The sequence below is a fragment of the Nuphar pumila genome, chromosome 14 (genome assembly GCF_984573655.1).
Source record: "Nuphar pumila chromosome 14, dmNupPumi1.hap1.1, whole genome shotgun sequence".
Taxonomy (NCBI): domain Eukaryota; kingdom Viridiplantae; phylum Streptophyta; class Magnoliopsida; order Nymphaeales; family Nymphaeaceae; genus Nuphar; species Nuphar pumila.
In genome coordinates, this window is record NC_143262.1 from 28,349,087 (window position 1) to 28,421,175 (window position 72,089).

The window sequence follows — 72,089 nt, forward strand, 5'->3', positions numbered from 1 at the left end:
GTTATTTATCATGTTCATGGTTATTTTACTCATTCAAGCATCAAATCCAAATTTGTGATATTATTTGCATGCTTTTCTTATTATTTTTCGTGTTTTGATTAAGGTTTTTCATGTTTTATCGATAATATGCGATTCTCGATCTCGGGCATGCAGGAACAACGTTATTTTATGTGTGTTTTTCCAAAAAAAAAATATTTTTTGAGGGTTAAATCGTGAATATTTCAGCGTCCTTCCATAAAAATTTTGAGATATTTTGTAGCTCTGCTAAAAAAATCAAAAACTGAACCATGATTCTTGAATCGTGAAAATGCTACGTGGAATCGAGATCAACTTATGTTGATCATATCTCTCATCTGAGTTTCGATCGACGATCCGTAAGTTGCAATATATTTTGAAAATAAGTTATGATGTAATTTAAATATATTCATATTTGTGTGTCTATTTATTTATTTTCTATAAAAAGATTAATATAAAAATGATTTATCCAAGCCCATCCATATGGATGGGCCATTAAATATCTAGTGACATTTTAAAATAAACATTACTACTATGATATCACAACTTTTAAAACATGGGAGAGGCTAGGGCTGTAACACTCCAAAATTTCAAACTTGTAAACCTTTGTAAATACTTAGAAAAACCTTTCATTTTTTAGAGTTTTTATTTTAAAGAATCAGCGGAAACGATTTTGAAAAGTAAGACAAACAAGTTGACAACTTTGGGCATGCTAGCGTAAAAATCCATCATCGTAAACCATTATTATCAAAACATTTTTGGCAAGACAATTAGTGAGCTAAATATTCATTAAAAACTCTCAATTGTACAAAAGTTAGGGTTTCCCTTTATACCAAATTCAAATTCGAACATGTATCTCGAAGACAAGACAACGAAAAGAGGAGTGAAGTCTCAGGCCATCTTGCACCCTGCCATCGGCTGTCTGAAAAGACTACTCATTACCTGCACCTATAAAATGGGCCCGTTTCATAAAAAACGGGTTGGTACACAAGTGAGACAATATGAAACAAAAATAGAAAGAGGCAGGGGCGAGAGGGGGCGACAAGGGCGTCAACTCTACCTGCCAACCGGAAAGAAGACGATGGCAGGGGCATTGCCCCTGTCGGCTGGTCTGAAAAGACAGAAGGGAAGGGAAGGGAAGGGGGTTGTGCCCCTTCCCGCACCCTGGTGGTTAACAAGGAAGGGGCGTAGCCCCATCCCTGACAACTGAGAGAAGAGGGAACAGGGAGGGCTTGACCCCTCCTCTGCAATAAGAGGAAACAAAGAGGCATAAGAAAAAGAAGACAACGAGGAGCGGGGTTACTTGAGAGGTGACTAACGAGGGGGAACCCAGGGACGCCGATGACAAAGGACTCAGGCGGGGTCGTGTTCCGGTGAGAAGGTCCGACGAAGGGGATAGTCGGGTGTCCGACGAGTTCGAGGAAGATGAGAGAGATGTCGGGGGGTTTGGTGTCACCGATGTACAGCTCCAACGAGCTGAGAGAGCGACGAACGCCAACCGGGGCTGCCTGCCGGCGTATGCAAGGGGAGCGAGGGTAAGAGAGAAGGGGAGAGGGGTGAGGTGGCCAGACGGAGTCAGTTGCTCGTCGAGGAGGCACCGACAAAGCAGGGGCGACAATGGTCAGACGGGAGGGTAGGGGGTTAGGTGGATAGGGAGGGGGGGGGGGGTAGGGTTTCTCGAATGAGAAACCCTACCCCTCTTCGTGTCTTAAATAGGCACGAGGGGCGGGGCGGTAACCTGGTGCAAATTCGGGTCGGGTCCGAATATGACCCGAGTCCAAACCAAAAGCTTTTTTTTCCTTGGGTTTTACAAAGGCCGTGTTTGGATATGTTTTTTTATTGTTTATAAAAATAAATTAAAACACATTTTATAAGGTAGATACTTGTCTTTATTTTTAACTAGATATTTAAGGACCCATCCATATGGTCAATCCTAGATAAATCATGTTTATATTAATCTTTTTATGACAAATAAATAAATGAAGACATACAAATATGTATATGTTTAAAACACACTATAACTTATTTTTAAAATATACTTTTAAATAACAAAAGGAAACAAATACCCTTTTAGATGCTTTGATATATATTTAAATTTAAGCATAATTTCTCATCAATATGGACGAGCCTAGATTATGTTATTTTTTTATGATAAATAAGATGAATAAATACATATATGAAAATGTATGCATTTCAAACACATTTTGTTAAAAACTTTATGCATGGGGCTGACCAACCCCATGCATGAGTTTTTTTCTTTGTTTCTTTTTTGTCATGTTTAACAAGAAAGGAGTGATTTAAGGAGATATTGTAGGAACCGAAGATTCTCATAAGTTTGCTAATATATATATATATATATATATATTAGAACATGATAATTGAAATATAAGAACTGGAATATGGGCATTTCCAACACTTTTTTTGCAAATCCAATTATGTGGATGTGCTTGGCATGATTAATTTGCTAGGAATCAACCATTGGATCTTGTGTTTTCAATGAAAAATATGATTTTTGAATGCTTGAATATTTATGAAGAATATGAGCCATTGATGTTAAAGCCTTAAAAAAATCTCATTTATGCATCAAAATATGATTATTCAAGAGCATGTTCTTATAAAACCAAGCATGTAGAGCACATCTCCATGGTTAGATTCAAGAGAAAAGAATAAAAAATTCATGAAAAATATGATTCATACATTAGTTCTCATATTTTCAGTTATCATATTCTTTCCTCTTAAATCTAACTGTGGGGATTTGCATGCTTTGTTTTATAAGAACACTCGCTTAATCATCCCATTTTGATGCATAAATGAGATTTTTTTAAAGCTTTAAAATCAATGGTGCATATTCTTCATAAATATTCAAGTATTCAAAAATCATATTTTTTTATCGAAACAATGGTTGATCCCTAGTAAATTCATCATGCCAAGAACATCTACATGGTTGGATTTGGATAAAAAGTGTTGGAAATGCCCATATTTTCAGTTCTCATATTCTAGTGATTCATATAGAGTCAGTATAATATGAGACCTGAAAATATAAGAACTAATGTGTGAACGTGATTTTCATATATTCTTTGTTCATTTTCTCTTGAATCTAACACACAAATGTCATCTACATGCTTAGTTTTATAAGAACCCGCTCTGCGGTTTTGATGCATATATGAGATTTTTGAAGGCTTTAAAATCAATGGCTCATAATCTTCATAAATATTAAAGCATTCAAAGTTCATATTTTCTCATTTAAAAGTGTTGGAAATGTTCATATTTCTAGTTCTCATATATATATATATAAAATGGACACATGGCTGAAATATACTGCCTGGTTTTGATCTTTATACTTTAGGAGTTACAATATCACAAAATCATTAGAGAAACTATAAATAAGAGAACTCTCCTTCCCCTGTTCCTCCGTATTGCATAACCATGGGTTCGATTGACGCCAATTCGGAAAGAGGCGGTGGCAGCGCCTCATGCAACGGGAAGCCGGCGAGGGAGGAGGCGGCGGGCACCGCCCCTGCCGGAGGAGGGGCGGTGGAGGCGGAGAATGGCGGGGCGCAGCATCGGAAGGCTGGTGCGGCGCCGCTTGAGGTCGGTACTCGGGTGATGTGCCGGTGGAGGGACAACAAGTTCCACCCCGTCAAGGTCATCGAGCGCCGGAAGTTGCAGGGGGGCGGCCCCAACGACTACGAATACTACGTCCACTACACCGAATGTCGGTACTCCCCTCGCTTCCTTCTTTTCCGTTTCTAGGGTTTCTGTGGCAGTAATTCTTACTCGGGTTTTGTTGGAGAATTCTTTTTCTCTGTCGTTTCTACGTCCCACTCCGCTTGGATTTTGTTCCCTTTTGTTTATAGGGTTTACATAGATGGTGCTCATCTTCTAGGGTTTATTTCGGTTTGGGAAATTGGAGAAACACAAAATCGGTTCCGTGGGTTTTGAATTGCCAGTACTTTGTTTGATACCAACAATGAATTTCGTCTTTCTATACACGTGTGTTATTGTTAGCATGTTCTTGTATCTTATCCTTTGCTTCTCTAGGGTTTCTGTCGACATTGATTTTGTTCATGGATTTCAATTAACTAACCGGTAGGAGGTTTCTTCTCCAGTTCTTCCATGCCTTTTTTTCTTTAGCATATTCATTTTTTTAAAACTTTTTTTAAGTCTCTGAGTTCGAGCAACTCTCATAACGGGATTTCTTCTTGAAACAATTGAATTTTTCATCCTTGTCATTGGAAGCGGCGAGGCTGCATTTATTTACTTAAGTTGTGAGTGCGGACATGTTTCAAAACACTGGAATGTGGACCAAATGCACAGTCCTTGTGGTAAGCACTAAACCGGGGTTGAACTTACTATTTCATCACATGTACGAGCATGTGAGGCTGTTATGCCTGCAACTAGGACGCCATCATTTGTCTCCCTCTCCATACTTGTACTCCTAGCTGTAGTTTTTGTTCTGGTTTGATGAATTTTACCTGTTGTCTGACTGGGTAAAGAGCAACTCAAGAAGAAAAAGATACATCCACAGGTGTATTTTTTTCATTGATATGAAAACACTTCCTTTTCATGGAGAGCAGTGAGAAGCCCTTATTCGTTATGTTGTCAGGTAGCCTTACTTTAGTTAGGCAAGTGAATGACCATGTGTGCAATCATCATACAGTGTTTTATATTTCACCTATTTAAGAATTACACATTGTGTTAGATGGCACATTTTTGGGCCTTTCATCCATTACTGGGAATACATTCTTGTGCATGTTAGAAAGAAATGAGATTGACCTAAATATATGGATCATTTTGGCCCCCACTTCTTTTGGCAGCCCATGATTGTAGTAGAATGTTTTTGTAGTTTTCCTGATACAAAAGATTGAACAACATTGTGGAATCATTGAAACACATATTTGATCATATCTTTTTGTGAATGTATACAAAATGTTTGAAGACAATGAATTGCCATTGACACGAGTTCATGGATTACATGAAAAGTCTGCCATATCAAATGTTGCTTCAAGAGATTGGCATTGTTGACCCCATTGGGTGATAGCTCGGATAACTGTCCCTTCTAGGGAGAATATGACCACAAAATATCTTGATGCATATGAACGAACTCAATGTAGACGACAACTGTATGCAGATCATATGAAAGTGGGCTACCTTGGTTATTAGACCAAATATGTCTCTTGCTTGTAATCTGACATCCATAGTTTCAAAAGTTTATAGGATTTCCTTGCCTTCCTCTCAATTGAGTCATGACCTATGTTACTTGGACACTAACACGGGTGTCGGACACAGGAAGAAGTGTCGGATACGGCTGGTCTAAAAAAACTAGATACTTGGACACGGATCTATCTATCTATCTATATATAAATAAATAAAGAAAAAAGAGAGATTTAAAGAATTATGCAATCAAAACCATAAAATATAAAATGCACATTCCTTTCACATTTGTGATCTGATTCTTGATACAAACAAAACTATCAAACATAAACTTTCATAAATTGTCGAGTATATGTTTTTGTTGCTCTATGTTTTTCCTTACAAGTGTGGGTGTTGATTAGCCTTGATGATTTGATTGTGTACTTACAATCTTACATGTTTTTGTACTTCTCAATCTTTTGTACTTACAATCTTATATCTTCAATTTTACTTTTGATGAAGTGTTGATTAATCTCTATATGCTTGGTTTTTCCATGATGCACAGGGTTCAATGAAATCCTTATGGCACTTTGATTGCCCCAAAATAAAACTGATCTAGGAAGTGTCTCATCCACTTTATGTAGCAAATTTTGTATCCATGTCAAATCTGAAGCAATCGTTGCCATGACTTGGTATTCAACTTTAATGGTGGATCAAGCTACAACTCTCTGTTTTCGGCTTGACCATTAAACTAAATTACCTTCAACAAATACATAATAACTAGGGATGACAGTGGACCGAGGCCGGGGCTGGGGACAAGATCTCCACCCTTGCCCGGTCTCAAAATTTTGCCCTTCATCCTCGCACGAGTTTTGATTTTAACCTCCATCTCGGTCCATTCTCCGTTTCATGTACTCCATCCCCAATCCAAACGGGACGAGGCGGGGCCCCTTTTCCTCGATCCTTCCGCTGTTGTTGCCTTCCGCCGTTAGAGGAAGGAGAGGAGAGAAATGGGAGCTCGTGTGACTCGTTAGAAGAAGGAGAGAGGAGAGATTCGAGAAAGAGTTTTACATTAAGGTTAGGAATATATATATATATATATATGATTTTATAATTTGTATAAGGGTATAATAGTAATTTCTTTAACAGGGATCGGGGACAGAGCGGGGCGAGGCGGGGCAAGGGCAAGGGCAAGGGCAAGGGAAAGGGAAAGGGCAAGGGCAAGGGCAAGGGCAAGGGCAAGGGCAAGAGTAAGTTCATCCCCGCACGAGTTTTGATTTTAACCTCCATCCCCGGTCCAAACAGGGCGAGGCAGGGCCCTGTTTCCCCCCGGTCCACTGTCATCCCTAACAATAACCTAAAATTGACCTTTTGTTTGGATCGCCTATCCAATGAACATCTGAAAAGGCTATAAATCTTTCCTTTTATTTCTTCTCTTATAAGACAACCTATCACCCAGGATACCCTTTAGATACCTTAAAATCTGCTTCACTGCTTCCATATGGGTAGTTCTTGGCTGATGCTTAAATTGAGACACTTAGTTTGCAATGTTGGTAAGGTATTATAACATTCTCACAATACTTCTATATTGAGTTGGATCACTATACAATTTCCCATCATTAACACTCAACTGTTGATGCATTAGAACATGAGTTAGTAAAGGTTTGCAATCACACATACCTGTCTTACGCAAGAGGTCTACAATATATTTATATTGGGTTAAGCTCAACCTATCTTTCTTTTCATCAACTTCAACTCCAAAGAAATATTTCAACTGATCAAGGTCCTTCATCTTAAAACATCTGCTCAACACTTCCTTTATTTCTTGAATATATTTATTTGAGTTCCCTGAATTAATTATGTCATCCACATATATAAGCAGAACACTCATGTATCCTTTACCTTTGTGAGTAAACAACGAATGTTCAAGAGAAGATCTATAGAAGCCATGTTTCTGTATCCCATATATTGTCCTCTTAAGTTTAGGCACATATTCAACTAGATCATTTTCACTGTATCCCTGTGGTTGTTCCATGTAAACTTCTTTTTTCAAGTTTCCGTGTAAGAATACATTCTTGACATCAAGTTGGTTCAGGATCCAACCATGATTCATTGCTAGAGATAAAATGATCCTTATTGTTCCCATTTTAATTACAAGGCTAAAAGTCTCCTTGTAATCCATACCATACTCTTGAGTAAACCTTTTTGCAATTAGATGAACTTTATACCTTTTAATATTACCATCTGGTTTATACTTAATCTTATAAACCCATTTTGATCCAGTCAGATTCTTATTTGGAGGCCTTTTAACTACTTCCCATGTATGACATTCATGCAATGCTTTTATTTCCTCATCTATGGCTTCAATCCATTTCTTATTTCTAATAGCTTGAAAATAAGAAATTGGTTCCTCTTGCTTTTCTATCTGTATGAGGAAAGCTTGATGGTTTGTGCTGAAATTTTCATAACTCACCCATTTGTCAATAGGGTGTTTAACCGTAGTTGACCTTCTGAATTCTCATTGTGTCACGATTTCATCAAATTGGCTGATTGCATTTTCATAATTATTCATGTTTTGGGATTGTCGTCTCATATCATTATCAGTTGTCTCTTTCCCTCTTTGAGTATCAACATGACCTTTATATCTCCCATTTGTAGTAGCATTGTCTTCAACATTAATAGAGGCTTCCCTTTGCTGTCCAAGACTGTCTGAGGCACTTTCTTGTGGTAGAATAACATCAATTGGTGTTGAAAATATCTCCTCACTTAACCATTGCTGGTAGTATTCCTGATTGCTCTCCTTTTCTTTTTGAACCTGTTTACAAGAAGATCATACTCAAAAGAACTGCCATCAAATACCACATTTCTGAAAATGCAAAGACATTTATTTTTTATATCATAGCACCTGAAACCTTTATAATTGTCAACATGATAAAAAAAATTTACAAACATGAGCTCTAGGTTCAAACTTGTTTTTTAGAAACTTATTGATGTGAACATAACAAATGCATCTATAGACCTATAAAGAATCATAGTCGGTGTGCTTTCTAAATAAAGCATAATACGGAGACTTGTAATTCAAAATCTTCATTGTCCACATCTTTATAGTGTGAATGGCCGAGTGAAAAGCCTCTGTCCAAAGATATAAAGGAGTTCTACTGGCATGTAACATTGTTGGGACACTTTCAACAATATGACAATGTTTCCTCTCAGCAAGTCCATTTTGTTGAGGAGTGTAAGGGCAAAATAATCTTCTCTTGATTCCATTATTTTCAAGATAAGTAATGACCTCCTTTGAAGAGTACTCACCTCCACCATCACACTGAAAATTCAGAATGGTCCTAGAAAACAAATTTTTGACCAATATATGGAACTTCGTGAATATATTAAAAACTTCACGCTTGTGCTTCATAAAATATATCTACGTCTAACGAGAGAAGTTATCAATGAAAGAAACATAATAATGACTACCAGAAGAAGCATTAAATGTTGGTTCACATCAAAATACACAATTTTAAAAGGTTTCAAAGCTCTTTCATTCAATGAATTAAAATGAAGTACATGACTCTTTGAAACTTGACAACTTAAACATATGGCATTTGCATACCCGCAATCTAAGCTAGAGTCGGGAATGAGATTACTAGAAACCAATCTTTCAATAAAACCTCAACTATAATGGGCAAGATGACCATGCCAAAGATTGAATTTATTTAAACTAGAAGTATTAAACAAAATAGATGGACTCAATGACTCTAAACTAGGTTTTGAAACAAAACCGATTGACTTGGACGCATGATCCTCTTTGAAGACGAACATGTTTATCAATATTTTGCCCTTAGTGAATGTCTTTTTCGTGCGAAGATCCTTGACACAAGCAGAAGATGGAGTAAATTCAACACATGAATTGGTATTATCAATACGCTTAGTGACAAAAATAAGATTTTTCTTGATGTTAGGAATAAGAAAGACATTAGAAAGATTCAAAGAACTAGATTTGGACAAGGGAATTGACATAACATATTTTTAGTGTGCTTGATAGGATGGCGAGTCTCATCTCCATCAACAATACTATCTTTGCCATGGTAAGGAATCAGAGTTAAGAACTTACCCTCATCACATGTGATGTGATTAACAACCCCAGAATCGAGATATCACACTCATTGCTCGTTATGCTTTAGATTAAGTCCTGCAAGGGTAGCAAGTAATAGCTGCTTATCTATAGGCAGTTGTCCTTCACCACTAATCTGACCATTTATCTAACCTCTAAATTGATTTTTGTCTTGGTTTTTATACTGCGTTGATCCTTGACTGTAACTAGGATCATCTTTGAACTAACAATTTGCTTTATCATGTCTCGATTTCTTGCATATGAAAATAAGTAGGGATAGGACGTTGTCCTTGTGCAGAAATACTAGGATGAATATTGAGTGTATGAAGTATGCCTTGGCCTCCCTGATTACCTCTACGTCCTCGTCCCCGACCTCCTTTAAAATATCCTCTTTCACGACCACATGACACATTACTAATAAGAACTTCTTGAGATTCATTGGATGTCTGAAACTTCATAAACAACCATGGCAAGTTGATTTCATCTTATTGAGATATTCCATAATGAACATGAACCCCTTCAAATTTTGAAATTCTTTCATCAAGAACATAACTATGTAATCTGATATCTGGGAATACGTCTTGACTAACCTACAATCATCTGGCACTCCAATGAAGACCTCTTGTGACAAAATAAAAATAATATATGCAACTAAAGCCTAGTCTCTTTTCACCAATAAAATAAATTTTGGATTCCTGACATTAACATATGAAAATAACAATCCCATTCTCATCCGTACCCTCCTTGATGACATATTTTGGTGGAGGGATGATGGACCCATCAAGGTGTCCAGAGAGATCTTGACTCCTAATAAAAAAAATTATTTGCCTCTTTCATGTTAGAAATTTGGAATTGTTCAATTTTTTAGAAACCAATTAAGGTAAGAAGGTAGAGGACAGGGATGGTTGAGGATTTGAATCCATAGGAAAGTAGACGAGAATAATAAAGATATAAAAATAATATTTAACCAATCACGTCAATATAAGACCAAAGCTGGACTGACTTTTTTTTGTCGGTAAATCTAGTAGACAGAAGAAATTACAATATGATCAGGAACCCACAGTTTCTGATACAAAGCCAAGAGATAACGTGATGGTCAAGAAGAAAGAATTAAGACAAATTTCCTGTAATCTGATTTAGAGCTGTAAATCTGATCAGATTTAGGATCTGTAACCTTTTTCCGTTTTTTTATTTTAAATCAGATTTCAGATCTATAACAGAAAAAAGATTTAAACATATAAAGAAAGTACCAGCTGTGTGACGTCAAAAGAAAAAAAGAACAAAATTGATGTCAATCAAGAAACATTAATATTAGATCTGAATCTAAAATCAGATTTTCAGATATGTAAAACTGAACTGGCAGGGCAAGATTCAAACAGAATAGAGAAATCATAAACAGTATGACGTCAAATCAGAAAAGAAAGAAAATATCAAAGAAAAAGAAAGAAAGCTTTTTGATTTGTTTAGTTCTCTGACAAGGGGTTGCTGCTGAACCGTGTGATGGGATCTTCTATTTATAAAACATGACATACAATCTATATACAATAAGGAAACTGATAAAAAGCGACATGCAGAAATAGGAAGGTTACATGTAATGTCAGACTCTCTATATGTTGGATCTGGATCCAATATCCAGATCCTACTGGCGTTATCTCTTAATATTAGATTGTAGACAGTTCAGGAGAACATGACAGTGTAGTGGAGGCACTTGCCTTTGGTAGAAGCTCCATTTTAGTCTGGGTATATAAGAAGGTTGAAGCAAGTGGTCCATTGGATTAGCCAGTTCAAAAGGGTTAGGCTGTTGGCCAGGACTCTAAAATGTTCCTAACAATAGTTGATGGGGGTAAGATTGGAATCTAAATGGATGAAGGGGTTTGGATGATGCTACGCTATATTAGTGTTTTGTTGGTAAGAAGTAAAATGACTTGTTGACCACATTAGGAATGAAAATGGGATTGATAAAAACTTGGATTTGCTAGGAAGAAAAGACCAAATCTGACGATACTTTCTGTATTACAAATGGAAATCTGCCAAGTCACACACACCAGAGGAGAAGATGGAGGGAAGACACATGTTCTTCTGGTTGCTGTTAAAACTTGTTGGAGGGATGTTAGCATTTTAAAGGACAACATCTGACAATAAAAACTGCCATTAATAGTGGCTTTTAGAGACCCCACGCATCACAAGTCCGGGAAACGAGTTCGTCAAATTTTTGAAAAGGATATGACACAAATTTTTTAATTTTGATATATATATATATAATGCACATTCAAAGTTTGTAAAGCAATAACACATGAATACCATCTTAAATGCAAATTTTTGAACAAACAGTTCTTGATAATAAACATTAATAGTAAATCCTAGTTGAAAATTTTGGCATCTAGTGTTATTGAATGATAAATTTTAAAAGAACAGTCATTCAAGTAAATCCATAATGAACGATCAAGATCATAAAAAGTAGATAGATGAAGCTAGAATGTGGTTCTGACTGTATTCGATATAGGTCTGACTGTTTAAGAAGTGTCACGGTGTTAAATGTTGTGTTGTTTAATTGTGGTATGTGGTAAAGCGTGTTTGTTGGGTTCTTGGTTTGTCAACTTTCATAGTGCCTCCCTCATTTTATCTGTGCAAGTTTATTGGTGATGATTCTCCTTTTCTTTTCTCTTTTTTGGAAGAATGAAGGCTTGGGGCCATGAACACCCCAAATTTTCTAAAAAAATCAAAAATTTCCTTTTTGCCCATGACCTCAATAATCGGGTCAACCTCTGATAAAAAAACCATTCATTTCTCGGATTCACTGGAATCCAAATTCAATTTTTATTTCCGACCCAATCTATAATCCAAATCGGATATCCGGACCCAATTCTGATCCTGGATCTCTTATTGTTCAAAAAATAAAAAAATCAATTCTTTGAATTTTCTCGGATGTTTTATCTGGATCCAATCGAAATAGAGGCTAAAAAGAAAAAGAGAAGGAAAATAGAGAACAAAGAGGAAAAATTTTGCAATGATCACAGGGGCCCATTTGGAATTAGGATTCTATGCACCACAAGTAGGACTAAGAGAAGCCCTTAGGCTAATCACAATCCTGTTCTCTGATAAACAAGTGATTTAAAAAATTATCAAGGTCGTCCTGGTAGATCTGCCATTCAGATAGTAACATAGTGTTTGCATTTTATTTCTCTTGTCATGGGTGATAGAACCTTAGGAATTATTAGAGCGCCATGTGGAAGTGGGTATCCCTACCCAAGGTTGTAAGTATCGTATCATTACCCGTATTGGTCAGGCCCAAAGTAATAATGTATCGTATCGTTTCATAAAATATCATAATTTTTTAATAAAAAATTTCTAAAAATCCAAAAAAATAAAAAAATCAGAAAAAATTAGCAAAAATTCTAAAAAAATCATGTCACATGAAACAATGATGAATTGCACAAAATACAACCATAAAATTACATATAAAGCATTTATGTCTCTATGAGCTGCTATGAATGACATGCATCTCATAACACAACAACAACAACTACGCCTTCATCCCAAAACAATTGGGGTCGGCGATATGAACCAACAAAGAAAATCATTCTGGGTCTTCCACATGAATCCTTCTCATCCAATCATTTCTATCCAATGCCATGTCCTCGGTGAGGTTCAAAGCATTCATATCCTTTCCTATCATCTCCATCCAAGTCTTCCTAGGCCTACCCCGACCTCTTTTAACTAATATATTTTCCCATTTCTCCATCCTTCTAACTGGAGCATCATTAGGCCTTCGCCGAATATGTCCAAACCACCGTAAATGATTCTCTCTCATCTTATTTTCAATGGGTGCAACGCCTACCTTCTTACGTATCTCCTCATTCTGAATCTTATCTTTTATTGTATTTCCACGCATCCATCTAAGCATACACATCTCAGCTACACTCATTTTTTGAATATGATGTCTCTTGACAGCCCAACATTCTGAACCATATAGTAAAGCGAGCCTAATAGTCGTCCTATAAAACTTTCCCTTCAACCGCAATGGCATTCTACGATCGCACAACATTCCAGTTGCACATTTCCATTTCATCCACCCAACCTTTATCCTATGATTTACATCTCCATCAATTTCTCCATACTTTGATAGATCCCAAATATTTGAAACAATCATCCACCGGTATTTCTTGCTCACCAAGCTTCACTACACTCCCATCACTATTTCGTTGCTTACTAAACCGACGTTCCATATATTCTGTCTTACTCTTACTCAACTTAAAACCTCTTGCTTCCAATGTCTGTCTCCATAATTCTAACTTAGCATTAACCCCAGCTCTAGACTCATCAATCAAAACAATATCATCACCAAACAACATACACCACGACACATTTTCTTGAATTGATCCCGTAAGCTCATCCATCACTATAGCAAATAGGAAAGGGCTTAAAGCAGATCCTTGATGTAACCCAACCGTTATAGGAAAATTGGTTGTCACCCCTCCACAAGTGCGGACATTGGTTACTACTCCTTCATACATATCCTTAATTATACTAATGTACTTGAGAGAAACACCTTTCTTCATCATTGTCCACCAGAGAACGTCCCTAGGTACTCTATCGTATGCCTTCTCCAAATCAATAAAAACCATATACAAATCTTTGTTCCTCTATCTATTTCTCTCAATAAGTTGTCTAAGAAGATGTATAACTTCCATAGTTGATCTTCCAGGCATAAAACCAAATTGATTCTCCGATATCATGACAACCTTCCTCAACCTAGACTCAATCACCCTCTCCCAAAGTTTCATAGTATGACTCATGAGTTTTATACCACGATAGTTTGTGCAATCTTGTATATCACCCTTATTCTTATATAGAGGCACCAAAGTACTCTTCCTCCACTCATTAGGCATCTTATTTGTCCGCCAAATCTTGTTAAAAAGATTTGTCAACCATTCTAAACCTTTCTCTCCCAAGCATTTCCAAGCCTCGATAGGTATACCATCTGGGCCAATTGCACTTCTTGATTTCATTTTCTTCAAAGCCTCTGCAATTTCTTTCTTTTGAATCTTGCGCATGAAGTCACGATTCATCTCATGAAAATGAATGAACAAGTCTCCAAGATCCTGAACATGACTTCCATTAAATAGCTTATTAAAATAATCTTTCCATCTCTCCTTAATCTCCCCATCTTTGATTAAAACCCTTTGTGTTTCATCTTTGATACATCTAATCATACCCAGATCCCTCGATTTCCTATCTCTCATCTTTGCAAGCCTATAAATATCCTTCTCGACCTCTTTGGTATCCAATTTGTCATAAACCTCCTTATATACCTTATCCCTTGTGTTTCGAATTACTTTTTTAGCTTCCTTTTTTGCTATCATATACTTCTCAAAATTCTCATTATCATGACTCATACTTAGATTTCTATAACACTCTCTTTTAACCTTAATAGCTAATTTGACATCCTCGTTCCACCATGATGTATCCTTACCTAGCGGTGCACCGCCTTTAGACTCACCCAATACCTCCTTAGCCACCTTTCTCATGCCACCCGCTATCTTATTCCACATTGAGTCTGAATCCTCCTCGAGACACCAATCAACTTCCTTAACTACCTGCTCTAAAAACATTCTTTGTTTAGCTCCTTTCAGTGCCCACCACTTAATTCTAGGATCTATCCTATGTCTATCCATTTTGCGGCATTGTCTAATTCTAAGATCTAAAATTAAGACTCTATGTTGTGTAGCTACACTTTCTCTCGGTATAACCTTATAATTGATGCAACAACCCCTATCTCTCTTTCTAAGTAGGAAAAAATCTATCTGACTCGTATTAACCCCACTTTTAAATGTTACTAGGTGAGACTCCCTCTTCCTAAACCAAGTGTTTGCTAAGATCATATCATAGGACAAACCAAAATCTAAAATCCTTTCTCCACTTTCGTTTCTTTCTCCTATACCATAGCCTCCATGGATACTCTCAAATCCATCCTTACTAATGCCTACATGTCCATTAAGGTCACCGCCGATGAAAAGCTTTTCACCATAAGATATCCCTTGTGCTACTCCATCTAAATCTTCCCAAAATTGATGCTTAATGGAATCATCTAAACCTACTTGAGGTGCATAAACACTAATAATATTAATAATATCCGTACCTAATACTAATTTAATAAGTAAAATCCTATCACCCTTCCTACGGACCTCAACTACATTATCTATAAACTCACGACTCATAACAATCCCTACTCCATTCCTATTTCTATTTATTCCTGCATACCAAATCTTATATCCCCGAGGTTCTATCACTTTTGCCTTCTCACCTACCCATTTGGTCTCGTGTAGATATAAAATATCAATCTTTCTCCTACACATAACATCTACTAACTCTACCAACTTACTAGTTAAAGATCCTATGTTCCAAGTGGCTAACCTAATTTTATGGTCTTGGACTAACTTCTTTACCCCCACCCGTCCAACAAAGTGAGGGAACCCTTGCCTATTTGACACCACACCCGGGCGCCGGTGTGACGCGTTGCTTCCGGGCGACGACCTAGCAACCCTTGCCCATTTATCACTGCCTCCGGGCCTATAGAGTACGCGTCGCTCAGTAGGGAACACCCCAACGAAATTCTCATATTGGTTCATATTCATAGGGTATGACTAAGTTTTTATGCTGGCTGTCACTGGCCTACCGCAACCCTCCTCCTTTATCCGGGCTTGGGACCGACAGTGTATAACTAAAGAGTTATACACAGGCGGAGTTGACATGCATCTCATAAGAAAAATGTAAATTGTAAAATAATAAACAACACTAAGCTAACAAGTCATAAGATCCATAACAATGCATGTTTACATAAACCAAAAACAAAATTCCCAAGTGTTTCTCAATACTTAAAAATTTTACAAAAATGAAGACTTCTTCTTGCAAGAAATCAAGCCCTAAATTACTCTCAAGTTCTTTAGGAGTGAACACAAACTCACCTTAATGAGTTTTTTTTATATATTTCATAAAAGAAAAAGATAAAAAATGAATTGAGTTTAACCTATGTCACATGGGTGCGGGGGTGCGGCACTTTCAAAAAACTTGGGTGTGGCAAAAATATAAAAAATTATATATATATAAAGTCCAAAAGTTGGACATAAATGACCCTGGGTGTGTTGACTGCACCCAGGGTCAGGTTGACCGCATCGGGTGCGATGCGGGTGCAGCACCTAGTTGAACAGAAAATGCACTAATTGTGTATTGTAAGATACACCCTGTATCTTACTATACAGGGGGTGTATCATATGATACACCCAATACAGGTATGATACACACCTGTATCTTGATATGGGTTTGTATCATATCGATTAGGCCCAAAGTAACAATACGTATGGTACAATACAGTACGATACTTACAACACTTTTCCTACCAATACTAGAGGATATATACCACAAAATAGAGCATTTCCGCATATTGTTCAATTGAGGTTAGGAGTGACTCCTATTGTATTTTCAGCTGGCATGTAAGGGAAATTGATGTTTGATCTTACCCATACTTAACTTTATATACAAAGCAGCAACCCACCTATGTTCCTCTTGCATCTTACTTGTTTTGTTATTGAATTAAGTTTATTATTATTCAACTTTTTAGGTTTAGTTCAACTTTGGGTGTGAACATTGATCTTTTTTAAGTTTTTAACTGACAACCAGATCTGGATGCATATTGGATATAATCTAGGCCATATCTAATCTATTTTGGCCTTTGTTGGAAAATCTTGAGATATGGTATTCAAAGATGGTAGGTTTTTGGGAATTCTGTGATTCTATGAATGCTGGGTTTTTCCAATCCTATTCTAAAAGTCTTGTTTCAGCCATTCTTTTTTTATGATTAGTTATTGGACTCAGTAATACACTGCCCCTCCTCTCTCTAGCCTTTTTCCTTTTAAATTCTACAGTAAGGTTTATCTAGAAAGAATAAGTGCCTTTAACTTACTATTATTCCATGGTCCTTGCTTCAGTCAACAGAAGACTCGATGAGTGGGCTAAGCTTGAACAACTTGATCTTGATTCAATGTGGACTGATGTGGATGAGAAAACAGAGGAGAAGGTATGTCTTGTGATTCATATTTGAAGTTCTTGATCTGCTATGCAGTTTGTTTCTTCCATCATGAAGATCCACCAGTATCATTGAAAATTGATAGGCACCAGATTCTCTTATGCATCTTTCAATTTGGTTATATTAATGATAATTGCTGAAATTCCACGAGAACTACTCTTGTAAAATTTTGATCATTTTGATATCTTATGATGTAGATGTTAAAATATATAGTTATATATAACTATATTTCTCGATATATCCTGATGTAATTTAGTCTGCCTACCAGGGGTATTTTGGTAATTTAGTCTGCCCACCAGGGGCATTTTGGTTATTTCATACATTGGTATGGCTGTCATTGCACCCATTATTGACGTTGGAGCATCTCCCAACGGTCATATTTATGACCGTTGGGAGCTCCCCAACGTCTATAATGGGAGCCCCATGGTCTCTCATTTGTATATAAATAAGGCTCAAAGGCCTTTGTATTCTCAAGCTTTTCTAAAAGCTATTCATCAGTAAACAATTTTTTGTATGTGTGTTCTTGTCTCTTTTGAGACTATTTAGCACTTTTGTGCTTGTGTTGGGCTATTGTGCATTATATTCTTTCTTTGTGATCGTGTGTTCGTGATTGAATCATTCTCATTGGAGGCTCCCACATACTTCATTACATGGTGTCAAAGCAAGGCATCTTGGTCTTGGTATCTTGTTCGTGTTTGTGCTTCGAAAGAAAGATTTGAATTGATGTACGGCTTGAACTCGAGACTCTTGTATTCCGGTATGTATTTTCTTTGGATTCTCTACTTTAAATATTTATGGTATATATTTAAAAATATGTTTAAAATATTGTGGCTATTTATTAAATGTGTTAAAAGTGAATATGTTTTCAAATTAATTAAAATTAGAATTTATAAAAATTATTGTCTTTTGATATATGTTTTGGCGTAAGCTTGTTTACTTGAAATATGTGTTTTGATTATAAATATGTATACTTTTTTGAAAAATATCATGGAAATTATATTTTGCAAGAGTATGTGGTTTCTTAAAAATCTTAAATACTGTGCTTATTCATGTTGTTTGCAAAATACTAATTTTTTTGTATTGTATTATCGTAATGATCATTGGTGACTTTAAGCATGTGTCAAAGCATGATTTTTAGGTATATTATGTGAATTTCATGTCAAAAATGTGTTCCTTAGGAACTTTAGATTCTTGTATGATGTATACCTTGAGTCATCATGATTTTAAATTCTTTGGTAATACCATGGATATTTTGTATGCTCTCATATTGACATGCTCATGTCCCATATTTTTATGATTATGTGGCTTCAATGGTTGACTTTAATTTTCATATCTTTTATATAGAATATGTGGCTATTAGTTATTAGATTATCTTATTGCTTTAAGTATTCATGATTGGTGGTAATTATGTATGTTTTTGGATTTATATATGGTTCTTTGAGAATCTCTATATGTGTTTTTTCCTTAACATTATATGTCCTTGTTGTCCAATATTAGACTTATGATCTAAATTGAGCTATCTTTTTATATAGACTTATATTGGTCATGATCATTCACCATTGTTATTGATATAATCTTAATTGCCTTTCCTTGTAGAAGATATTAATTGATATCTTGTTTTCCATATGATTTATCTATCTATATTGGGTTTGATTGAGAACTTTGTTTTTCAAATCGATTCTTATGTATGAACTCTCTTATTTGGAAATTGGTTTTCATGTGCTTGTATCGCCTTATTATAGCATTTGTTTTGTCCATCACATAATTTTATATGATGCATCATTTCTTTTTTACCCTTGTTGTTGTTGGGTCAGAGTTAGCCATTGATGTGAGTTATGTGTGCACCTCAAGTCATTTTATCAATATGAATTATCAAGTTTATGAGTGTCATGTTGACACGTGTCTTGAGTCTGATTGATAGTTGATTGGCCTCTAAATCCATGTTGCTTTTGTTGAACAAGAGATGTTTGTTGGGGTGAGTTTGTGGGCTTCAGTTTTCGTTAGTTTAGATTGTCAGCTTATAGTTTGGCTTTAATTGACGGTTGTTTGATCTCTAGTTCTGTGAGGATGTTGTATCACTCATTGTATATTTGGCCATTATTATAATAGATGCTTATAATTATGTTTATCTGTGATGGCTATTTATTTAGAAAATGTTTATTCATTGAAATATTTTCTTGCATGTGTTTTTGTTATGAAAAATTGTTATTCTTTGAAAACAATTTTCATACATTATGTACTTTAAATATGATTTAATTGCATGTTGGATATGTATGTGTCTCATATTAGTTATCTTGTACACATTGTTGTATGCATGGATTTAGTTAACTCTTCTTTTGTGAATGGACTCCATTGTGAGTTTTTTTATTGTCCACTTGTGTATCCATTTGGTGGTGATATTTGAATATCACCGTTTCATTACATGGTATTTGAATATTTTATTGTTGGGATTTTGAATTTTCTCATTGTAATTATGTTTATCTGTGATATTAAACCTTGTTGTATGTGGGATTCTGAATTTCCTCATTGTTTCCGGCTAGGCATTTGTATGAAAATGGCTACTTTTTAAAAAAACCCTTTTCATGAATATTTTATTTTCTCCTTGTGTGGATTTAACTCGGTGAGTTGTCTTGTTGTTTAATCGTTCTCTTTTGATCTTGTTTGTAATATTTAAGGGTTCATATTTATGTGACATGTTAAATATATATGTGTTGATTATCTTAAATGCATGAAGTTAACTCTCCTTTGTTGTTGGCTGTTTTTGAGTTTTCACATCTTATCCATGATTGCGGACTTTGCTTAGTATGCTTTACTTTGTCATTTTGAAGTATTGGGATATTATGCATGCGTGATTATTTAATAACATGTGCTTTTGTGCTCAAATTATCTGATCAATATCTATGAAATATGTGTTGATTTTGTGATTACATTCTTCTAAATTAGATTCCTTTGAAGTATGATCATCTTATATATGTTTTTGATTTTTTCAAAATTGTTTTTAAACCTTTTTATTATGTTTAAATTCCTGTGCTTAAAATTATTAAAAACATTTTGTCTTAACACATCTTTTTAGATATTTTCTCTCTCTATATATATTGTAGTTTTGGTGTGTTTGGACATCTTCTCTCCATAATATATAACTAATATAGTTAATTTTGAATTCTTCTTTTATGTTTTATGATATATATCCTTGTATATAGTTGGGATGTTTTGTTAGCTCTATTTACAGGTTCGATGATATTGAAGTTCCTAAAGACCCTTTGTATAATAGAGCATATGATTGAAGATCAAGAGCACCCTTTAAGAAAACAACGGATGGAAGAACTTGATGGAGTCAATGAAGACTTTTTATGTAGTGGGATCTTTCTTTTGTAATTGCAAACTTACGGTGAGTCACCATAAGTTTGAGAGAGTGTTGAAATATAGTTATATATAACTATATTTCTTGATATCTTGATGTAATTTAGCCTGCCCACCAGGGGCATTTTGGTCATTTCATACATGGGTATTACTGTCATTGCACCTATTATAGATGTTGGGGCATCTTGCGCATCTCACAACGGTCATTAATATGACCGTTGGGAGCTCCCCAACGTCTATAATGGGAGCCCCATGGTCTCTCATTTGTATATAAATAAGGCTCAAAGGCCTTTGTATTCTCAAGCTTTTCTAAAAGCTATTCATCAATAAACAGTTTTTTTTGTATGTGTGTTCCGTCTCTTTTGAGACCATTTAGCACTTTTGTGCTTGTGTTGGGCCATTGTGCATTATATTCTTTCTTGGTGATCAGGTGTTCGTGATTGAATCATTCTCATTGGAGGCTCCCACACACTTCATTACAGTAGAAGCAAGAATTGCTGAATTTCCATTATAAATTTTCCTCTCACTATCAGTCATCAGAATGATTCCCTTTTTAATATTTGTTTTCGAGAGCCCATCAAGATTCAAAACCACAATTTCTCCTGGAATTTTCTTGCTGGGGAACCTATTTGGCTTTTCCTGTAGATTGTTTCATTTTAAGCAAGATTTCTGTTTCCTTTATGAGTTTATAACTGTTATATTTTTTAGGCAACTGGTTTGAAGATGACACGTCATCAGAAAAGGAAAATTGATGAGACCCATGTTGAGGTATAATTTCTTTTTCTTTCCTTTTATGTTATACAAAGTTTTGATCAAGGTTGTGTTGATTTTGTTGATATGTTAAACCAATTGTTTATTTGTTATTACCCTAATTGGTGTACAAGGAATTGGGCCTTGGCATGACCCTACTTTGAACCTGTTACTTCGGTGGGATGACCCAGGTGACACAACAAAGGACATGTCTTTCATTTATGAAAAAACAGTCATAAAATATTTCAGTTTCTACCTACCTGAGTTTGTTAAACCAATATTCTTGCAAACTGGCATCCCTTTGATTAGGTTTTATGCCTTGCGGTGTGAGAAAGCAACAATAGACAATATTTTTATCTCGCCTTTGCTAACCTTTCCTTTGTTGCTCGTTTTTGGTTTTATTTTATGATTTCTTGCGGTAATTGTTTTAGTAAAAAATAGGAATTTGTTATGCAAGTATTTTTGGGATTATCATTTGACTGATATGTTTAATTTTTCAGTGCTCATCGATAATTACTCTCTTGTTCTTGGGATTGAGCTGGCATACTACTGGGACATTTAAGTTTGGATTTTGTTTGATTCTTTCTTTGTGTTTATCTACAACATTGATATCTAAACTGATTATAGATTTTACTGTGCAGTATCTATTTCATGTAAAATTAGATATAGTTTTGTGATCTTAGATCTATATTTGGTTATATTTATGTTTATGTTTAGATGCTTACAATGCTGTCTTCTCCATAAGTCTTTGATTTGCTAATGATTTCATGTATATTATTTTTGCAAAAGAAGCTTTTTTAGTTGACTTTTTGCTGATATGTGCTATTAACAGTTGTGCCATTTAAACTCTCAGCCAGTTAATCTAAGAGATGCTTATTATGACTTAGCTAGGGACATGAGGAGCTGGATGCTGCTAGCCTAAGGGAGCACGAGGAGTTCACCAAAGTGAAAAACATAGCAACTATAGAACTCGGGAGATATGAAATTGAAACATGGTACTTTTCACCTTTTCCTCCAGAATATAGTGACGTATCGAAACTGTATTTTTGTGAGTTCTGCCTCAATTTCATGAAGCGCAAAGAGCAGCTACAGAGGCATATGGTGAGCTACACATCATTTGATTATTGGGCCTCTTTTTTATTATTTTAAATTCCTTATATTATGCTCTTAACTAGTAGCGAATTTGAGTATTCTGGCTTTTTGAGTTAGTTCTAACCTTTTCTGTCAGTATATTTATATTATTCATGTTTTCTATGAATTTTAGTTGTATTTATCATTTGTATTGGGAATTCAGTGCAAGATGCATCTAGTTTTATATGTATTTGCTTGTGCATTGTGTCTAACATATGTCATATGAGATGACATGTTAAGTACCTGCACCTCGAGGGCATGAAGTGTATGCCTCAAGGCAAGGCATATGCCTCATGCTTTGAGGTGTAGGGCTGAAGTGTAATGCCCACTGAGGCATGCGCCTCAGCCTATGAGGTGCACACGTCAGTTATGTTGGTTCAATGGAGACCAATATACTGACATTATTACAAAAAAAGTAAATGCACAACAAAAAAGGAAAAGAGGGGAGGAGGCTGCTCTTCGCTGCTTCCCCTTCTCGTGTTTGCCGATATGCTCTAGCCTCCTTTTGCTAGCAAAATCACATGCAGCTGGCAAATGATGCTGCATATCCAGGTGAGATGTGCCTCTAATTAAGAGGATGATCTCTTAGGTGCTTGCCTTTTGGAATTAACCAAACTGGGTGATGCTTGATGTGTTGGCTAGAGCCAATCAGCCAATGCCGGGTTGGGACTGGGTCTCATCACCACCACACACTCACACTCTCTCCCTCCATGAACAGCTTAGATTAAAAAAATGGACTGGAGCAATGCCACTAGTCAACCATGTCTGGTTTACAACACCCACTGTTATAAGCATGCTGCTTCAGAAATCAGAATATCGATCCAGTAAAAAGTCAGAAACATTCATTCTGTTCTTTGGAAATATTGTTAAGATATGTGTTGTTGATATATATAGTCTCTCTCTCTCTCTCACACACACACACACACACACACATATATATATATATATGCATGTGAATACATATATTTAAATATTGTATATATAAATATATATTTATTTATTTCTGTTATATTTTAGAGTGTATTTAGGTTTTATATAATTTTTACTTTTCATAAAGGTATTATGGTTGTTTGACCAATATTGTCGTTGGGACCCCCCAACGGCTAGATTTCTAGCCGTTAGGAGCTCCCCGACAACTCTTTGTGACCTCCTTTGTATCTTGTATTGTGTATAAATAGGGAATTTCGTGTCCCCTATATGTTAATGCCTTTAGTGCATTTTATGATTAATAAAATTATTTTATTTTAAGTGTGTTGTGCTATCTTTCTTTGGCCCTTAGTGGCTCTTGTGTTTGCATCCATTGTGGGTTGTGCTTTTGCCTCTTGTGTGAGGTGTGACTCTCTCATTTTGTTACATGGTATCAAAGCTTTGGGCTCTTGACTCTTGTGGACAAAGTGTTTGTGTGGATGTGAGCTCGTGGATCATGGGGTCGTGGTGTTCAAAAGAGCCTTAATTGTTCATCTCTCTCTCTCTCTCTTTGATCTTGCTCACTTTCATGGAGGAGAACCGTAAGACCATCACCATTATTTTCGTGAGACTCAATAATACCAACTATGTGAAGTGGGTTTCGATTATGAAACATTATATTTGGAGCAAAGGGCTATAGGGATTGGTGGATGGCACCGAAAATGAGCCAAAACTCGTTCTCACCATGAATGACAATGAAAAAAGTTGCGCTTCAAGGAAATGATATGTCCAAAGCCGTTGCTGATGATGAGAAGAGATGAAAAGAGTGGAAGATGGGTCATTCTTAGATCATGGCAAGGGTTATCAATAGTGTGGACATCAAGAAATGTGCAAGCTTAGCAAAATTTGACTATGCTAGTGATGCATGAAAATATCTCTAAGATATGTACTCTTTAAAAGATATTGCTCATGTATGTAACCTTCAAAACAAAGTGAGGACTATGACCCAAGAAGACATGCACATACATGAATATTATAATGCTCTCTCTCTCCTTTGGGATGAGTTAGCTCTCCTTGAGCCTAAGTGGCCTTGTCCTATGGACATTGAGCTCCGTGAAAAACAAGTTAAAGAAGAACATTTTTTACCAATTTGTCAATGGCCTTAGGGCTGAATTTGAGGGAACTAAGTCCGCTCTCCTCCGTAGAGGTGGTGTTCCCTTTATTGTTGAGACTCTAGAAGAGTTAACTATGGAGGAAAATAGGATAAAGAAGCCTACCTCCTTCAAAGATGAAGATTCCGTGCTAGCTATGTCTAGGCCCGAAAACAATACAACGATCCAAAAATCTACGGCTGTTAAGGCATCGATTTTTCCTGAATCATAAACACATGTTTTTCGAAAAAACATGATCCAAGAGTCGATTATGACTAAATCAAGCATGTTGAACACATCTATGTGGCTAGGTTGTGTCAAAACAACTTGCATCGTGAGATTCAAACTAGATTATAGGTACAATCGATTATGCCAAATATAAACCCTATATATATTTTGCTGTAGTCATTTATACATACAAATTACAATCTAATAGAAAATGCCATTTTTTCAACTTTTTTGCAATTTTTTTGTGGATCTAAGTCATCTAACCTTACTGATGTGATCTATAGTTTGTTTAATACATACTAGGTTTTAGATCATGTACTTTCATCATGTAAGCAGGCTTTCCAAGTGCTTCAAAAATCAATGGCCCAGAACGTGCCAAATTATCAAGAATCAAAAGGTCATACTTTTACATCAAAAAATATGAATCCAAGGTGTGTTTCCTAGAAAATAAAACATGTTGAACACATATGTGAGATCAGATTGAATGGATGCAGCTTGCATCTATGATTTCCCAACTAGATTGTGTATTGTAGACAATAGCAAATATATATGAGAAGGGGGATGGTCCTACCTCTTTTTATCGTTAGGTCTCTTTAGGACCTTCCAAAAATCGTACTTTCAAATATTTTTTGCTCAATCCTTTCCAAAGGATGTGCTTATCATTGTTTACTCAATAGAGAACATGTATTTGATTAATATTTTTTACGCTCAGATGTGTATTTTAAACGGGTAAAAAAAATCAATGGTTGATATTATACTAAAATTTGATGATAAAAATATTTACATTTGTACATCAAATCAATTTGAAAGAAAGCTTGTTTCTTAGTAAATAAGCAATGATAAACACATCTAACGGTTCAAATCGAGCAAAAAATACTTGAAAGTACGTTTTTAGTGGATCCTAATGGGACCTAACGAAAAAGGGGTAGGACCATCCACCCCCTTCTCTCTCTCACTATATATATGGGTAAATATTGGCTACTAATGAAGGTATGGAACTAATGAGCTAGAAATCATAGTTGCAAGTTGTATCTACTCAATCTAACCACATAGATGTTTTCAGCATGGTTTGTTTGCTAATGATCAAGCGTTGGATCCTACTTTTCTGATGTAAAAATGTGATGTTTTGAGTTATGAAATTTTGGCACATTGTGGGCCATTGATTTTTGGACCCGTTTAGAAACCTAATTACTTATCATAATCACATGATTTAATTTTTTTTTTCTACTAAACGAACCATAACATTTGATCTACAAATTTGGAAATTTTTTAAGAAAAGATTGATTTCTGCTCATTAGTTCCATACCTTCATTATTAGCCAATATTAAACCTATATATATATATATATATATATATATATATATATATATATATATGCTTTAAGCCCTTTTCTATTTGCGATAGTGATGGATGAGCTTACGAGATCAATTCAAGAAAATGTACCGTGGTGTATGTTTGCTGATGATATTGTTTTGATTGATGAGTCTAGAGCTGGGGTTAATGCTAAGTTAGAATTATGGAGACAGACATTGGAAGCTAGAGGTTTTAAGTTGAGTAAGAGTAAGACTGAATATATGAAATGTCGGTTTAGTAAGCAACGAAGTAGTGATGGGAGTGTAGTGAAGCTTGGTGAGCAAGAAATACCGGTGAATGATTATTTCAAATATTTGGGATCCATCATTCAAAAGTATGGATAAATTGATGGAGATGTAAATCATAGGATAAAGGTTGGGTGAATGAAATGGAAAAGTGCAACTGGAGTGTTGTGCGATCGTAGAATGCCATTGCGGTTGAAGGGAAAGTTTTATAGGACGACTATTAGGCCCGCTTTACTATATGGTACAGAATGTTGGGCTGCCAAGAGACATCATATTCAAAAAATGAGTGTAGCTGAGATGCGGATGCTTAGATGGATGTGTGGAAATACAATAAAAGATAAGATTCGGAACGAGGAGATACGTAAGAAGGTAGGTGTTGCACCCATTGAAAATAAGATGCGAAAGAATCGTTTACGGTGGTTTGGACATATTCGGCGAAGGCCTAATGATGCTCCAGTTAGAAGGTTGGAGAAATGGGAAAATATATTAGTTAAAAGAGGTCGGGGTAGGCCTAGGAAGACTTGGATGGAGATGATAGGAAAGGATATGAATGCTTTGAACCTCACCGAGGACATGACATTGGATAGAAATGATTGGAGGAAAAGGATTCATGTGGAAGACCCAAAATGAATTTCTTTTTTGGTTCATATCGCTGACCCCAATTGTTTTGGGATGAAGGCGTAGTTGTTGTTTTTTGTTTGTTTTTTGTTTATGCTCCTCGTGTTTTCCAGATCCTCTAGTGATTTTTTTACCTTAATTTTTTTTTCACATCTGACCCTCCAGATGTGATCTATATGTTTGGTTTAGTAGAAAATCGGTCTTTGTTTCATATTTTCCGATGTGTATGCCAGATTTTCTGCAGTTTGATAAATCAACGTCCTACAATGTACCAAATCTTCAACTCTCAAAAATTTGTATTTTTACGTCCAAAAAATATCTAAGGGTCAATTCTACTATTTTGATGATGCTGAACACATCCATGGGGTTAGATTTGGTCAAAATAACCTCTCCCTATGAGTTTTGACTAGGGGTTTGGAACCCATGAGGGTAGACATTATATAGAAAGCAAAGCCCTGACTGCATGATGTGTATGTATAGCCCCTTGCCTTTGTTATTGGCTATAACAAGTAAATTTTAACTAATTGTATGGGTTGAGCTTTGAAGTGAGGCTCCCTGACTTCTATTTGGTTTAAATGTAGAGGAAATGCGACCTGAAGCACCCCCCAGGTGATGAGATATATCGTAGTGGTACATTGTCAATGTTTGAGGTAAATGCTCTCTCTCTCTCTCGTTTTCAACAGATTGCAATGTTCATGGTTTTTCTTTTCGACTCTCAGTTTGATTGAACCTTGTTTCTTCATTTGTTTTTTAGTTTCATCAGACAAGAACCATTGATTTATTTCTTTAATGACTGATTTCATGACCCAGCTTTGGATGTGAAAAACAAAAGTGAAGTAATGCATGCTTTCTCTTGGAGACCTCCTTGATCGTTTTGTTTAAATCCAAATATTTCCCTGCTTTTTATAACTGGAAGCATGATGTGATGCAAACTTCATCTTGTGCATTCTATTTCTATCAATCTATCATTATTCTTCAGTTTCTTTATTTAATTGCTTATCAATGCTATAGCTTTTAATGTTACACTAGCAGTTTTTGTCTAATTGTTGTCTGATATTGAAACAGGTTGATGGAAAGAAGAACAAAGTTTATGGACAGAATCTGTGTTATCTGGCAAAATTGTTTCTTGATCATAAAACACTTTACTACGATGTTGACTTGTTCCTTTTCTACATACTTTGTGAATGTGATGATCGGGGATGCCATATGGTGGGATACTTTTCAAAGGTAATCATTTCATCCTTCGTCATTGATTATGTTTTATCATATAATTAGTGAAACTCTTGTCGGTTTTATTTAGGTTGTGATTTGATCTATGTAGTCAAAAGCGCTAGTTGGTAGACACCTAAAAAGACTAGTCGGACTTGTTGATACACTGATTAATATATATATATATATACACACACACAAAATGTGCAAATAAATTGCTAAAATTAATAACAAACATGTATGCACATAAAATCAATGAACAAATAGTTGACAAAAAAGAACATGTCAAACATTGTAAAACCGCTATATTTCATGTCTTACTAAATAAGCTTAAGAACAATTGAATAAAAAAACCAAACTGTCGATATAAATAAAAGCTAAATAATTTAAACACAAATTAAAGTCTTAATAATATCAAATTCACATCCAAGTCATACTAAAATGTCATAACTGAAGTATTAATAGCTCATGATAACTAAAAACATCACATTTAACTAAAATCTCATATCCTAATCTTCATCTATAAACTATAAAGATCCTAGAACGAAACTACATAGGCCAAAAATTAGGACAAAAAGTCCTCATTGTTGCATCCAACTGTTGCGTCACCATTTCATTATATTTTTTGCATTTATTTTTTATATATGAAGTCAATCGAGTTCAATGTGGTGTATCATCATCATCATCTTCAGAATTTAGAACAATGTCTAGCAGTTATTCTTCTGTGCATTGCTGCAATCTTCTCATTCTTTCAAGTTCTTCTAACTCACTACAACTCCAACAAGAAAAGTGGCAAAAATAGACGGAGAATGACATGGACTCGAATAGCAAAGTTCTGCAACTACTTGCATCCAACTCGATAAGCGTTCCTCCACTCGGCTATATGAATTAAAGGTAACAATATGATATAGGTAAATAATCAAATCAATGAAAATTTATTATATAAAAAAAAACAGTAGGATGAAGAAGAAGGGGTGAGAAGAAGAGGGGAAAATAAAAGAAGCAGGCGATGGAGAAGAAGAAGAAAAAGGGACGAAAGAAGAGGAGAGTGGACAGGAGGAAGAGAGAGAGAGAGGCCGATTAGGTGACCTAGGTGATGCCTAGTCAGCAAAAATGGTACCCTAGCAGGTCTAGTGCCTAGATGTTGTAGACTAGGCGTTGGACCTATGTCTAGGGTGACTTGGCGCCTAGTCACCGCTTTTAATTACTTAGGATGTAATGAATTTTTTTGGGTGCCTTTGATTTGGTGTGCAGAGAGTGAGTTTTGCAAACATGGATAATTATTGGGTATTTGAAGAACTCAATTAAGATTATTCAAGCATCAGTAGTTTTGAATGCTTTTTAGATATTCTACTTACATGTTGCATGAAACACTTTATACTATGTGTATTGCTTACAAAATAGTGCATGAATTTACAAGGCCATTTGTTGTTTATAGGAAAACAAAGTGAAGCATAATGAACACTAACACTTACGCTTCATGCGAGCATTTTGTGGTATTTTACTACTTTAAGAAATACCTTTCGAAAAAGGTTTTCTTGACTCCAAAAAAAGAAAAAGGAGTGGTTCTAAAATCTTTGAAGTGCATGAGATTGCAAGCCAATTAACTATTTACAAGAAAATGGTTAAAGATCTGTAGTGCTGTTATTTAGATGAGGCAAAGTTGTAAAAAATGTCTCGTAATCCTTATTAGTCAAGCTCAAAATAAGATAAGTACTATATCATATTGTAAAAAAAAATTCATTTTAAATAAAAAATTCCAAAAAGACAGAATACAAGAAAAAATAAATTTAAGCATTAAGATCAACTAAGCATTTCAATGTCATTAACATCCAGTAAAGTTTACTATATAAAGTCATAATATAGATGCCACGAGATTTCATTACATAAAAGTTTTATGACAAGACAAAAAAGCTCATTAGTCATCTTCATCATCAAACATTCCCGGTTCTACGTCAGAGATATCTTGTTGTGGGTCTTGTGGCTCCTCAGCATCGTCGTCATTTGGTTGTGCAGCCAGTGCTCGGTATTAGAATATGGGTTGGATATGGATCCATTTAATATTGGATCCATATCCATTCCCAAGCTTTGTATTTTAATATAATGAGTTACTTATACAAGGGCATTTTTGTCCACGTGTGAACTATTGTAACCCTATTAAACTAATGATGTATTAGCGCAGACCCGTGAAGGAAAGTGGCTGCCGATTCTCAACAACATCAGAGCTCTCTCTCTCTCTCTCTCTCTCCCTCTCTCTCTCTCTCGTCTTTGATTTCTGCAGGTATTCTATTATGGTATCAGAGCGCGGTGGCAGGTCTGGGCATAAAGCACGATCCTTCAGCTTCTTTAGTCAGCCGAGTCTTTCCCATCCAGCATCGGCTCCATCTCTTCTTCCAGTTAGCCGAGTTTTCTTCTCATTCAGGGGCTGAAATCATTCAGCCGAGTCTTCTTCATCTTCTTCAGCCACATCCAACAGTTGACCCTCATCTTATCCAGCGTAACGTGCAAAGCACGATCCTTCAGCCGAGTCCTGACATTCATCTAATCCAGCGTAACGTGAAAAGTACGATTCTTCAGATCGAGTCCCCTGTGCCGAGTCCCCTTCACCACTTCAGCAAATCACGTGAAAAGCACGATTCTTCAGATCGAGTCCCCTGTGCCGAGTCCCCTTCACCACTGCAGCAGATCACCTTCTCCAGGTCGAGTTCCCTGTGCCGTGTCTTATCTTTCTAGTTTCTAGTTTGACAGAAAAAGATCACCTATCTTTCTAGCTTCTGCTGTGAATATCTATTGGTCGAAGTTTGTTTTTCAGTTTTCCTCTAATATTTCTTCTTTCTATTCTTTAGTTGTGAAAATTTATTCTTTAGTTTCCTGTTGATTCATCATATTTAACATCTTATATTCTGATTTCAGTAAAATCGAGTTCCCTGGTTTTCCAACCAGGAATCTGTTTTGATATCCTCATTCCTTTTCTGTCAAACTTTCCATACCCTAGAGCTCTTATTTCCCTTGTCGTGACATTGTGCCGATTTCTGCCAACTGTAATAAAACAACTCAGTTTAAAAAAAAAAAAGTTGTCAACAAGCCTACAAATGGATACTTCAACCAATTCGGGTCTTTCTCCCAATTTCTTGGGGCAGCTAGTTTCGGAAAAGCTAACTACAAACAACTATCTGACTTGGAAAAGGCAAATTGCTCCTTTTATTCGAAGTCAAGACCTTTCAGGTCACTTGGATGGCTCTATTCCTATGCCCCCAGAATCCATCATAACCGAAGCCAAAGAGGATGGAGGATTGCCGAATATTGTTCGCAATCCTGCCTTTGTTTCTTGGATGAAGCGCGATCAGGCACTTGTCGCATACATCACTTCCACGTTATCACAAGAAGTACTGATTTCCATTCCTGATGATTGCACATCCAAAGTTTTGTGGGAGGCTTTAGCTCAAACCTACTCTCAGATATCGGAGGCCAAAGTGTTGTTTCTCAAACGCGAATTTCAAATGCTAAAAAAGGGGGCAATGAGCATCATTGAATTCTTAAATCAAGTCAAAAGCATCACAGATCAGTTAGCCATGGTTGGATATCCAGTGTCAGATAAAGAAAAAGTGCAGCAGACACTGAATGCTTTGGGACCAGAATATCATGTTCTTGTAACGTCTTTATTGTGTCTACCTACGCTACTCAGCTTTGAAGAATTACGTGCTAAACTCTTTCAGTACGAGATGACTCTGAAAAGCATGTTTGATGCTTCAGCAGGACAATCATCTACGCATGAAGTTCTTGCCACAGGAATAATAGCTGATCGTTCACGAGGAGGACGTGGCAGAAGCAGGGGAACTCCAATCCAGGGTGGACGTGGGTTACTACCTACACCAAATCCTAATGTCAGTACTTCAAAGAATGTTCCCACATGCTACCAGTGTAACAAACGTGGTCACATCAAAGCCAACTGCTGGTTCAATCCACAAAATCGGAATAGAACACAAAATAATAGTAATGCTGCTACATCAGGAACTGCAGGTACATTTCGAGTCAGTGATGATGCCAAGGATCTTCTCTTATCTGCGATGGCCAACCTGAATCTAAAACAGAGTGATGATGGAATATGGTATGTTGACTCTGGGGCAGCAGCACATGTCACTGGCAATGCAGGTAAGTTCTCTGCGTTGACTCCTTATCTTGGTAAATCTAATATCGTAACTGGAGATGGGACTCACCACCCTATTTCAAACATTGGCAATGTCCTCATTCCTTTGTCTGAGTCATCTATTTCTTTATCTGATGTTGTTCATGCGCCAAATATAAAGAAAAATATTATCTCTGTTTCTAAGCTTGTTGACTCTACCAATTCATCTGTGGAATTTACTCCTACTTCTGTCTTTGTCAAGGATCTTCAAACGAAGGAGATGTTCGCTAAAGGAGAGCGACGTGGAAACATGTATGTCTTCAATGAAGATTCAACCTCCAGTGTCCTGAAGCCCAAGTCTGATCATACCTCCAAAAGCGTCTTAAGTATATCCAAATGTAATAAGCCAGATCTCTGGCATTCTCGTCTTGGTCATTATAGTCAAGTCTTTATTGAAAAGTTAGTGTCCAATGGTTTTCTTTCAGAGTATGTTTCATCTTCATTGAAGGATAAAATGTGTCCCAGTTGTCAGGTCTGCAAAAGTCATGTACTTCCTTTCCATCAAATAAATAAAAGAGCCTCCATGCCCTTTGAAATAATATGTTCTGATGTTTGGGGCCCAGCCCCCAATCCTTCCTCTTCTGGAAGCAAATATTATGTATCTTTTATTGACAGTTTCTCTCGTTTTACCTGGATATTCTTTATGAAACACAAATCAGAGGTTTTTTCCATCTTTCGTCATTTTCATGCTTATGTTAAAACTCAATTCTCCCAAAACATTCAAATTCTCCAATGTGATGGAGGTGGTGAGTATTCCTCCAAAGAATTTTTAGACTTTCTCCAAGATAATGGGATACATCGTAGAGTTTCTTGCCCGTACACTCCACAATAAAATGGAATTGCTGAACGTAAACATAGACATATTGTGGAAAGTGCAATGAGTATGATGCATGATTGTAACTTGCCCATTAGTCTTTGGACAGAAGCTTTTCACACTGCCACTCATGTGATAAATCGTCTTCCTATGTCTATCCTTGAAAATCAGTCTCCCTATTACGTTCTCTTTGGTGCACATCCTGATTATGATGAGTTACGAGTTTTTGGATGCACATGTTATGTACACATTGATAAATCCATGAGAACTAAATTTCAGGACAAAGCCTCCATATGTCAATTTGTTGGTTATGCAGATGAACATAAGGGCTACAGGTGTTATGACCCTGCCAATAAGAAGGTCAGGATTTCCAGAAATGTTGTTTTTGATGAAAATAGTTTTCTGAAAAGTAAAGCAAATCACAATCAAGAACACGGTGATGCAGCTGGTAATTGGTATGATCCATGGCTTAGTGCTGAACTTATTTCACATATTGCCGAAGATACTATTTTGATCCCTGAAGACGTACATGGTGAGACAATTTCAGATAATGCATCACAAACAACATGTCTGAGATACAAAGGTAATGTGTATACCAGGAGACCCAAAGAGCAAACAAATGTACCTGCTGAAGAAAACGTTGCATTGCCTGATAACAAAGAAGCACCAAGAAGATCAGGTAGGATAAGACATCCTATTGAAAAATGGGTTAGTTATGACAACTTTTCTATGGACTTTCAAATTTTTCTATTCAAGATTGAGAAACATGATGAACCACTTGGTTTTCATCAAACTGTCCAATCCAACAAATGGATTGAAGCGATGAATGAGGAGATCGAGGCACTTCATGAGTGTCAAACATGGGAGATAGTTGGGCGTCCTCCAGATAAGAATGTTGTTGGTTCTAAATGGGTATATAAAATTAAATATAAACCGGATGGTAGCATTGAACGGTACAAGGCACGTCTCGTAGCCAAGGGTTTCACTCAAGAATATGGTCAGGATTACGATAAGAAATTCAGCCCAGTGGTGAAAATGGGAACTATTCGCATCATACTTGGCTTGGCAATTGAACATGGCTGGACCCTTAGTCAACTTGATGTTAAAAATGCATTTCTTCATGGAAATTTAAAGGAAGAGGTCTACATGGAGCAACCTCAAGGTTATACAGAGGGAGACCCAAAAGAGTATGTATGCAAGTTAACCAGAGCCTTGTATGGTTTGAAGCAAGCTTCCAGGTCATGGTTCGAAAGCTTCTCCTTAGAAATTCAGAAACATGGTTTCTTTCGTTCCCAACTAGATCATTCTCTGTTCATATACAGAAATGATACCACCCTGGTTTTCTTACTCATATATGTTGATGACATTGTGATCACTGGTAATGCTCCAGACCACATTCAACGAATTAAAGTTTTATTGAGTATGCAGTTCAAAATGAAAGACCTTGGGGAACTGAGATATTTTCTTGGTGTAGAGGTGGACAGACAAGATAACAAAATGTCATTAACTCAACACAAATACACTCTTGATCTTCTGGCTAAAGCAAGAATGACAGATTGTAAACCTCTACCTACACCCAGTGTTGTCAACCAAAAGCTCAGTATTTGTGATGGTGAGTTATATCCTGATGCAGTCAAGTATCGCAGTTTAGTGGGTATGTTGCAATATCTTACCTTTACTAGACCAGACATTGTATATTCTGTTAATCAAGTATCTCAGTTCATGCATGAACCAAAGACTGGTCACATGGATGCTGTCAAACGCATCCTTCGCTATCTAAAAGGAACAGTAGGCGATGGACTTACGTATATTCAATCTTCATGGAAGTTCTCAAAACATAACATACTGTCCTATACAGATGCAGACTGGGCAGGGGATCCAGATGAGAGGAGGTCTGTTTCAGGATACTGTGTTTTCATTGGAAGAAATCTTGTCTCATGGAGTAGCAGAAAACAGAAAGCTGTGGCAAGGTCTAGCACAGAGGCAGAGTATAGATCTATGGCAGCCACCACTGCAGAAGTGACCTGGATTAGGCATCTACTTACAGAAATGGGGGAGGATATTTCAAATTCGACACTTATGTGTGATAACAAAAGTGCTATACAAATTGCATTCAATCCCATTCATCACAGTTGAACTAAGCATATTGAGATTGATCAACATTTCATCAGACAAAAGATAGCAGACAAAGAGATTGAACCAGTTTATGTGCCTTCAGAAGATCAAATTGCTGATATGTTTACCAAAGGTCTTACAAGTCAACGTTTCTGGTATCTGAAGAACAAGTTGCACATGGTTCACTCCCATGCACAACTTGAGGGAGGGTATTAGAATATGGGTTGGATATGGATCCATTTAATATTGGATTCATATCCATTCCCAAGCTTTGTATTTTAATATAATGAGTTACTTATACAAGGGCATTTTTGTCCACGTGTGAACTATTGTAACCCTATTAAACTAATGATGTATTAGCGCAGACCCGTGAAGGAAAGTGGCTGCCGATTCTCAACAACATCAGAGCTCTCTCTCTCTCTCTCTCTCTCGTCTTTGATTTCTGCAGGTATTCTATTACTCGGAACTATGTTATTGCTTGTTGTTCCCTTTTTCTATTATTCATATTCCTAATTTCTTCTATATTGGCTCGCATCTCAGCTCATGCATCATCTATAGCCATTCAACATGGTTGCAATATTATAGAAATTTTCGACCAGATCCTTGGATCATAGGTTGGGCCCTTAAGGGAATGACTTGCACGGGACTTGCATGGGGAATTGCATGTAAGCCTAAGAGCAATTTGGGCAATGTACATAAGGGTAGTTACTGGGCTGTTATTGGGGGTATTATGGCCATTCTCACCTCTCCTTAATGGAATTAGGAAACTACTAGAGATTGGCTTTCTAACCAATTTGGTCGAGAGAATCCCTTTCCAACAACCCATCTCATCCTTCCCAATTCCCTAACCATCATTTTCGACCTCTCTTCATCTCTCTCCTTACCTCTAAGAACATATACTGTGTTACTGGCTACTTTCCCATGGATGATAGTTTTTTGCATGTCTCAGGCCTTCTTTATTTGAGATGACATTTTTGTCAGGTCCCAGGCTTTCTTGATTTGAGTCGACATGATTATGATTTTTCTGGGCGGGCTGCATGTGCCACTTTCTATTTTGCTTTTTGACTGCAAATTTAAAGTCATGGAACTATTTCATGGTCTAATTTTTTAATGTTTTTAAGGAGCTTTTAAATGTCTATGTAGCAAGAAAATTGTCCATGATTGCGGTTTCATATAGCTCTTTCATACACAAAAAGATAAGCTTTCTTTTGCTTCATTTTTCCTTTTTTTTTTTTAACTTTGAAAACACATCAATAAATGACTGGCTCATCCAATAAAGAACTAATTGCTATTTACTGCACTTTAATATGCATAAAAAACACAGTATGTTATTGAAAATAAAACTGAGGTAAGGTTGCCACCAAATGTTTTCTATTAATTGACATTGTTAAGCATTTTTAAACCTTGATAACTGGAAATTTTAGCTGTAATTGAAGTTGCTAGCTTTTGCAGTTTTGTAATTTCCACTCCCATGACTTTGCAAATTGATTTTTTCACTTGTTCCTGTTGTTTATTGGTTTCCATGGCTGACTATTTTTCTTATGACACAGGAAAAGCATTCAGAAGAATCTTATAACTTAGCATGTATACTCACTCTTCCTCCTTACCAAAGAAAAGGATATGGAAAGTTTCTTATTGCGTTCTGTAAGTTGACAGTCATTTTCTCTCTTTATTTTCTTGTTGCTTGTTCAGGTAAAAATGAATGATGATGATTTATGACTTATGTCATATATTAGAATATTGTTGTTTAGTTACTAATTTTATTCATAGTTATATTATGGGTTTGATTTTCTTTTTGGGTTTATAATGTATGATATGTCTCGTTCTCCTTAGGAAATTTTTGTTCATTGTGGTTTTCAGGAGTTTTTCCTCATTATTCAACTCAGTATAGGTAATATGTTTTTACCCTTGTGTTCTTTATATATATATATATATATATATATATATATATATATATATATATATATATATATATATATATATATATATATATATATATAGTCACTAGAATATGAAAACTGAAATATGAGAACTAGAAATATGGGCATTTCCAACACTTTTTTTGCAAATCCAACCATGTGGATGTGCTTGGCATGGTGAGTTTGCTAGGAACCAACCATTGGATCATGTATTTTTGATGAAAAGTGTGATTTTTGAATGCTTGAATATTTATGAAGATCATGAGCCATTGGTTTTAAAGCCTTAAAAAATCACGTTTATGCATCAAAATCGGATGATTCAAAAGAGGGTTCTTATAAAACCAAGCATGTAGTTCACATCCGTGTGGTTAGATACAAGCTAAGTAACAGGGACTCGGCAAAGCAGGTGCCGACGCGGGTGCGCGTGCAGCACCGGGTACGGTCAACACGACCCTGGGTGCGGTCAACGCACCCAGGGTTATTTCTGTCCACATTTCGGATGTTAAAAAAAAACCTGATGAAAAGGAGTGATTAGGGCAAAAATTTTTTTTGCCCAAATCACTCCTCTCCTCTCCCGTGCAGCTCAGCTCGAGCCCTCTCCTCCCGACGCCACCTCCTAAGCTCCTCCTCTCCCTCGTCGCAGGTACGTCCCTCTCGCTCTCTGCTTGTGTCGGCAGGGGAGGGGCCGAGCCCCCCCTGCACCCTCTTTTTCTCTTGTTGGGTCGGCAGGGGAGTGGCCGAGCCCCCCCTGCGCCCTCTTGCTCTAAAGGTGGTTTGGCAGGGGAGGGGCCGAGCCCCCCCTCTCGCTCTCTTGTTGGGTCGGCAGGGGAGGGGCTGAGCCCCCCCTGCTCCCTCTGTTTTCGGCAGGGGAGGGGCCGAGCCCTCCCTCTCGCTCTCTTGTTGGGTCGGCAGGGGAGGGGCTGAGCCCCCCTTGCTCCCTCTGTTTTCGGCAGGGGAGGGGCCGAGCCCTCCCTCTCGCTCTCTTGTTGGGTTGGCAGGGGAGGGGCTAAGCCCCCCCTGCTCCCTCTGTTTTCGGCAGGAGAGGGCCGAGCCCCCCCTCTCGCTCTCTTGTTGGGTCTGCAGGGGAGGGGCTGAGCCCCTCCCTATTTTCGGCAGGGAAGGGGCTGAGGCCCCCACCCTGCTCCTTTTGATATTTAGGTTGATTTATGTAATTGCTTTACTTATGTGATTGATAATTTGATATTTAGGTTGATATACTGCATGCATGATGAATGATATTATGACAATGTTAACTATTAAATGTTAAACTGTTAAAACTTCAAAATTATATATATATATATACATATATATATATAATTTTTTTTTTACATTTTGCCCCTGCCGCACCCCGCACCCGGGTTTTTTGGAAGTGCCGCATCCCCGCACCCGCACCCATGTGACATAGGATACAAGAGAAAAGAACAAAAAATCCATGAAAATTGCCGTTCACACATTAGTTCACATTTTCAGTTCTCATATTCTGGTGACTATATATATATATATATATATATATATAGAGAGAGAGAGAGAGAGAGAGAGAGAGAGAGAGAGAGAGTCATATCTTGTTTCTTGAGAAAGTAATGTTTCATACAAATGTATTTTATATAGTTGGTTTTATTTAGTGTGACAAATCATGGTAAAATTTCAAAATATCATGATGTTATCTGAAATTCATTTTTCCTTAAAAGTTTCTATTATATGTTCTCTATTTTTTTGTGTGCTTTAAATATCACAGAACATGATTATACCATGATCATTGTTGTAAAAGTTGGATTGTTATGATTTATATAGCCCTAAGTTATATCAAAGGTTCCTATTAAAAGGTTCACAAAGAATCATAATTTAAAACGAAAAATAAAAAAAAGTATACAATTCAGGAGAGTTATTCGTCATGCCATTACCATGCCTCTCTCTGGAATACATGATTGGACTTTACTTTAAATGAGTACTTGCAATTTCATCTGAAGTAGAGAAAAGTTATGATGTTTCAAGATGACTAGGGGTTGCCTTAATCATTATCTTGTTTGTTGAATTATAAATAATAGATGAGGAATAAGATAAAATAAAAAAACAAAATTTCTTGGCCACAATTTCAAAGAAAACATATTATGGAAGTATTGGAGCTACATAACAAATATATAATAGATAATGAAGAACACATAAATGATGATATTTTTTATTCTCAGATGTTTATAAGAACATTGCAATAACAACTACTTAGTTGCCGGATTATAGAGCAATTAAAAAATTTGTAATCTAACCATGTCTTTGGAAATAAAGCATCATTGAGGTTTCACATGAGCTGTATGAAACTCAAGCCCATATTTTTCAAGTTAAAAAAAATACAATGTTTACCATGCTTGGACTTTATTTGAGCTTTGAAATCTTGAAAATAGATGTTCATACTTGAGTTGGGCTCCTTAATTAAGCTTAAGCCACCATTTTCAATGGAAAATGTTTTTTCTACTTGAAATAATAGGGAAGGGTGGTATTTGAACATGTTGCCTCTATGTTTAAGAGTCTAGGGGTGTCACTATTATGATGGCTCTTTTTGTTATAAAAAACTTTTTTTTTAAGTTTTAGAGTTTCTATGATTCTTAGTTAAACTCTAAACAGTCATGCTGAGCTCTTAATGAGCTTACTACAAGAACTTGGCTCATTTATTAAACGAATTGGGATCAAGCCGGAGTCTTTCACTAGCTGCTCATATTGAATCATGACAGGAGACAAATCCTTTGATGTGCATGATGGTTGAGGAGCAGATAGTCTTTTTGTTCCTTCTTGATTCGTTTGAGGATAAGGCATGCTCTCTAGGATGTGGTATATCTTATGGCACAGTGCCTTACGGGTTTGTATTGTATTGGGCAGATTGATATGAAGCAATACACACCTTGTTATCTCTACAAATTTTTATAGGTTTTACCGTGCTATCCCCATATCTTTTTGGTGATGTCTGGAAACTTGGAAGGCCATTTCTTGCTATATTTTGTCTTCATTGTTTTCCTTAATGTTGAGATTTTTCCAAGATTTTTCTAAAGGTAAACAAATTATTCAACTTGCCTACTAAATTCTCATAGCAGTATTTATGACATTGTTTCTCGTTGGGATATTCTTTATTCTTCCCATTGGGATACCTTTTTTATCTTTTTTGTTGGCTGTGCACTTTATGTACATTAGTGACTTGGATGGGTATCACTTTAATGAGGATTATTCTCTCTATTTATTTGGGGGAAGTTACCCTTCCAAATACAATGGTTAATTAATTATTTTATTCATTGAAAATGTGATGATTTGTTTACCTTGTTTTGCATCAAGGTTCCCTTTGACTTTGGAAGATCTCTTGCCTTTCTTGACTGTCATGGATTCATGTGCTTAGATATGGAAACATTTGCATGTGCACTCAAGGGCACAACTAGTTATATCTGCTCCTTCAAGATACATTGTTTCTCTTGGAATGTGTTGGCTATTTTTCTTTAGTGCGTCTAACAAATTGTATCATCCTTTTTTTCTAAATGTATAGGTGAAAGTTCAAATGAATTGTGTAATTAATATTTTTAGAAGTCTTCTGAGATCTTAAAAACAACTTTTGACATGGCTGATGCATTGTTTGTTTGTCAGCGTATGAACTATCAAAAAAAGAAGGTAAGGTTGGGACACCTGAGAGACCACTCTCCGATCTTGGTAATCTAAGTTATCGTGGCTACTGGACTAGGGTTTTGCTTGACATTCTGAAGAAGCATAAGGGCAATATTTCCATCAAGGTATTAAGTGTCAATTCTGCTTTCTTTCTGAACCTTCATGTTTTAAATTTGTGTTGCACTCTGTGGTTTTGCTTGTGCTGTCAAATCTTCTCATATAGTGGACACATTTTTCTGTGATTATAAAGCATGCTTGAATAGCAAAGACATAGTTCCGTATCCTTTTTCCATTATAGACTTGCCTGAATGGTTTCAATAGGTTAATTTTATCATTTATAGTGGTTGTTTGATTTGGCTTAATTTTTTTTAACATTTCAGATCAACTTATTTGCATATTCATTTTTCTAATTATTAAATAATATTCTCCAGTTCAGAAAAAATTGGAGGATGAGGAACTGAGTCCATTCAATATCTTCTAGAGCATGATCCATGGATGTTATGTATTAGTTCACTAGGCACAAGTAAAATCTATTTTTTGTCTGGGCTATGAAGGCGGGGAGATCTTGTGCATGTTGTTACTGGCAGGGGGTTTGCTTTGTTCTTTTTTCGTTAATTGCACCTTTTCTTGGTCTTCATTATTATTGGTAGTGAGATGATGACATGAATAAAGCTTGAGCACTGTCTCCCCATTTTGTGCTCTCAGTTGTACAAAATTCAAGGGTACTTTTTGAATAACCAAAAAAGGTGATTGTATTTTAGAGAAAAAAAAACTTTGATTACATTGCATATGGCAGTATCCAGTTGTGTGACTTATTCTATTGAACTAATAGTTGGTTCAAGAAGTCACAACTCTTACTAGTAACAGGTCCTTAGGTACAGACTTTCATGGTTGAAAATGTGAGCTGTGACACCTTAACAAGAAATATTTTAAACTCCAGTCATCCTGTCAAGAAAAAAGGGTTTTTATTTATTAATTCAATCAGATTTGGATTTGGAAAGATATGCATGACAACTTAACAACAAATTTTGGGTTCAATTATAGTCTGTTCCTGTCCAGAACACTGTTCCTTTGTTCATTCTTTATTGTTCTTCTAAGGAAGACACTTGAATTTCAACCCTTTTGTCATTTCATATTTCGTTGATTGCAGCCAGCCAAATGGTTCTTCTTCAAGCAATCAAATCTAAGAGCTGCTGGCTCTTTGTCTTTCCTAGTTCATGAATAAATAAATCAACTGGTGCCTCCATTGTATTAAAAAGCAGTAATACCTTCTGCTTTCTGGCTGTTATGCATAAATTAGAAAAGATGCATCTTTCAAATGTTCATGGAATCTCAGCCGTGGTTGCTTGTCCGTCTTCATTTTTCTGGTGGGAGCAGTAAAGTATATTATACTGTTCTTTGAAGACTACGGATTGTATGTTTGCATGGATGATTGCTATCATGTTATATTGCACAAAACATGCCAAAAATGGTTCAGTTTTGAGTCAGTTCTTTGTTTATGTTTGATCTTATTTGTAGTTTGTTGTGGAATATCATGATGATTTCTTATTTCTCACGTATAGGAAAATGATGTGACAAGGCCGCCACTAGTTTTCAGTTGTGATTTGGTTTAGGAGGACCACTATTCCTGACTTGTTGGATCATCATGAGTTGCCTAACAAGGGTCTTGATGTTGATATGATTAAATTTGCCTCCATCAGTTTCAAAGAACAAGAAATTGTTATTCCTTTAATCGTCACCTATGAAATTATAACAGATAGTTACTGCTTTTGATCTACTATCAAAGTTCAGTACATATTAACGAATGTTGATACTGGTTGAACCAAGGTTACCGGAAGCGCCTAGCTAAAAGGGGAAGCGCGCTTCCCCGAAGCGCGGAACGTCGCGCTTCCGAAGCGTGGGGGGAAGCGTCCCCCTTTTTTGGGAAGCGCGCCCTTTTTTTTGGGAAGCGCGCTTCCCTTTAATGGGGGACACACTTCCCTTTAATGGGAAGCGCACTTCCCCCTCGCTTCCCCTGTTTTTTTCATTTTTTTTTGTATTTTTTATTTTTATTTTTTTCGCTTCCCCCTCGCTTCCGAGACGCTTCCTATGTTGCTTCCGAGATGCTTCCTAGGTCGCTTCCGAGACGCTTCCTAGGTCGCTTCCGAGACACTTCCCGAATCGCTCCTAAGTGGTCCCACGCTTCCCCGCTTCCTAAAATTTTGAAAGTGCCTCGCTTTCCGCTCTCGCTTCCCGCTCCCGCTTCCTCAACTGGCAACCATGGGTTGAACCAGATCGAACGTTGTTCCGAGGGATATCACATATCAGGTACCGTATGAATAGGAATAGGACCGAGAAAACTCCTCTACGACTTCTTCTATTTCTCGATAAAAGGAAATATAAAGGAAATTGAAGTGGACTTGACTTTGCTGTTTCTTTTTTATCAAGCTGGGGTTTAGCCTAGAACCTGATGTATAGCATACATATATACATGCTTCTTGTGATGGTTCATTTTCATCCATTTTTTTGTGTCTCTGTCATGAACAGTCCAATAAATTTTTTTGATGTATCTTTTCAGAAGTTCGTATCATTCTGCCCGTACCCATTTCAGAATGCATCCATGCACCTTTATCCTTAATTGTCAAAACCGGTGCCTAGACGCCCCCTAGGCTGCCAGGCTGGCTACACATAGGGCAACCACCTAGGCTTATGGGTCTAGGTGATAGGGCCTTGTTTTCCTCCATAGGTGGTGCCTAGGCTGTCCCCGCCCAGGCCGTAGGGACGTGGTTGCCAATTTTTTTGTCTCCTTCCATTATTTTTCTTTTTCTTCTTCCTCCTGCCCCAAACACTTCCTTTTTTTGTCTTTTTTTTTCTTTTTTCCTTCTCCTTTCTTCCTCCTCCTTTCACCCATCCACCTTCTCTTTTTCTTCCTCTTCCTCTTCCTCTTCCTCTTATTCTTCTTCTTTTTCTTCCTTTTTCCCTTTTCCTTTTTCTCTTTTCTTTTTTCTTATTTTTCTTCCTTTTTCTTCTTCTTCTTCCTCCTCTCGCCCCTCCACTCTACTTTTTTCCTTCCTCTTCTTTTTCTTTCTTTTCCCTTTCTTTTCTTATTTTCCTTCTGTTTTTGTTAATTTTTGTTCTTTACATGTATTCATTTATTTTTCACATATATATAATATGCTTTTAGTTATATATGTGTGTGTGTGTTTCACACACACACACACACACACACACACACACACACACACACACACACACATATATATATATATATATAATATGTTTTATGTTCAATGTTATGCAATTTTATGAATTTTGCCATATGTTATATTGAACTACACACTTCATTGCCATATGTTATACTGAACTACACACTTCATTCATAGCTACAATCATATGTTACTAAATTTAACTATTTATTGTAATATTTTGCTTCTCGTGTTTTATATTTTTTGTCCTGCTTAGGCCTTAGACTAGTCCTTTTAGGGGTCTTTTGCCTAGGCTCCTGCTAGCACTTTTTTGACAACTAAGCCGTTAGCCTGATAATATAGATCAAAGTTTGATTATAGACCATTTATTATTGAATTGTTTTGATCTCAAGCAAGCAGCAGTGGGCAATCAACGAGAGTATTTTGTTAACATCAAGTATAGTGCTCTGACTATTAAGCCCTTGAATATCCCAGTAATGGTTCTCATGAAGTCCTGGAACATCAGGCTGTAGGAAGATTCTAAGCATCCATGTCTTTTTTGCTGTTTGGATGCTCAAACATTTTTGTCGTATGGAACTTTGTTGTGTGCCTTCGATAAAAATCTAAGGTTTCTTCAATGTCGTTCAAGGTGAGGTTGGAAAGGTCAAGGCCCTAGTCTGATGTTATACAAGAGTGAATGGGAGGATTTATATGAGGAATTGTTACGCTATCTTGACCATGCTCGATGGTGGCAGGACCAACAAAGAGGAAATTGAGGGTGTACGGATGCTTAGAAGGGAGAGGATAGTTATTCATTGCATGTTAACAGAATTGTCCAAGGTAGTTTGGAGGATAAGTTGGTCCAGATTTTGACCTCTGCTTGTTTTGTCTCATCCGGTGTTATCAAACATGCGCCTTGAGGCACAAAAGGCGTGCCTCGCCTTGAGGCGAGGCCCTCTGCGCCTCAAGGCGCCAGCCTGAGGCGTGAAGAGCAAAATAAAAGTCTTTTATTTTTAATTAGTAAGCTTGTAATTAGTTTTTAATTAGTTTATTTTTTTAATGTTAATCTCATAGTTTTTTAGTACTTATTTGAGATTTTCTATTGCTTATTGGTTGTTGCTTTATAGGACATTATATTTTTCAATTATATAATTAGTTTTTCAGTTATGGAATCAGTTTTTTAGTTACTTTTATATGTTAATCTTATATTTTTTAGTACTGATTTGAGAATTTTTATTCCTTATTAGTTGTTACTTCATCAATAAAGCATTTATTTTTAATTAGTAAGCTTGTAATTAGTTCTTAATTAGTTTAATTTTCTTTTTATATGTTAATCTCATATTTTTTAGTACTTATTTGAGATTTTCTATTGCTTATTGGTTGTTGCTTTATAGGACATTATATTTTTCAATTATATAATTAGTTTCCAGTTATGTAATCAGTTTTTTAGTTACTTTTATATGTTAATCTTATAATTTTTAGTACTGATTTGAGATTTTCTATTTCTTATTATTTGTTACTTCATCGATAAAGCATTTCTTTATTTATTTGTATTTTTATATATATTTTTATACTTTTTTTTAAGTTTTCAAAATTTTTTTTTGAGGCTTACGCCTCACCTCAGTTTTTGGTGGAGCGCCTCACTATGCCTCAACACTTTTCACAACACTGGTCTCATCTTTTGCTTTGTTGTGAATTATTTAAAACCCTTAGCTTGTGCTTTGAGGTAGGGTCTCCTATGCTTGGAGACATTGTAGGTTTTGCGAGAAGATTGTTTGGTCACATATCGTGGTGGAAACTTGATATCATTATAAGTCACAGGTATTCCATTCAGCTGGTGAACAGGAATAAGTGATATATTGTAGATCAATAAGAGAAAAGAGAACAATCAAAGTCAAAATTTTCCTTGTAGATCAGGTGCTTGATCGCATCAATGTTGCTCTTTGCTTAATTTTTGAGGAGTTGTGGTATTGCATTTTTTAAAATTTCCTTGGGTGTGAGATCTCTAGGGTTTCTAAGTGTTTGGATTTTGGGGGTTTTCTTCTATTTTTACTTTATAAGTTTGATTTGGCACAAATTGGGGATAGATTTTCCATCATTGAGGCCCACAAGAGGGTGGGGGTTTCAAAAATCTATGGTCAACTCAGATTAAGGCTGGAAGTGGGAGAATATTAAAAATGATTGGAAAGGCATGTTTTCCATAAGATTGGAGGCTTATACTAAGCAATTCCTTGAAGTTGGGCCATGGACAAAGAAAGGTAATTTACATTATTTTCGTCCACTCTTTGAGGCTTTGAGGTCGCAAAATCTTTTGCTTAAATGTACAAGTTTTTAAGTTTGGTATGCCAATTGAGGGAGGAAGAGATGGAAGATATAGAAATTACTCGACATAACTTGTAATTTGTGATGGGCTACACCGTTTCAAATGTCATGTTGTAGGCCAAGGTGATTTTATACCATGATATAGCTATCCTAATATTTCAACCAATATTTAGGCTGAGATTATTGCAAGTTTAAAGAAATAGGGAGTATGAACACATGTTGGTTTGTATTAATGATTTTGGATTTTAACTCAATCCAAACCTGTATTTCTTACATTAATACGGTTTTGGTTTTGGAATTTAACCCAATCCAAGCCCATTTCTTACATTAATGGTTTTGGATTTTAACTCAATCCAAACCCATATTTCATGAAAAACACGTGGGTTTCTATTGTAACTCAGTCCAAACCCATCTATATATATTTATATGTGAATTGGAGTATGATCTGAGATTTTCATGGGTTTTTTTTTCTTAAATTTTGCCATACATATGTGATCTAGATGCTTGGCTTTATAGAAACAAGCTCCTAGATCATTCAATTACGATAAGAAGGATCTTTTAAGTCTTGAATCAACATCTCAAAATTTTTGTAAATAATCAAGCATCTAAAAATACGTAATCGAACAGTCGATTCCTAGCAAATGGACCACGTTGAATGCATCTGCAGGGTTGGATTTGCAAAAAAAGTGTCGGAAATGGCCAATTCACATATTTTCGGTTAACATATTCTAGTGACCATATATATAGTTGTACCAAGGTTGTAAGTTGCGTATCATAACCTGTTTCGGTCCGGCCAAAGTAAGATACATATTGTAAAAAATGTAAGTTTCATTAAAAAATTATTTAAAAATTAAAAAAAACTGAAAAAACAAAACAAAAAATCATAGAATACAAAAACATAATATATTTATATAATAAGATTAACCAAACATAGATATGTCATTAAAAATTTAACAACACGCATTGCACAATACATTTAACAACACAAAACATTTAACATTTAACAAAACAATACATTTAACTGAACATAGAGTCCAGCAACATGTCTATATATAAAAGTCATCTTCAATATCAAACTTCAGCTCAATGATTTCCTTCGTTTATTGCATCGTTCAGTGGCTTGAGATGATGATGGGTCATCTTCATATTCTGAATCAAGGACCGCCTCTGGCAATTTCTCTCTCACAAATGTTGCACGTACTTGTGTCTTTCTTTTATCATCTTCTATAAGACTAGTAAGAAACTCAACACAAATATCAGAAAGAATGAGATGCGTACATAATTTCATGGTGGAGTTATGCCATACAATATGACATTTAAATCTATACAATCCTTCTTGCATTACAAAACCACAAATGTTACACTTTACTATTCCTTTCAAATACATCTCCAAGTCAATTGGTGTACAATATTTCAATGTAAGATCCTTTGAGAGGCATCCTCCAAGAACTTCACCCTCCATCGACCTCCTAGATCACTGATTACTAAATCTAATCACTACAAAGATATAAAAAAATGCTCAATAACACACTTAGGTACAAATTTTTAGTTCTAAGGGCACAAAAAATGAGATTAAGGGTTAAAAAACTAAAAGTAAAGTAATATCTTTTAAAAACATAAAAAAAGGAGCTTACCCTCCTTCAACTTCAATCATATACAAACGAAGCAAAGAACGAAGATTTTTTACCTTATCTCACTTCCTTTGAGTGAAAATGCATTCTTACGCGAGAAAACCACTAAGGCCTCCTTGCGCAAAAACCAGACCCAAAAATGCTGCCAAGCCTCTTACGGGTGCATGGGTTTCTCTCTAATGGCCTCTACACAAATGGAGAAATCGGCCCTAAAAAGGTCTTTAAAACCCAAAGTAGAAACAAAGTTTCGGCCCTTTTAAAGTGCGTCTGAAGTGTATTGTACCGATACGGATACGATATACACTCGTGTTGCAATATGAGTGTGTATTGTATTGTTAGAGTAAATAGTAACAATACGTGTTGTACCGTATCGTACAATACGATATAATAATTACAAAACTGAGTTTTACTCTTTCACCCGTATCTATGAGACATAGCATGGACTATATGACCTTTCAGATTAGCTTGAATGTTAAGACTTGTATTAAGTATTTGTTCACTCTACTTTGTTGTATATTTTTCTACATTATTTAGTTTCATTCGTACCTTTTAATATTTTGAGTTTATGTTATGCAAATTTACGGCTTCATGATATGTTGGAATACTTATGATACAATGCTATTTTCTGGCACTTATGATTAGGGATGCACAACGAGCCGAGCTAGCTCGGGCTCAGCTCAGACTCGACCTGTTTAAGCTCGGCTCAAACTTGTTCGAAAAAATAAATGAGACGAGCTTGAACAAGGTTTCAAGCTCGGTATATGTAAACGAGCCAAGTTTGAACAGGCTGTCTAGCTCAAATAGGCTCGGTAATCCTGATTAGGCTCGACTCACAGTTATATAAAAAAATTAGATTTTGTATATGTATATTCTTTTTCTTTACATGATCATAAAAAGAGGCCTTATCTTAATAGGTAAGTTGCTGAATTTCTTTAGAAGTGTTCTGGGTTCAAATCCCACCACTTTCCTTATTTTCAGAGAGGCTTTTTGACACACATTTCAAAAAAATTTGAAAACCTTTTTATAAAGGTGTTCAGCTCGACCCGACTCGAGCTCCACTCGAGCCGATTTCAAAAAAAGTTGAAAACATTTCTATAAAGGTGTTCAGCTCGAGCTCGACTCGAGACGATCCTGAGCATAAGTTGTTCAAGCTCGGCTCGAGCTCTAACCGAGCTTGAACAACCTAATCTTCTTTTTGAGCCTAGCTTAGCCAGCCCAAGCTCAGCTCGAACCCGGCTCATGTGCATCCCTACTTATGATATGATTTACACATTTTGCAACATTGGTCTTGCACAAATTATGTTTCTTGGACACACATATGGGCGTGGGTTTGTACCTAGGTATAGGGTATTATAAAAAAAAGCTTAAAATCAAACTGTGAATGTGCATACACGTATTGCATGTGTGTGTCCACATGAATGACGTAAATCAATAATGCAAGCTCTAACACCCAAGCCAATCTACCACAAATTGCTTGTCTTTTTTATTTGAACAACCTCCCATCTCTCCAAAGTTTACACTGACAACTTTAAAATAGTATGGGGAAGAAAATCTTTTCACACCAATAAGAGGCAAAGTGTGGAGATTCTCTCTTTTTTTGTCATTTTTCTTAGATTTAAGACAAAAGTCACCTAATTGCCTTGTTCTTAACTTCCTCATTTATGAGTACTTTGGGTGGCCATGATGATCTCATGCAGTCTGAAAAGATGAATGGCTCGGGGATGGTTGCTCACAGGTTCTGCAATGTACAACTTTTGCATACTTTTCAAGCACTCAATATATGCAAAAGAGTAAGACATTTTGGTTCCAACTACAACAAGAGACAACATTTTTTAACAAACTACAAAGAAACAGGATGCCTAATTAGTAATGCTATGTATAAGTCCAAAAGTCAATAAAATACTATTTATTCCAAAAAGTTTCTTTGATGATTTAAACAAAATCATAAAGATATGGTTAGTACGAGATTATTTAGAGAGAAGATTTTGACACTAGTGGACTAAATACTGGAGTATCCAAAAGTGTTGGTGTCATCAATTGTCTGACATAACCCGGCTGCCTGTAGTAGTGTCCATGTAACGTAACTTGCTGTTGTGTGAAGATGGGTTATCCCGTTTCTTTTAACCACACTTATTTTTTGGTTCTTTTGATCTTATTAAACAAAACATGGAGAAAGGGAAGATAATAAAAGGGAGAGAGAGAGCAATTTATGTAGTTCATACGTAGTTTTTCATGTAAAGGTGGAGCAAAGTGAGTTGTTTGGAAAAGCAAGGGCAGTGAACTTGTGGAGCAGTCATGTAAGCAAAGTGGACGATCTCATTGGAAATGGTGTTATCAGTGATAGTTTAATAGTTTGAAGGGCTAGGGGGGTGATCTTGTTGAGGATGGGGTGAGTATGGAGCAACCATCTCCCATGGTGGCATAGGCCTGCATATCTGAGCCATTCAAATTTCTTGAATATTTTCATGAGAATTACTTGTATACTTGGATCTTCTTTTTCATTTTGCTAGACGTACATGGATAGCATTCTTGAGTTCATAGACCAAATCCTGTAAATATTCAGTATTTTTCACCGGTGTTATTGATCTTTCACTGAATATTCTCCAGTCACAACCAAGGTCAACAATGTCTGTAAACGAAGGTACCGATTGGGTGACACCCAAAACCCAGTTTAAAACTGGGTTTTGATGTGTTTGGCTGACACCAAAACTTAGTTGAAAGCTGGGTTTTTCCAAAAACCCAGCTAAGTGAAAAAAAACCCTCCCCTCTGGGTTGGAAACCCTGTTTATCAGGGGAGGGGTTATCCCAACCCTCAACAGCCCCACCCACCTCTCTCCCACCTGAGTGCAGTCAGCCATTTCCAGCTGGGAACCAGCCGGAAATGGCCGGACTGGCACCGCCCGACGGGTGCAGTACCAGTCTGGCAATTTTCTGACCGGTGCCTGGCCCGAAACATATTTTTATCTTTTAAACCATGGTAATCATGACCATTTCCCGGCCAGTCGTGATTTTTGTTTTTTTCTATTTTTAGCTCCACCGGCCATTTCCCAGCCGGTGGGTGGCGGGAAAATGGGCGGATTTTTATTTTCTTTTACATTCTGGCCATTTTCCAGCCACTCACTAGACAGAAAATAGCTGGGATGGTGTCACCTGGACAGGACAGCACCATCCCGTTCATTTCCTAGCTAGTGGCTGGCCGGCATTATTTTTTGTTTTTCTTTCAAGTGTTTAATGGCCAAAAACCTGATTTTGGTTTTTTGGTCATCCAAACAAGTTTTGAGCCAGGATTTGCCCTCCTTGTCATCCAAACAATCCCAAAGGGAATGTCCCTGGAGTTCATTTTTGTACCAAACTGCCCAAATTCTTTGTATCTCTAATTTTGCTATCAACAAACCTGCTGCCTTTTTCCTGCTATCTTGTTCTTGGTTTCCATTATACCTGACATTTCAACTAGTGGGGTTAAACTTGGAGGTTACAGCATGAACTTTGGACTTCCATGTTGATTGGGTTTTCTTTTAAAAGAGAGAGACTTAAACAAGGAAAAAGAGATTAAAGAAAGGGTTGCTCGAGTGTCATTTTGGTAGGTTGTGCACCTTTTGATGCAAGGCTTAAATAGATACTCTTGGAGTATGATGCCATTCTCAGAACAGTTAAAAAGAAAAAAATTTGTCATGACTACCACCACTTTTGCTTCTATATATTATTTGGGTAATTTTAGTGCCTTCACTGTTCTGCATATCAGCGATGCCTTCTTTTCCTTTCTGGATATTGCGCAAAATTTGGGGAGTATGATGTAGTAGATTAACATTTACATATTTTCTTGGGGAAATGAACGATGTGGCTTTCTTTCTGAAAGCTATACTGTTTGCTTGTGTGGTGCACTTGAAATGATGGGTCTATCATGCCAAAGTTTGTGTTTGGGCGTGGGCCTTCCATGTCGGATATGTGTGGCTTCACAGGCAAACTTCTATGCTTGAAATTTATCATCATTTTGATTCAGTCAACTGTTGATATACAGCAATTTATCTTTACATGATAATGTGTGGATCTCATGGCCCATTGGTTTCTTCCAACTTTGTTAGCAGGAGCTCAGTGATATGACTGCAATAAAAAACGAAGACATATTGTCTACACTCCAAAATTTGGATCTTCTCCAGTACCGGAAAGGCCAGCATGTTATATGCGCTGACCCCAAAGTGTTGGATCGCCATCTCAAGGCTGCAGGCCGTGGAGGTCTGGAGGTGGACGTTAGCAAACTGATCTGGACCCCTTACAAAGAACAAGGCTGATTACAAATCCTTCCAATTTTTTCCTGTACAAAATTGCACTAGATTGAATCCTAAGGATCTATATCCTTTTTCAATCTTGTATAAAGTCTGATTGTGTTGTATCCTGATACAAATACTTGGTGCTTATTTTGTGATACTGAACCACAACTTATGGTGGTAATTTACATCGATCAGATCTCCAAACGTAGAGTCTTTATCTTTTTATCATGTTCGGCTTGTTCTATTTATTATTTTCATGTGTGTTAAAGTTGGTTCCGAGATGATCTTTAAGCCAGTTTTTCAATTATATTTATCTTCGTGAGTGAATCGTGAGCTGACACCTTTTGTCAAATTTGAATCTTATGGCACTCTGTACTAGTGAACATACTAATTTACTAACATAAAAAATAAATCATGTTAAACACACATGAAAGATCAGATCTAATATTTAGTGGTCCGTGCAAGTGTGGACCATCACATGGTATCATTGTGCAAAACTATAATATATGTGTGTGTGTGTGTGTCAGCATACTAGGCACAGTGCTGTACAGTGCTAAATGGAACATGCTAATGAGTTTTCCTTTTTTTTTTTTTTAAATTCTGAGTCCATAGATGTGTTCAACATGATTGATCTATTAGAAATCGTCACTTGTATCATGCTTTTTGGATGAAAAAATGGTATTTGAAGCTTCAAAAAATTATGAAAATTGTAGTAGTCAGTTTATTTTTTAAACCTTATAAAAATGGAAGCAGATCAGGTCATGCTGAAAATGAGCGTTTTTGCTCGTGCTGACACCGTGGCCATCCGATTTGCATTTTAAAAAGCTCAAAAGTCAACAAAACCACGTGGCATTCATCCAAAATGCAAACAGACGGCCAAGATGCCCGCATGAGCAAAAACGCTCATTTTCAGCATGACCTGATCTGCTTCCTATAAAAACCTATCCATGCATCTGAATCAAATGCTCCAAGAATTTATTCTTATAAAAACAATCATATAAATCACATATGGATGGTCAAAATTTTGAAAAAACACCAGAAATTCAATAGCATGTTTCATTAACACCGTGCATATCATATATATATATGTGTGTGTGTAACCAAGTCAGTTCACATGTTATAAGCACCATATTTCTTACTCTATTTGCAATCTTGCTTCTAACTCTTTCAAGTAACAATATTTCTTTAGATTGCTTGCTTTTTGTCCGTATGGCTCTATAAGGATTAGCTGTTTTTGATCCCTTTGATCTCATGGTTTAGGAATTGTAGATCAAGAGAATGATATTATTCCTATCATGTCATAAGCTGCTTACTCTTTTGGAGCTTTCTCTTCCCACTTCGTGGTAAGCTGGATATCTGCCTTTCTCTCATTCTAAATGGATCTTTATGCTGGTGGAGTGATCAACTGCTGAGATTCTGGGGCAACAAGTGCCTGTTCTTGTTACTCTAACTTGCGGGATAAAGCGCTGCACTATAGTGAGGATGTTGGTGCCTAAGGGAAGCTTGGGGCCATGGTTGCAACCTATTCATGAAGTAAAATAGCTGCACTTCTTAGGCTCATATATATATATATATATATATATATATATATATATATATAGAGAGAGAGAGAGAGAGAGAGAGAGAGAGAGAGAGAGAGAGAGATGGGTATTTACTAAATGGATTTTTCTGCTCTTCTGGTATTTTTTTGCAGTTTCTACTCCATAAATATGTTGGGCATGGTTGATTTATGAGGAATCCACACTTGGTTCATGTGTTTTCGATTAAAAAATGATATTTGGAGCCTCAAAAATTTACAAAGATTTTTGATTGATGAATTTTAGAACGATATAAAAACCCACCCATGTGGAATCAAACAGTTCAAGAGTTGATCCCTATAAAATCAAGTAAAAACCTTAAAAACTCATTTAGCATATTTCATTTATTCGGTACCCATTACTCTCTCTCTCTCTTAAATCTATGCTAAATGAAACATGTTATTAGATTTTTGATATTTTTTTTTGCAATTCCAACCCCATAAATGTGTTCAACATGATTGATTTACTATAAATCAATACTTGGATCATGTAATTTGGATGAAAAAATGGTATTTAGAGCCTCAAAAGTTTATGAAAATTGTAAGTCGTTCATTTTTGAAATCTATAAAACCCTATCCACGCATCAGAATCAAATAATTCAAGAATTAATTCCTATAAAAACATACATAGGGCCATAATTTAGAAAAAATGAAAAATAACGGTACTGTATGAGTAATTGAACATGTTTTCTTAAAAGACCCTACAATTTTTTATATTCTCCTCATGTTCAAAATCACAAATAGCCAGCATTGAAATATCCAGTTTACCTTTCACATGCGTGGAATTGATGAAGTTTGTGCAATATATTGCTTTGCTCTTCGGGTGTTGCATATGCCCACTAAAAATGAGTTTTACACATTTTTTTTTGCAGACTTCACAAAGTTCACATAAAATTATATGTGAACTTCTTGTTAAACTTGAACAAAATGAGGAAGCCTGTATATATTTTATGCGGACTTTAGAAAGTCTGCACATATTTTATGCAGACTTTCTCAAGTTCGCATATATTTTATGCAGACTTTCTCAAGTCTACATAAAATATATGCGATCTTTCTCAAGTCTGCATAAAATATATGAGAACTTGAGAAAGTCTGCATATATTATATGCAGACTTGATGAAGTATGTATATATTTAATAAGGACTTGAGAAAGTTCGCATATTTTATGCGTACTTCCTCAAGTTTGCCTATATTTTATGTGAACTTCCTTATCCTCGCCTATGTTCATTGTTTGTATGTTTAGGAGAAACAATCTATCTTCCAGATGATGTTTCTTTTCAATCGCTCATCAAATCAAGGTGATCTTGGTAGCAGTGAAAAACTAACGTCCTGAACTGCTTCTTTCATTTTTTTCGTTTTCTGAATTTCTGGTTTAGGTGGCCAAAATAGTATAGAACAAACATAAAATGTGCAACCTTTGAGGGTGCAGCGCATGTTTCTATTCTAATTTTGGAACTTAGAAACGAGAACCTTAGAGGGATTTTCTGTTCTGACTCAAAACATGAAAATTATAAGCTTGTATCCCAACTTTTCAATGATTGTAAAAACACAAGTTTTCAAAATCTTATTGGTGAGATACATATATAAGAACAAAGATCATTCTGCAAAAAATAGCCACATATGTAGGAGAAAGTTCACATATATAGGAGAAAGTTCGTATGTGTGAAAGGGTAAAAAGGTATTTTTAAATCTAGATATTTGTGTTTTCGAACATGCAGACAATATAAAAATATATAAGGTTTTTAAGAAAATGTGTCAAATTACCCATACAATACAATCATTTTCCGTTGAAAAACCCCTTAAAAATCTAATAGCATCGTACCCATTTAACACACATGTGTATGTATATATATAGCCACTCCTGGTTATGTTGCCATGAACTAGGAAACCTCTTATTTATTTATTTTTGGTTATTTTTCATAAAACCAACCTTAAAGATGTGCACAAGTGAATTTCCTTCGGTTATGCGAACTTCCTCCCAAATATGAGAATATATGAATTTTCTCTTAAATATGCACATTTTTTTCTAAATTTGATAATGTCATTTTTTTTACTAAGGTTTATACATGTGAAGACATTCACAAATGTGGGAAAAATTAGTCAAAAAGAGATTTGCACATTTTGGAGACATTCACAACCAGAAAGTTCGATCATTTTTTTTGTATATATATATATATATATATATATATATATATATATATATATATATATATATATAGTGAATGGTAGCTGCCTACCACTCACCTGGCGATATACCAATAGACTAGCGCGCTTTAAAAGGCATCATCACTAAAGGCTTTGGCAATGTCTTTGAAGCACCGCTAAAGGTGTTTTTGCCTTTAGTGTCACTTTTGCAAATACCCGACAGGATACCCTTTGTCAGACATGTCCTTACATTCGCAAATACATTATGATATTTGCAACCATGAGTTGCAAATGTCTCCAAAATGTGTGAACCACCTTTTACTAAAATCGCATAAGGGGCACAGGCAGGTGGACCTTCGCAAATATGTGAAGACATTTGCATGTAAATGTGGGCATTTACATACGTGAAAGTATTTAGTTAAAAAGGTGTGCACGTTTTGGGGACCTTCGTAACTCATGGCTCTGAATGCCTCCAAAATGTGTGAGTCTTCTTTTAATAAAATTGTATAAGGGCACAAACGAAAATATATTTACAAGTACGTGTTTATGTCTTTTTTTGTTATGCTTTTAGGACAAATATCGCATATTTGAGAGAAAATTCACTTATTTGAGAGAAATTTATATATTTAAGAGAAAGTTCACATATTTGAGAGAAAATTTGCATATTTAATTGAAAATTATTATATTTGCAATTTTTTTTGCATATTCTCATATTTGGGAGGAAGTTTTCATATCTAGAGCAAATTCGCTTATGCGAAAAGTAAAAATGTCTTTTTAAAGCTGAAAAATTATGAATTTGGACACAAATTTTGAATTGTAGGAATTTTTGACATACAATATATATATATATATATATATATATATATATATATATATATATATATATATATATATATATGAGAGAGAGAGAGAGATGGACATGATTATCCTGCTCGTTTTTTGGTTGGGTGACTGTCATGATCCTCCAAAATCATAATTTTAGGTATTTTATGTTACATCTAAACCAATAAATGTGTTTACTATTGCTTATTTGTTATGAAACAAGTTTTGTTTTGAATTGATTTGATGTAAAATAGTGAATAATTTATCATCAAAATTTAATACAATATCAACTTTGGGAGAGGGTGATTGGGTCTAGGTTGAGGAAGGTTATCATGATATCGGAGAATCAATTTGGTTTTATGCTCGGAAGATCAACTATGGAACCTATACATCTTTTTATACAACTTATTGAGAGAAATAGAGAGAGGAACAAAGATTTGCATATGGTTTTTATTGATTTGGAGAAGGCATACAATAGAGTACCTAGGGACGTTCTCTGGTGGACAATGATGAAGAAAGGTGTTTCTCTCAAGTACATTAGTCTAATTAAGGATATGTATGAAGGAGCAGTAACCAATGTCCGCACTTGTGGAGGGGTGACAACCAATTTTCCTATAACGGTTGGGTTACATCAAGGATCTGCTTTAAGCCCTTTCCTATTTGCTATAGTGATGAATGAGCTTACGAGATCAATTCAAGAAAATGTGTCGTGGTGTATGCTGTTTGCTGATGATATTGTTTTGATTGATGATTCTAGAGCTGGGGTTAATGCTAAGTTAGAATTATGGAGACAGACATTGGAAGCAAGAGGTTTTAAGTTGAGTAAGAGTAAGATAGAATATATGGAATGTTGGTTTAGTAAGCAACGAAATAGTGATGGGAGTGTAGTGAAGCTTGGTGAGCAAGAAATACCGGTGGATGATTGTTTTAAATATTTGGGATCTATCATTCAGAAGTATGGAGAAATTGATGGAGATGTAAATCATAGGATAAAGGTTGGGTGGATGAAATAAAAAAGTGCAACTGGAGTGTTGTCCGATCATAGAATGTCATTGCGGTTGAAGGGAAAGTTTTATAGGACGACTATTAGGCCCGCTTTACTATATGGTACGGAATGTTGAACTGCCAAGAGACATCATATTCAAAAAATGAGTGTAGCTGAGATGCGTATGCTTAGATGGATGTGTGGAAATACAATAAAAGATAAGATTCGGAACGAGGAGATACGTAAGAAGGTAAGCGTTGCACCCATTGAAACTAAGCTGAGAGAGAATCGTTTACGGTGGTTTGAACATATTCGACAAAGGTCTAATGATGCTCGAGTTAGAAGGATGGAGAAATGGAAAAATATATTAGTTAAAAGAGGTCGGGGTAGGCCTAGGAAGACTTGGATGAAGATGATAGAAAAGGATATGAATGCTTTGAACCTCACCGAGGACATGGCATTGGATAGAAATGATTGGAGGAGAAGGATTCATGTGGAAGACTCAGAATGATTTTCTTTGTTGGTTCATATCGCCGACCCCAATTGTTTTGGGATGAAGGCGTAGTTGTTGTTGTATCAACTATATTGATTTTTTACCTCTTTAAAATACACATCTAAGTTTATTGATGCTTAATCAAATATATATTTTATATTGATTAAACAATGAAAAGCACATCTAACAGTTTAGATGTAGCATGAAGCACTTATAACTATAATTTGTGGAGGGTCATAACAGTGATTTAAGTAAAAAAAAAGGCAGAATAATCTCCATTCTCATATATATATATAGTAATGCCAGAGTGCTCTAGGAGCACCTACTCCCGCTTGCTATAAATCATAATTATAGGTTGCATCTTCTCAATTCGACCTGATAGATGTACTTAACACAGTTTATTTGATAAGAATCATGTTTTTTTGACATCAAATTAGGTTTTCTTAAGTCATAAAATTTTGGTAAATTGTGAGCTATTGATTTTTTGAAGATCTTAAAAAACATACATGTATGCCATTGTCACATGATCCAAAACTTGTTTTTCACTAAATAATGATTGTAGATCATATTTATAGGATTCTAAATTTGAAGCTTCTGTTAGGTGGGAGTAGGTGCTATGAGAGCACCCCTATATATATATATATATATATATATATATATATATATATATATATATATATATATATATATATATATATATATATATATATATATATATATATATATATATATATTCGGAGGGGTTTTCCTTTGAACGTGCAGCCCTGCGCCACACATTCTTTTTTTCAAAAAAAATGAGCGGTTTTGTACTGCAGCTAAAAGTCATTTTTTTCTGCCCAGACATTTAGCAGTCATCGCACAGAAAACGCCATCATTGTTTGATCGCACGCGCCACGGTTCGTCCAACCCATCTTCAAACACTTTATGTTGTTTGAAGATACAGGTCACTATATATATATATATATATATATATATATATATATATATATATATATATATATATATATATATATATATAGAGAGAGAGAGAGAGAGAGAGAGAGAGATTTGTTGACTTGCTTGTTCTCATATTTTAAATATTACATTTCACATACCAATTGGGGATCATGCTTGAAATTTCTTAGTTGGAACTTTGTTAGGACAACCGTATTTGGCCGACTTTGGAGCCCTTGTGCCCACGTGTGGCTGTGAAATTTCCACTTCTATATATTTTTGTGTCTTTTTATTTTAGTACTCGCTTTCTTTATTGGATGGTGAGAGAGGGGTAGGTGGGGCCAGTGTTCCACCTTTCCTTTTTTATAAATGTATGAACAGTTGAAAGTGTTCCCCGTTCTTATAATGTGTCTCCCCAATTTAAAGGTGGGGTTGATAATGCCCTTTGCTCACTCATATAATTGTGGTCGTGCAGGGTTTTATCTTCTCTCTCTCCCACTTGATTTTTATGACCAAGAGATTAGACTCTAAGGCCGGCTTTGACTACTTTGAGGTTTGGTACACTTTTTTTCCCAAAATTTTGAAAAGACCAATCAATCCCTGAAAGTTGAATTTGTACAGGACCTTATTTCATAAATTTAATTTATCTTTTTTCTCAAAATGGATTTGTTGGGGAAAGCTCTGCCATTAGCAGTGAAGGCAGACTCTTATTAAATAGCTGCAATATATGTTGGTACCATGCTGCTACGATTGATAATCGATGGTTGTATTGGAACCGGGGTTGTAGCCCCTTTGGGGATTGCTGATTCTTATTGGATCGGATGGTGAAAAGAATGGGACCAGATGACACTGGGTCCAAGTTGGTGTCTATATTGGTTCACAGAGCTAGGTTGTTGTGCACGTCACTCTCTAAGATGTTTAAGTTTGCATTGAATTACCTGGACCAAGTAATATAAAGGTTAGGGTCTGATCTATGTTTCTTTGTTGTCATATATGCAACCACATCCAAGTATGTTATGTGTTTTGAGTAAAACTACATATATGAACTGCTATTTAAAATGTACAGGTCTGGTTGCATATCCTGCCTGGAGACAGCACTACTTTTTTTTTTCTGGATACTCCAAGGGAACCAACCCCCCCACTCCACATCACTAATCACACATTGGTTGGCCTCCGATTGGTAAAGTCTCCCTGCTCATCGGGGAGTAGACCCAACTTCGAGGGACGTCACTTGTGAGTTTTGAACTTGTGGCATTGATGTAAATCAAGAGGGCTTGATTTATGAGAAGACTACGTTAAATGTAGAAGAAAAAAAAAGCAGCAGGAAATAAAGAGAAAAACACAGGATTAAGAGGTTAGTGATTATTCCACTTTGAATAACCTCCTAGACTCTTGTACTTTTATATATGGGAGTTTCCTAATTAGAATCAAATTAATTAACATAATTAAATAACTTCTCAAAAAAATAAAACTTATCCTAACAATATGGATCAAACATATTGATCCAATATCTAAGCATAAAGATTCAAAATAAAATCTAAAATAGATTCAAACAAATCCTTTATGGACCCAGGTCTTATGTTCTGCTCCTGCATCATTCTCTAGGGGTTGAAGACTTGACCTCAAGTCTAGACCCCGCTTGTGCTTTTTTTTATCTCATTCCACCTTATGAGTTATGAACCCACAATTCAAAACTAGATCTTTATACTTCACCACAAAGTGAGTATACTCAGTAGAGTAGGGTCTGCTTGAATATGTAGCTGAAAACTTGAAACATTCTTCTCGAACCAACCAAAGGCATGCAAAACACTTCTAATGTAAAATGGGTGAAACAGATCTGGAGTAGATGCTTGAGATAAAATTTGGATCCACTCTGAAGGAACATTATTCATAGCTGCTTGGGGAAGCCTATACATTTGAGCAAGTCCAAGGTCTTAAATGGGTTTAAGTTGTAGAATATAGATTTAGGACAGTCTTGGATCTAATGGTTAGGGTTTGGATCCAGTATATGTTTGGGTACGGGTAGGGTTTCTGAAATGTCAATTTGGATTGGGTCAAATGGGTCTAGGGTTGGATCTTTGAGACCTAAGGTGGGTTTACGCGGATTCACTAAAATAGGTTTGGATCCATCAAAAGATTTTGGATTCAAATCATCTTTAATTGGATCTGAGGCTTTGGATAGGTCTTGAATGGATTTAAATAGAGGCTTATTTGGGTTAGGTTCTACCAAGGTGTTATTTAACTGGGTTTGGGTATCTTTTGAGCAAAAAGTGAGGGGTAGTTGATCTATGAACCTGACCCACATCAATTGCTTCATCTCGACCCATGTAAGTTCTTTATTCGTTCATTTGCTCTCACGATTCTTCTATAATTTAAGTCATCACATCTTGGCTACCAAACAGAGTTGAATAGATGTCATGATAACTTTGCACAAAATTTGGGAACTGATAGCGCTCGAACAAGTCATATATCACTGAGGTCTATTTAATGATGTCAATTGGATCATGATATATATCCCGAGAACTCTAGAAGACCCAATTTGGTAGCAAATGCCTCAATTCTACATAAAACTTCAACTTTGGATGCATCTAATAAGTTTAGCTTCATAGGGGCCTGAGTTGGATTTGAGTGTAATAGGGTTTGGTGTGGATGTGCCAGGGCTGGATTTGGGTCAAACAAGATACTAGTTTGGGCTAGATCCAAGTCCAAAACAAAAGGATGTTCATTGTGAACCTAAAAACCGATCCACTTGGGCATAGTCTGATATGATACAAGGGAAAGAATGAGAAAAGGAGGGGAACTAGTTCAAACCCGAACTAATTCCAGACTCTCGTATCTCACCCTCTGTAGGTTTTTGGGAGAGGGGTGGAGGGTTGAGACAGTTGGATTTTTTAGCCCACCCATTGTCACCACCATAGCAAGGGTTGGTGGAGGGGTTTCAGTTGGTGGGTTGGGGTCCTGCCGGCCTGGCATGACTGGCGATAGGTGTTCATCTAGATGTCGACTGGCAGAGTGCCCCTTCCTTGCCACATTTAGGTGAGCAAAAGGTGGGGGTTCAACAGAGGTAAGGTGGGTCTCAACAAGGGTAGTGGAAAAGGGAGGAGTCTGGGCAAAAAAAGGGGAACTGGGTGGCCTCTAGTGTAGCCCTATTCCTAGGATCCGATGGTCTATGGTTGGGTTTCGGAAAAAATTTGTTTTGTCAGGCAACAAAATGATATTCAAGCTCAATGCCGATCAAGTTTCGCAACTCGTGATGTTGGGCTCGAGTAGTCGATGCCAGCGTGAGTGTGTACAATGGCCACACCACAGTGCGTAAAGAAAAACTCATGCAAGAAGAAGAAAAGGCTTGTTGAATGGGCTTCGTCTAGCCGAAGCTAGGAGTACAAGTTTGATACGCAGGCGCGCATGCCCGGATTACAAGCTCACAAGAGACACTCCTTGCACACGTAGGTGCCACTCAAATGATGTGGACGAGTTTACCTAGAGCCAACAGGGTGAAGGCAGGTTGCAACTGTGGGAGTGCTGTTGGCAGCAGTCACTGCGATGCACAAAGCGTAGGGCACAACACAGTGTTGCAGGTGCGATGCAACGACTGCAAAGGGTGCGGGTTGTAGTTGCGGTGCAGCCAAGGTGGCAGCAGAACACTCGACGCGTGCAGTGCACCGGAGCGGTGCGGTAGTGCGTAGGCGAGCAGTGCAGGAGGCAGCGTAGGGCAGCAGTGCGTGCGATGCATAGGGTGCAGGTACTACAAGCGCAGGTGCAGTGGGCCCAGGTGGTGCGGACGCAGGGCACACAGGCAATGTGGGTGTAGGTGCTGCGGGCGCAGGGTGCACAGGCGTTGCGGTGCACAAGAACAGGGGCTGTGCAGGGCACATCGCGGCAGTGCAGAGTGCAGCTGCAACACGCGGCTAACATGCAAGGGGGCAAGGTGCATGTGACAGATGTGGCACAGCCATGCGGCATGCTGCGGGCTGCAGACTTGCTTGGGCAACGCCACAATCCACCAAAACCATAGGCACCTGATGGGCGTCTGTACGCTAACGAAGAGAGAGTGCAAATCAACTCCAAACGATGAGTTACTTACGACGAGGGCTTCGCGAAGACGATAGCCTTATCGCACAAGGTGTGCAAACCCAACAGAGAGAAGTGTTTACCGGAGCAAAGCACTCGAGAATGGTTGAATGATGAGCTTCAGATGTTCGAACAACGTTGCTGTAAACCTCCTTTGGTGAAGGGGGAGAAAGAATGCCCCTAGACCGCCGATCAGTCACTTGGCTCACCGAGTGTGCGCCTACTCCACCAACGTCGTTGATCACACACCGGCGATGGCCCAAGCAGACCCAAGTGTTTCACATGTGAGAAGGAACTCACGGCCTTGTGTTGAAAAATCTCTCTTCAGCGGAGGGAAAAGAGGAAATGTCTCGCATGATGAAAGCCAAAGGCTGATTTCATATATTTTCCAAAAGATACATGACACGCAACAGTAATGGCTTAAATAAGCCTTAGGGAATTCAAAATGCAGAAAACAAGAAAAGAGGTGCCCAGTTGGGGTGGCAACTGTCGTCGCACGTTGCAGGGGAGCATGTTGCAAGCAGCAGAGGTGCATGCTACAAGCAGCAGAGGGGCATGCGATCGTGCGGCGTAGTTGCCACACCATGCAGGGCGTGTGGCACAAGGCAGTGCACAAAATGCGTGCTACGTTTGAAATTTGAAATGCCACAACTGTCGCACATGAGAGGGTTGTGTATGTTCGCCCCCGATGATTCACTGAATCCCATGTCCGTGTTCGGGGGATCGAATGAGCGCCACGTATTCATGCACATGGGGCTCGTATTCCCGTGTATGTTGACATAACTTTGCATCGGACTCTGGTGCTGTTGCAAAGACTTAATCACCCTTACTTCTTTTCTTGCCCTGAAATGACGGTTCGAGGAAATGACAAAAATATCCTTCATTCAAAAGTTGTGAAACGACGGGTGGGGAAAAGGACAAAAAAGTCCTTCATCCAGAAAGTTTGATGTTAACCATTTAAAGTGGAGACGTTCGCCTGCGCCATCTGCTGTAACAATTGCTCCCATTATCAACACAAACTTTGCCTTCGTCTCCAGTCGAGCTTTTCGCCTTGTTTTTTATCCTGTTGTACAACACACTGTCGCCTTCTCGTGCCTGCCTTGTGTTACAAAACATTCCAGTGTCTTCTCTTCATTTCTACTGTCGTTAGGCATCATGGAAGAAAGCAATGATTCACAAACATTCCAACCAGTGCCATTAAGGCACCGTGAGTAGCTTTTCATCTCATCATGTTATCGATGAAGAAGGCATGTCGTCTTGTGTGCCATTAAGGCATTGTTTGGTTATTGCAGGTAGATCTTGTTATTACGAAGGTTGGAAACTTATCGATATTTGTAAGACGCTGAGACCTGTTGACAAGAACGCTTGTTTTCAGATGCTAGGAAGGGCCTCTACCCCATCAGGTATCCTACAGTCACTCATCATATGCATTGTATCTCAAACCGCTGTATTAGTAACAGACTCTCATTTTTGTGAGATACATTTTTGTTAGTTAATATCGATTTATTTGCTATTATGTTCAAGTTCTTCCTTATCGATTTGTAATTTATTGTGCGATATATTTATCGACCTTTTAGATAGTATGTTTTTGTATCGTCGAGTTGTAAGTTATAAATACTGAACTGCCGTATTGATTTTCAATATCTGACAAATCGCTATACATATCGTTTTGTAAGATATTATATGTTTTGTAATATGTATTTGTAAGATATTTGTACACAGACTTTGAAAACGTTTGGGTGTAGAAACACATCTTGACACGCATGGCGGGGCGATTTTTGCATGCATATCGTTGCTCTCTCAGCGACTTCTATTGAACTCTCTTTAGAGCCTCGTGGATATTATGAGAGCGTTATCGTCAACACACATGTACGACATGTTTATTTTATTGGCATGGTAAGCGACACGCCGATGCTCAGCATAAGCAAACATCAAACCGCACTTGCTTTGATACTTTCATTCATTAAATCGTTGCTTTGACTTGCGTAACCCTAGTGGTATCCGTTCTTATATGCATCCTGATTAAATCATAGTAAACCTATGCCGCTTGCTAACGGAAATTGATATATTGCTTACAAAACATTCCACTGTCTTCTTTTATTTGTCGTTGTTGTTAGGCATTAAGGAAGAAAGCAATGATGCACAAACATTCCAACCAGTTCCATCAAGGCGGCGTGAGTAGCTTCCTAGCATCATGCTATCGATGAAGAAGGCATGTCGTCTTGTGTGTCATTAAGGCTTTGTTTGGTTATTGCAGGTAGATCTTGTTCTTACGAAGGTTGGAAACTTATCGATATTTGTAAGACGCTGGGACCTGTTGACAGGAATGCTTGTTTGCAGATGCTAGGAAGGGCCTCTACCCCATCAGGTATCCTACATTCACTCATCATATGCATTGTATCTCAAACCGCTGTATTAGTAACAGACTCTCGTTTTTGTGAGATAATATCGACTTGTTTGCCATGTTGCTGCAAACACAAATTGATATATTGCTTAAAACATTATTGAGCTTATCATCGTGTTGTAATAAAGACGATGTAGCTCAATCAATAGAAAGATCTGGAGAATTGAATATCTATACTTATGACCCAACTAAAGAATTGAACATCTGCACTAACGATGCACATGAAAAGAAGGGTGCAGACATTAGACCCACTATTGACTTGAATGTTCCAGTGGAAGAAATGCAATTCAATGATGAGGTAGACTACCATGACAGCGCACATAATAAAAGTGTATGCACCGGGAATGTACACGGAAGTACACCTGACTTCAATGTTCCAGGAGAAGAAATGCAATTCAATAATGATCTTGATTTTGATGTCAGTACACTTAATAAAACCGTAGGAACTGGGAATGTACATGGAATTGCACTTGACTATGTTCCTGTAGAAGGAATGCATTTTAATAACGAAGAAGATGCATATAAATTTTACAATGATTATGCCTTAAAAGTTGGCTTCAGTGTGAGAAGGTTTTCTTGGTCAAAAAATGCACAAGGTGTCTTGGTTAGAAAGACATATGTCTGTTCCAAGCAAGGTTGGAAGAAATCAATGGGAAATCCAACTAGGAGCACGCCAGAATCAAGATGTGGATGTCAGGCAAGATTGGTTTTGAGAAGACATCCGAATGGGAAATTTGTCGTGCGTACTTTAATCAGTGATCATAATCATGATTTATCTGCATCATTTATGACTCCTATGCTAAGGTCACATCGTAAAGTAACTGTAGCGCATGCTGCAATGGCTGAAATAGCCGATAGCGCCGGCATTGCACCAAGGAAGACATACAATTTGTTTACCCGCATAGATGGTGGTCGCGAAAATGTGTCATTCACACCTTTGGATCTTAGAAACCACTTGAGCAGGAAGAGGACAGATAACATGAAGAACAGAGAAATATGTTGTTTGGTTCGTTACTTACAGAATAAATCAAGCAATGAACATGGTTTCTTTAGTGCAATGCAAGTGGACGCAGATGGATATGCTGTGAATATGTTTTGGTCAGATTCAAGGTCTAGATTAGATTATGAATGCTTCAATGATGTGTTTGTGTTTGATACTACAGTAAAGATTAACACTGAACAGTGGTCATTTGCGCAGTTTGTGGGAGTGAACCATCACGCACAGAGTTGTATATTAGGCGGTGCTTTTGTGCATGACCAGACCAAGGAAACCTTTGAGTGGTTGTTCAGAGTATTTACACAGGCAATGAACGGAAAGCATCCTGAAACTGTACTTACAGATGGTGATCACGCAATTGCGGCTGCAGTGCTTCATGTGTGGCCAGATGCACATCATCGCCTGTGTTTATGGCATATCTTTCAAAATGCAGCAAAGAACATAGGACACATATTTAATCAGAATACCGGGTTTGACAAACATTTTATAAGGTGTGTACTTCATAGCGTAGACGAGGTCACCTTTAAGTCAGATTGGGACAAAATGATTAAGACATACGACCTTGCTGACTGTCTGTGGTTACAAAATTTATATGCAGAAAAAGAGAAGTGGGCATTGACATATGGAAGACAATACTTTTGTGCAGGTATGATAAGCACACAAAGAGCCGAATCTATGCATGCCACGCTGACGAAAACCCTGTATTCATGTTTAACAATGTTTCGTTTCATGGAACAATATGAATTATTTGTAGACGGTCTAAGACAGAATGAGCTTGAACAAGACATGAAATGCTTCAATACATGACCTCTAACTTTTGGCATGAAAATATTGATGCGACCTGCAGCTCTGTATACACTAACTGTATTTGAATGGATCAAGAAAGAGGTGTTGCATGTCATGAATTGCAAAATAGAAGAACTGGTGCAAACCGAGAATATGCACAAATACCATATTTTTTGTCAGGGCGAAAAGCATCAGGAAAGGCAAGAAGCGCATGTCACGTACAATGTCGACAACGGAAGGGTAGAATGTTCGTGCAAAATGTATGAATTCAAAGGTATCCTATGCTGTCATGCATTAAAGGCACTCAATCAAGAGAAGATACAAGAAATACCTGAGTCTTACGTAATGCGAAGATGGACGAGACGCGCGAAGATTGAAATGCTCGTTATGGATAATGCGAGTAAATCTGGTGTTGACGAGAAGTGCCACATAGCCTCCCGTTACCAACAACTGTGTAGGTCATTAATGCATGTTGCTGATTTGGCATCGAGAAGCGAAGAAGGCTATGCATGTGTGAGAAAAGTTGCAACGAAGTTACTTGAAAACGTGGAGTTAATTCACATTAAGTCTGTTGCAGCGAATGAATACCAGCCGAAGATAATGGGATCGAACAACGTAGGTCAAAATCATGTCTCGCTTGACACTCCCGAGAAGTTGCGCCGAAGCGTAAACATTATCTTCAACAAGTCAGTAGTGAACGTTGTTGATTATGATGGACATATTCATGAAGCGCAGGGTATCAAAAGAAAACCTGCCTCTGATCGCAGTCGTCGGAGGGCAAAGGGTGCACTAGAATTGGTTGGCAAGAAAAGGACTAAGAAACAACCAACCTATAATAAAAAACAACAAAGCCCTTCGAATGAACAGGTATGTAAAACATTATATTGCTTCCCATTGCGTGAAGCTTGTCAAATAGCTAACTCGTGTAATGTCCATCATGCAGCAATACCTTGCAGAAGTACCGGCAAACGTTCAAACCTACATTCCTCCCGACCAGATTTCCGGCAACGATCGCTACAGTTTTACAAGGCTTTTGGTATGTAATCGATGTTGCGAGGAGGTATGCATTTCTTGTGAAACTTAATTCAGTGTCTAATATTTTCTCTTTCATGACAGGCTATGATGCAGTCGACAGATAGGTTTGGGACACAGGAATCTCGTGTGGGCTATTAACTTAGTTGTCATGCCTCTTTGCATGACCCGATCTCCACAATGCCGGATTTTTTGAGAGTTTATAGTCGTTTTTCATTGACGACTTGCGGTTCGTGGTTGAATTTGTTCAAATCGATAGATAGCGGGTTTTTGCTTCTGCAAGAAGGTGAATGATGACATCACTGTATGGCGATTTATGGTTATCATTGAATAGCGATATGTGGCATCGCAGCGTAGAACGTTGTTGATTATTGTTGGACTGTCAATCTTAGCGTGATGCGAAGGATTGTTCAAGTGTGCTGCGATGTGTGATATCGCAGCGTAGGACTGTCAATCACTGTGCTGCGATGCCACAGATCACTATTCAACGATAACCACAAATCGCCATACACCTCCAGTCAACTTCTTCTCTAGCAAATCTTTCGCATTCCCGACACCTCCACTTGCCTTTTGAAATCATTATTGTTATCTTGTGAAAAGTTGTATCCATATATTATAAATAAAAGGCTACTCAATGTGTATTTTCCAACGGATACCCATAAATGTTTGAGTTGTCGTACAGTATTCATTGATCATGTTGGTTGAGCAGTACATCTTTTAGGTCATAAATAGTCGCACAAGCACTGGAAGGTGTGTTTGTCTTCTACTTCATGAACCAACAACAACCAAACCGACGGTTCCTTCATAAACCTGGAGATCCGCCCTCGAACATAGAAAATTGTAGTCGGTGAGGCAGACGAAGACAACTACACGACCAACAATGATGAATCATGGGTATATTGTCTACACATAGTCTACATGTTTAGCAAAATCCGTCTCTTTCATGCGTTTTTTGCGATTTGTTTTTGTGTACTATATAATGTAATTTAAATATCGGTCGTTGCAATGTCCGCATTCATTTCAGTCGAACATCCACCGACGAAGTTGGGCGAAAACTTAGTCAATCACTTCTGGAGGACATCAACCGAATGCGCAGTGAATTCGCACAATGCAACATGATCAGTAATTTTGTTAGTATGAAACTAGTAGTAGTTGTCTATAAACGTAAGCCATGTGTACGTATGATCAATACAACACCATATTTGCTGCAAACAGACTATATCCGATTTTGTAAATTATATTAAAAGCAACGCATCAAGCCAGACTGTGAGCGTCGTCAGCCCATATTTCATGGTATATCGGTTGTATTTTATGTTGCTTTTCATTATTGATTTAGTCCAATTGATTCGTATGTTAACATTGGTGTTAGCAATGTTTCTTTCGGTTTGCAGACTATATTACGCCGTTTGCCATACTCCAGTGGATTTCAAGATGGCAAACCTTATTGGGTTAACGATAATCACTGCAGAGACCTTATGACAAGTGAAAAGGTAAGCAAACAAACCTATAGTGCAATATTACAGCGTGACAGTGATAACAACATTTTTTCGATCTATTTGCAGATATTGATTCCTACACTCTGGCAGTCTGAAAAGCATTGGGTCTTATACGTGATGGATTTACGCGAAAAACAACTATGGTGTTACAATTCGTTGGAAGTTGACAGTGGTTTACGGCTAGACATTTCCCATCTCGTAAGATTTCATCTATATGAGTATCGTGTAGTGTACTGGGGTCATGAATTTACTTTTGGTCGCATTATTCTCAGATCGGTTTCCTCATAGCCATTTTGGGAGTCGATGTCAGCGAGTGGATCTATCGCACGGCATACCATGCTCCTTTACAAGATAATGGCGTTGATTGCGGCGTATTTGTAATGAAGTACATTGAAGTGATATACAATGGTGCAGAACCCTGTTTCGACGTTGTATGCCATTCTTTGGCCTCTGTTATTGGGAATTAAGGGCATGTCTATTGCTTCTAGTTTACAATCTGTTTTTGCAGGTTGATATACCCGGATTCCGCGAAGAACTATGCAAAAAGTTGACGTCCTTTCTAATTTCGGAGGAGAAACTGACAGAGGCGAGGATCTAAAAGGCTTGTAATTGATAAAAGATGTGCGCTCAACCCGCGTGATTGACAGTCGCAGGGTGAGACTGCGATGTGTGCAATGAACAAAGACTTCTAATGTTCGAAATGATAATATTCAACATCGCTATAAAATGTTGTATGCTTAAACATCGCTTTAATGTCGCGTTCGTATTTTACGAATAGTACAAAGCGATATGCTTGGTGGTCTAACGTCAAACTACACTGCTACGACCATGAAAACCTGTGCCAGCATTTGAAAATTGCTTGAATTTTAAACAACGGTTTCTTCAATTATGATCTTACAGACCTATGAAAAAGGTATAGACGGATACGACAACTGCGTCGAAGCCGCCTATGCACTCGATTCAAGAATAAGTCGTTTATGCAGGAATTGTCGATTATGTCGGTTCCTTATTCGCGAAGCAAAGTGGAACTGTGTGTTGTGTCATTCAAATATTAATGAAATGTCCTATCACCCTCCGTCAGTTTTCGAGTATATACGTCAGTTTCATTAAACCAAAAGCAAATCTTAAATAAAAAAGCACTCCGCATTAATGAAAACAATGTCATGCCAGAGGGCTATTCTGAATCGTAGTCAATGCGATTGGACCAAATCTTTGGGTCTCAAATAAATCCACAAGTACGTCTCAAGAAATCGCCTTAGGTGTACATTACCGTCGGTTCATCAATACAGCGATTTCTAAGAACAAACCTTTCTTATTGATAAGTTCACGTAATGCGATATTTAGAAATATCTTTCGCCGTACAGTATTCTTCATTGCTTAAGAACAATTTTACCAACATTGGTTATGCGTATACAACACAAAACTATTTCTGAATACAACTTACTTTTCATAGAACACCCGTCACCGGAACGAGATGAACACCCGTCACCGGAACGACAAATCCGCTTAGACCTCGCTAGGGAGAGGAAGAGGACTTGGCGGAGCTCCTGCTGGCCACCCTCAGCGTGACTGCACCGACTGGGTTACTGTCGAGGAGGACGGCGAGAACGGTGATGGAGGGGCTCGTTAGGTTGTACAGACAGAGCAATCGATAGGTTTCACTTTATACTATTCTGTCTGCCGTTCGTTTTAAACTCAATCAATTTTCCGCATATTTCGTCGCGTATTACCGGCATATGTTCATGCAACAAAACAGGTAATGTGAAACCAATATATAACAGGAATACCCAATAACATCGGATACGAATCTCATACAGCGTGGAAACAAGGTTCTTCTCCATTGTATATTGCTTCAATATGCTTCATTACGAATATGCCACAATCGACCCCATTACTTTGTAACGGAGCATCGTCAGCACAGAGCAACATCCACTCACCAATGTCGACACCCATTTGCCCGTTAAGGAATCCCGCCTGTGAAAAAGGGATAATATATTACAGTCC

General features: G+C 37.0%; 1 protein-coding gene across 1 annotated transcript; it reads left to right on the top strand.

Moving 5' to 3' along the window:
- The first annotated feature begins 3,391 nt into the window (after positions 1-3,391).
- LOC149816692 (histone acetyltransferase of the MYST family 1-like) lies at positions 3,392-52,649 on the top strand. Its single transcript, XM_089987229.1, has 9 exons — positions 3,392-3,730; positions 17,242-17,330; positions 21,408-21,467; positions 22,341-22,550; positions 27,663-27,731; positions 28,147-28,308; positions 36,956-37,049; positions 40,943-41,085; positions 52,163-52,649. The coding sequence occupies exons 1-9, from the start codon at positions 3,442-3,444 to the stop codon at positions 52,364-52,366; spliced, it is 1,320 nt and encodes a 439-aa protein (XP_089843355.1). The 5' UTR covers positions 3,392-3,441; the 3' UTR covers positions 52,367-52,649.
- The last annotated feature ends 19,440 nt before the right edge of the window (positions 52,650-72,089 follow it).

Excerpts from the sequence above, each read along its gene's own strand:
- LOC149816692 (XM_089987229.1), top strand. The coding sequence starts at position 3,442 with ATGGGTTCGATTGACGCCAATTCGGAAAGAGGCGGTGGCAGCGCCTCA. Across the intron at positions 3,731-17,241 it reads CTACGTCCACTACACCGAAT|TCAACAGAAGACTCGATGAG; the intron begins GTCGGTACTCCC and ends TCCTTGCTTCAG. Across the intron at positions 21,468-22,340 it reads TTGATGAGACCCATGTTGAG|GGACATGAGGAGCTGGATGC; the intron begins GTATAATTTCTT and ends TGACTTAGCTAG.